This window comes from Esox lucius, chromosome 21, assembly GCF_011004845.1.
Source record: "Esox lucius isolate fEsoLuc1 chromosome 21, fEsoLuc1.pri, whole genome shotgun sequence".
Lineage (NCBI taxonomy): Eukaryota > Metazoa > Chordata > Actinopteri > Esociformes > Esocidae > Esox > Esox lucius.
The window spans coordinates 13883316-13944263 of record NC_047589.1 but is presented as its reverse complement, the minus strand read 5'-3'; the positions used below and the strand labels follow the sequence as shown (position 1 = coordinate 13944263).

The window sequence follows — 60948 nt, the reverse complement described above, 5'->3', positions numbered from 1 at the left end:
ATTTGGCTCTGTTTAGGAGGGTGCACCGTTACACATCGTTACACAGCATTCAGATAGGAATGCTTTGTTGAAACATACAGGATAATCCGTCACGTACAATAAAGGGATTGTGTTAGCTCTATCTACTACTATTCTATCTGCATGCAATGGTCTGAACGTGACACTTCACTGAATACCCACCAGTAAGGAATAGTGATCCGTCCAGGTAGCATGTGCTTTATTAAACCAGGGATCCGAACCCAAACTGTGCTGTAGCGGCTTGACATTTAAAATGACATCTCCAATTCAGCCGACAACAGCAGCGTTTATCCTAAATAGGATCTCTGCAAACTTTGGAAGCTGTATTGTCTATAGGCGTGACAGGGAATCCAATTCAAGCCAAAAGCTCTACAGCACAGTCAACAGATAAGCAAAACCAGAGATAGGTAGCTGATGTATTTTATTGTGAGATGGGGAGTCATAAAAAAAATATCACTATAAAAATGATCATGGATTAAAACAGGGACATATAAAAGAGGTTGTGGCCTTGACACAGTAGACATACAAAGAAACAAATTGGCACAAATAAAACACAATATTATTTTGGCGTGGCAAAAGGACAGGTTCATGGGTAAGGATCATCCTTTAATACAACAGCACACTCATGCTATTAGAAATACAGTTAGTTCAGAGTTTCAGTAGCTTCATATTAAAGTGGACAAAAGGTAAAAACCAACAGAAGACAGAAGGGACGCAGAAAGGTGACATGTTCTAATTTCAGGCTTGGGGGTGTGCTGACATCTGGAGAAAGTAGTAACATTTCATTTTGTTCTTAAACATACTTCAGAATGCCAGAGCATGTCTTTTTGTTTCCAGCTTTGTTGTAGTCATTTTAACTTTGAAATGATTTACACACTAAAATATATTATTGTATTAATACAAACTACAGTATGGTACACTACATTGTGTAATAAATAACCGTAAAGGAATATAAAAAAATAAGACATAAATATAAACGTTTTTTTTTAACTAAACAGATAACCCATGTCATTGGGAATGGGAATAATACTGCTGAAAACATACATTACACACATTTGAACATGAACATAAAAAAACTAAATAATACTGACAGGTAGAAAATGTGAATAACTGAATAACTGTTCTGGGATCATATTTGCTTACTTTTGTTACCTGAAGAGAGAAAGCAAGCAATTCACAAGTGTTAAACAAGTGCACTGAAACTGGATTTGGGAAAATAATAAATTTCAAGGCAGGAATTATTTCAAAATCATGTTTCAGCAACCCAGTAAAACATGTGCATTGTTAAGTCCTTTTAGTCATTGACTGTTCTGGTTAAAAAAAGAGGCATGTTTTTGTAATCGTAAAATACATCAAATCTAAATTATAATTCATTGTAATTATATCATCTATAACCTCAGGTCTAGTGGTATTGTGCCCAAAATAACATTGGCTAAAAGAGTTGGCATTCGAGCTGCTATCAAAACAGGGCCTTAAAACTAAAGGACAACAGCAACTACTGTAAGGAAAACAACAGTGATAAATAGCGCTTCAGATGTGCATCATGTCCTCTTTTCTTTTGCATAAGGCTGGGAGTGGGCACAGGGTTGAAGGTTGTCAAATGAGCTACACCGACAAAATCACGAATGTTCTTCTTCCTCTGCTTGATCTGATTCTGTACATGTAACACTGATGAATATAACAGATTAGGAAATGAACAAACCAAACATTTAGAACAATGTATCAATGCAGACTGAAGTACCTCCTTAGATACTTTCCTCTGTGTCTTCATCATGGAGCTGACCCCAAGAACATCCTCATGGCTGAACTCATCTCACAACAGTTATTGTATTTAAGGCTCACAATCCATATAAAACAAACAAAAAGGTATGCTAACATCGTCAGCTAACGTGCTGGCGCTGTATACTGGATGTCTAGTGCCGTAATACTGAAGGGTAGACAACGAAGAAATGTTAGAGCCAGAAGTAAACCAAGCCACTTTGTAGTGCACAGGATCTATTTTTTTTTCTTCCTCCAACTTAATAAAATACAGATTTATTTTGTTCATTGGCAATAAAAAGGTATAGAAATCTCTCCCAACTGTACAGCTTCTTAGAGGTTAAAATATGAATGATAACATTAGTAACACTGATAAAAAGAAATGACCCAAGGTTGTTTTAGTAATAAAACATCATCTAAAACGTGTCGGCTCTAACTTCCAAACATCCGTAGAATGCATTTTTTTCTGTCATTAAACTTAGTTTTTTTCTTTCTTTTTCATTTTTCTTTTTTTTTTACAAATGCATTTTCTAATATTGAAAATGTATCTCCTCCTGTGGAAAAAGTTACTAGTATTTTTTTCAGGCACACCTGGATTCACACCTGGATTCATACAGTGAACTGAAATGCAGCGTCCATCAGAGCAACCCACATTCTAGCTCTCTCCTCCTGGGTCCCCAATGTCATGGGGAGAAAGGGGAAACTTTGATTTCATAGAGGAAGAAGGTCTTGGCTCTCCCAAATCTATTTTGCATCTCCTTTCACTCCTGTCGGTGTCTGGTTCTCGACTTCTGAAACAGTGTTCCTGTTTGTTTCACAGTCATTCTCATTCGTGACCTCACTCTCTTTTGCCCTCTCCCCTGATTCTTCTTTCTCTTCTGAGGTCACTCCTTCCTCTGTGTCCATTGTCTCATCCTGCACCTCCTCGGGCTGCTCTGACAGCTCCTCCTCCGATTCTTTCTCTGCCTGCTCCTTCTCTCCTTCATGTTCCTCCACTTTCTCCCCACGGTCCAGTGCCTCATCTTGCCTAGTTTCTGCCTTGTCCCCTGTGACCTCCTCTTCCTCTTGCTCTTCCTTCACTTCAATCCTGACTACCCGGTCCTCTTCCTCGTCTCCTCCTACCACTACTCTCTCTACTCCTTCCTCATTCTCTTCCTCCCCTTGACCAGTGTCTTCCCTTTCCACCTCGCCATCTTCATCAACTTCATCATCTCCTACCCGCACCACTTGAATATCATCCATATCCAGAGCGCCTCGCTCCCCCGCCTCCCCTGCCACGGTCTCCATGTCCTCCTCCTCCTCCTCGCTCTCATCGTCCCTGGTGCTGCTCTCTCGCTCGTCAGAGTCCAGGTGGGAGGGAGGCGAGGAGGTAGGTCTGCTGTCTGACTGCTCCGGCTGCTCCCTTCCCGGATCCAGGGCCAGTCCCAGGAGGCTCTCCATCTCCATCTCCTCCTCCAGCACCTCCTCCCCTACACCCGCCTGACCAACTCCGCGCGCCTCCTTCTTGCAGTAGGAGTAGCGGTGGTTCATGTGCTGGGAGTAGGAGCCAGAGTGAGAGAAGCGCTTGCCACACTTGTCACACTGGTATGGCTTCTCCCCCGAGTGAAGGCGCATGTGTTCTATCAAGTGGTGCTTGTGTTTGAAGGCCTTTCTGCAGATGCCGCACTCGTGGGGTCGCTTGCCTGCAGCAGAAGAGAAAAGACATAAACGGTAAATAAAACGATGCGTGAGATGGAGCAATTAAACATCCAGCACAGGATTACGGTGGAGTGACATCATAAACTAACACTGCGCGGGGCGTTGTTGCAATCCGGCGTATGGGTGTGCTTTTGAAACGGTTTTAGGTTATTGCGCCAAAGCCTGAAGAAACCCACTTCATTTCTTCATGCATCCATAGGAAATATCTCAAAACAATAGCACACGAACCAAGGGAACATTTGAGCTTAAAAACGCTGCTAGGCTGAATGTTGCAGAAACTAAAGGAACGGGTATTTCCAGGGTAAGTGAAGTCATTTGGATGAAAAACTACGATTCTAAGCCAAGGTATCAAAGTCATAAAGACAGAACGCCTCAGACTGGGTTGACCTGTGCTTGGCCACGACGCTACCCATGTTCTCATGTCAAATTACTAACAGAGCTCTGTTGCAATGTCCCTCCAACATTTCATATGGGAAGGTGATGTGGTTGGTGGGGGAGTTTGGCGCACAGCAACTCCCAGGCCTTACAGTGCGTGTATAAGTGTATTGGGTAATAGCTGCTAAAATAGCGGTGTCCTCCACCCTTTTGCAATGTACAACAGTAATAACGACACTGTGTGATTTTCTGAAATTTCCCTCAGTTTCACTTTACCTCATGTGCTCCTGTGGTGCACATTTCACACTAGGTCAACATCTATATTAGACGTTTCTCCAGGTGGGGAGGACGTCTAAACACAGGTACGACATGGACGAAGAAAAGGTTTTGACCAGTAAGGTCCTAACGCTTTCCCTGACATACCTGTGTGTTCGTATTTATGTCGGAGCAGAGAGCTGCTCTTCTGGAAGATCTTGTCACACAGGTCACAGGCATACATGCCGCTCTCCGTCTTTCTCATCTTCTTCCTGGATGGGGCGGAGTCTGAGTCGTTCTGCTCCTCCATGGTGGACACACCCTCTGAGCTGGTGTCCTGACGCTCCTCCTGAACGACAAACAGATGAATTTACGGAATGCACTGCGGTGTTTCAGAAAGGTTGTGAGACTCTTCTCCTTGAGATTTAAGGAAATTACAGACATGTAATGTTAAAATATGTAATACAATTTCTGCTATTTTTTTAAGGCAATGTTTTTGGCCTTAATGCTTTTATTTGAGACGGGTGAAAGAGGTTTTTTTTGTAATGGGCCGGTTTCACAACACAACTGCTGTAGTACATGTGTATCGACATCAGCAACCAACACCAAAAGCCATATATTTCCACTGTTTAAAGTATAAATCTAACAGCGGTACAAAAAAAGTGAAATCTTATAACAGTTAATGTGCAGGATTACAGCTGATATGGAGGAGGTGGTGACGTGGTAGCGAGGTGGTTGGTTAATGTGTGATTCTGCTTCTCAACAAGATGAGTGCAGCAGGAAATTTGGGTGTTAGAATTACTCATATCACCTCATTGTTCGCAGAGTACCCTAACCTTACCAGAATCAAACTGCCAGTAACTAATTTTATTTTAGCAGTGAAAACGACCATAATGAGATATCATCACACCATGGTGATATCATGACTCATCAAAGGTGACCCTCATCCTGTGTCACATTCCTTACACAGTGCTCAGAACGTGTCCAAAATGGGACTATATTCCCTTCGTAGTGCACTACCTTTGACCAGAATGCTACGGGGCTTAGTGAAAAGTAGTGAGCCAAAAAAAGACTGCCATTTCACACCTATCAGTATGCAGTATTGAGACATAAATAGTAAGGGTGTGAGAGAGGAAAGAAAAAAAGTCAGAGATAGAGAAAGAGAGAGAGGTAGACGGAGAGATAAAGAAAGAGAGAGAGGTAGACAGAGAGATAAAGAGAGGGAGGTAGACGGAGAGATAGAGAAAGAGAGGGAGGTAGATGGAGAGAAAGAGAGGGAGGTAGATGGAGAGAAAGAGAGGGAGGTAGATGGAGAGAAAGAGAGGGAGGTAGACGGAGAGAAAGAGAGGGAGGTAGACGGAGAGATAGAGAGGGAGGTAGACGGAGAGATAGAGAAAGAGGTAGACGGAGAGATAGAGAAAGAAGCGCGCCAGGCAGCGGCGTCGTTAAGGAACTGATATATTGTAACTATACCAAGGGTAAGGGCTTTTAACAAGACATGCTCTATGCCAATCCACTTAACAGGAAAGGCATAATACAACAACAATAAATCAGCGGGGAGACAGGAGTCCGGGCGTTCACACTGAGTCCTCCAGATCAATAGGTGTGTACAGTAAGTGCTGCCTCATGTCTTCCAGCCGGCTGACAGCAGCGGCGGCTCTCACACATCCATCATTATGGATCATTAAGCCTCCCGGCTCTGACACTGGCACCGTGGTTGCGTTGCTCACGTAGAATTCGGCACTTTCTATACGATGCAGGATAGACGCGTTAGACCGTTCTCCTTGCTGCGTATTTGCGTTCTGGAAATGTTCAGGACATGTCGAATCTAATGCGTTCAGTCATTTAGCATTTTGTGATGTTCTGGCAGTGGACACTAGCATGGAAACCCACTTCATTTTTCTTCACTTTTTTTTTTTACACCTACATCCCTGAGAGAGACAGCGAGCGTGAGAGGGGGAATGACCGAGAGCAAGGGAGAAGAGAAGAGAGTTGGATCTCCTCCCCAGAGCCCTGTCCAGCCCCCCATTTCCTCCTCCTCCCAGAGCTGAAATAAAACAGTTCATCACTGGAGACAGACAGCTGTGCCAAAATACCAGTGCTTCCACCCTTCGCTACGAGAGAAAAATCATTCTGCTGAGACTGAGGAGAGTTCCTATCTCTCTAGATCAGTAGGCGGGGCTTAACCTTCTCAATATGGCTGACCTGGTGTGGAACGGGGCCAAGACAACCGAGGCACTAAACTGCAGCACTGAGGGGCTATAGACTTAAGTGTTGAGGGAGGGAGCCGTCCTATAGGACTTCTTTCACTCAAACCAGATGAGACATGGGTGGAATGACAAATAGGCGGAACTATTTCACTCAGAACATCCTATTCTTACAGTTACTCCCTCACTATAGATGTGCCAAGTCAGTAATTGGGTAACACGTAGCAACATACCAGAGGAAAGACTAAGCAGGAAATCAGGATTCTCAGTAATATCTCTGCAATTCATATCACGTTAGAGTACTTCCATGGAACACTGTCATTTTTCTCCAACCGGCAAACAAATTCCCATAGTGATTCAGAAACATGCGAACAGTAGTTAAGGCCATTGATACATAGCAGATGTTTCCCTTGTAAATTACTGGATTAGAGCATCTGCTAAATGGTCAAAATGTTATGACCGATGTTACATACCTAGCAAACTGTGTTAAAGGGATTCTTTGGTATTACATAATTCTTGTTCATTTCCAGCTTGCTTAAAGTTGATGAATTCAAGGATACCCTTACTTTGTCTCTGCTTTTAGTTTGAAGGAAGTTAAAATAAAGCATCTTTGGTGGAAACTAGCCTGTCAGACCCAGAGAAATATCGCTTTTAAATGCTCATAAGGGGACTGGCACAAACCGTCAGGTTCGATTGGGTTGGAATTCCCTGCAGGTGAACCAACAGTCCCCTTTAGATCTGTCTCTCTCACTGATTTGGCCTACATGTGATACATGCTCAGCATTCAATTAAAAAGGTTCTTCTTCAGTATATTCAGACTCTAAAAAATAATGCTTTGAGTACAAATGGTCTTGAAATTCTAACTTCTTCGGCGGCAATTATTATTATACTTGAGCCAGTAAGTGTTTGTAACAGCTGTTTTATTTACAAAACAGCTTAGATTCCTGAGGGAAGAGAGTACGAGCTGAATCCAAAAGTGCATTAATAGGGAAGTTGATGGACCTGTTGACATCCAAGAATGCTTACTCTATAGAAAGGATTTGAAGCAACAATGTTTTAGAGATAGAGAAATGTGATTTGCTTACATATGTGCCTGAATGCAGTGCAGGTGTATTTGGATGTTGGGTAAAAATAAATCTGTTGGCGGGTGTACACGTATGAGTTTGCTAATTCTCCGCATGTCCAAGTTAAAAGCTGCCTAAAGTAGGCCAAGCCTGCCTAAACTGCTTCTGTTTAATCAGATGCAAACGGTATTCAGCAAGCATCACAAGACACGCTTGTGGAGAAAATATCTTATTATGGTTGTTAACATTTCCAAGGTTGGGTGTTTAATAGAAGTTCCCCGCGAATAACACGCTAGCAACCAAACATCTAACGCCATAAACATGAAGTCCTAACCCTGTCCCCGTTTTCCAGATCTAAATTGTGAGTTGGATCATCCAACGTTCCCACAACTCCGGTTCTGAAGGCTTGCTGACCCAGTCTAATGGATGTAAACAAGGCTTTATGTAAATGTGATCGTGTGTGCCGGGTTTCAGTAATGCCCTGGGTGTCAACTGTTCCTGTAAAAGGGGCCTTCGAATGTTCGTCTGGCCGTTGGACTTGCGTACCTTGATGCCTCCGTTCCGTGGCGTGGTCTTCTCCTGGGTCTCAGTGCCTGCTGGGCTGCTGGCTGTAGCTGTAGTGGTATAGGTGTAGGCCAGCTGCGGGATGAGGATAGTCTGGTTGGTACTGGTGGTGACTGCTCGGAGGCAGGGCATGCCCGCTCGGCCCTGGTCCGTGAGGGCCACGATGGTCCCGCTGGGCAACTGAGTGGTCATGACGCTGACAGGGTGGGCGTTTGGCGGGCCGGCGCTGTACAGGGAAACGGGTTGGCTGGTTATGTGCTGCAGAAGCTCCGTCTTGGTCGTGCAAGTCTTTGTCAAGTTCAGGGGCTCGTCCTGATGGGAGTAAACGGTGGTGGCTTGGTGCGAGGCAGAGGCCGTCTCCTCTCGCGTGGGCTTCGGTAGTGACAGGTCCAGCGGGCCTTCAGTGCTGTCTGAGGAGGAGGATTTTGGAGGAACGGGCCCCCCGGCGGTTAGGTTTAGTGGTGTGGGAGAGGCCGGGGAGTGCCCAGAGCCGCTGACCTCTGCCGGAGTTGCCTCGGCTGGGCTGCACTGCATCAGGGTGGGGCCTTCCATGTCCCGCTCTGGTCCTACCTTAGGGGACACAACTTTGATCCCAGGGCACTCGGAAAATGACCCTTCTTCCTCAGATGGGGGGGTGGGGGCCCCTAGTGAAACCTGACCGTTCTGCATCTTGTCAAACCACTTCTTGACCACGTCAGCCGGTAAGCTGACTGAGTCCGAGATCTTGCCGAGCTCCTCCTTGGTGGGCTTGGCGTTCAAAGCAAAGTAGGCCTTGAGGAGAGACAACAGATTCTTGGGTTGGTCTCCAACCCCCTCGGACAACAGCGATGCAATGGCAGACTGTGATTTGTCCATGTTGATCCTGAGGCCTGAGGCTTTCTTACAGTGCTTGAGTGCGTGCAGCCCATCCAACCCTCCTGGACAGTCATCACAGAGCAGGCAGGTCTTAGTGGTCTCCTCCTCCTCCTTCTCCTCCTCGTTGTTTTCCTCTTTGCTCCTGGTGGGCCTGCTGACTGTCAGGTCCTCCGGGAGTTTCTGCTGGGACTTGCTGCAGGGCTCCGTGGCTTTCTGAGGATGTCCTGGTGCTGAAGCTAGTGTCTGAGGCTCCTTTTTCAGGTTCTGGGCAGTCATTTGGGACTGGAGCAGGGGTTGGGTCTGGCTGGGGTCCATGCTGTAGTTGATGATGATCTTGGTGGCATTACCATCCTGGCCTATGATGGGTAGACTGATGGCTGAGATGAGCTGCTGGTGAGGAGCATCGGTCTCCCCTACCTTGGCGTTGTTCTCCAACATCTGCCTGATCATGTTCCCGTCCACGGCAACCTGGAAGATGAAGACTTTATAAGTGCTGTTCTTTTTTTCAGTTTACAAATGGTATTACTAGTAACATTTCCAGAAATACATTTCTATTCAACCAAAAGGTTTAAAGTGTAGATTTTTCTAATTTCTAATATCTTTAAGATCAAATTCACCTTCAACACATTCTGTAGGTCAGCCAGGCTGATGCTGATTGGAGAGACCAGGCCCATGGTGGGGAGCATTACGGCCTGAACCGTGCCCTGCAGTGGGGCCGCAGCACTCCCGTTCAACACCCCTCCTCCGGCATGAGCGTTCGCCCCCAGCGCCACGGCGGCTTGAGCAACCGCCATGGACTTGTACTCGTAGTCCACGGGCTCGCTCTTGATCTGATTAATCGGCAGCTGCTCCTGCAAGGGTTTGTCCCTGGCCTGGGTGCGCGTGGTGGACGAGGGCGAGGCGGGCATCGCTGGGGACGGGCACCTGGAGGCCTTGGCGCCGGGCCGCGGCCGTCCGTTGACCGCCGAGATCACGCCGATGCACTTCTTGCTGCTGATGTGCGAGCTGTAGGAACCCGAGTGGGAGAAACGCTTCTTGCAGTTGGAACACTCGTATGGCTTCTCTCCTGTAGAGACGCACGCACGCGCATGTGCACACACACACACACACACACACACACACACACGAAGGCACAAGACGTCCATTAGAAACCGAACTTAATGAACGAACCTCCCAGGGATAAATCTCCTAATGCATTTCAATGATACTTAAAGGCTGATGTAATGGAACCATTGGGAAATACCCTCTAATTGTTGGTCGGAGGCGCCAACAGAAACACAATTATGTCACATTAGCACGGAGTACAATGCTCTGAAACACAATCGTGGACACATAAATACCCAGGTTGACTAAACGTAAATATTTGTTCGATGGAGGCAGAACCATCTGGGTGGATGGCGTGGCCAATAGAAACACACAACAATCACCCCCCCCACCCCCACCCCCCACCCCCCACATTACAGGACAAACTCGCACGTGCGATTTCACGGGAACACACATGCTGCCATGGCGACGGAGGCCTCGACTCACCGCTGTGGATGCGGAGGTGCTCCTTCAGGTGGTGCTTGTACTTAAATGCTTTTTCACATTCGGTGCACTTGAATTTGCGGTTGCCCGTCGACTGTGTCACGTGCCTCTGTCAGACAAAGGGTAGGAGGGGGAGGTTCAGCTCACACTGCACTAGTCAGGATTCATGACAACGCAGCTTAAGCTCAAAAGGTCCCAGCCCAGCTTATTGAAAAGCACAGAATTTGTTCGGAGAGGACACCACAGTTACGCTTTAACCCTTCTTGGGTGTCACGCACAAAGTTCACGTGACGCAACCGTTCACCCATGCTGTAAATATTACCCAATATGCATGTCTGCGGGCAGTCGATATTGTGTTATTCCATGTGCAGGGTCTGTTGAACTACCTGCTCTCTGCCTGCCTTGTGGGCACTCATGTGTCTTTCCAGCTGCGTGCGGTAAGTGAAGGTGTAGCTGCACTGGGAGCAGCTGAAGTTGTCTTCGCTCTTCTCGTGGCGCAGCTTGATGTGCTCCTTCAGGGACGTGTAGCGCTTGTAGCCACGGGCGCAGTAAGGGCAGGTGAGAAGCTGGGAGAACGCGTCCGGTGTGCCTGGTGGGGGAGAGAGTTAGAGAGCGTGTGTGAGAGACAGAAACCGAGAGGGGGTTGGAGCAGGGGGGTGTGTGCTTATTTCTAAACTCTGTGTGTGTGCTTGTGTGCGTGTGTGTGTGTGTGTGTGTGTGTGTGTGTGTGTGTGTGTACTTTGGGGAGGGGGCTGGTAGGGAATCAGAGGGAAAACAGAGACTAAGAGCTCTTTGATCAATCTGACTCAACCCTGCTGTTTCACCTATGTCACCAGGTAGTGAGACATCCTCTATTAACACCCCACAGTCTATAAACTGACTAGGTAAACGACTGCTACATTGTCTTAAATAGATACTATTTCATTTCTTGGTTTTCGTTTCTCCACAATGTACAGTAGATTCATTCACGTTAAAGCGTTGGCAATGCTCCGCATGCTTGTTCCTGACGCGTTAAGCCAAACGTACTGTTGCTTGTAAATGAATAACCTGTGTTCATCACACAAAAAGCACAAGTTTAACGTTAGTAAAACGAACCGTGTTACTTATTGGAACTCAAGGCTGACATCTTTCTCTTAATAACACCCATTGGTTTCAAATGAACTCCAAAAAGCTTGATGCTATTCAGCAAAGGCTCGATGGAAACGAAGCACAGGACATGGCCAGGAGCCGTAACGCACACCTTGTTCTCATTCCCTGCTCCACTGGGTCCCACACCGATCAAGCATTACCTGTTAACAGGTGATGTATTAAGCCTCCCCGCTGACCAGGTGAGGCTCTCAGGATATGAACACACTCGCAGTCACCAGGTACTAATGACTCATCCGTCACACAGACGTGATACATTTACTCAGGTGTTTCCATTGGTGTTTAACCCCTTCTCTGCCTCTCGGGGGGCCAACAGGTAACAGCCAAAGCCCTTAGGCCGTAAAGTGTCCATTCACAGATAAGTGTGTGTCTGTGTGTGTGTGTGTGTGTGTGAGAGTGTGCATGCAGGTTTGTGTGTGATGCATTTGGGCTGAGTGTGTGTGTGTGTATGTAAATGGGGTCGTACAAGATATTGTTTTCCACTTCCCCTGCCCTGCGCTGCAGATGAATTAAGCGAGCACAATCTATCGCCAATCATCTATGTTTAGAAAAAACTGACACTTTGACCACCTAACGTGAAAAGCCGGATTCCCTTCGGGTGTGTGCTTTTTATTTTGTGTGAGAAAAATGTGCCAGTGAGGTGTGTGTCTTTTTGTACCATTCTCATCATGCACGCCGGCCTCTGGTGTCCCCTGGCGTGGCTCGTCCTCAGGGGCTTCTGGGTAAATGATGGCCGTGTCTCCCTGCTGTAACATCTCCTCAACCAGGGCGTCTGTACTGCCATCGTCTTCCCCGTCCGAGCCACACTCCTCCCTCACTGAAACACAGACACGCGACGAGAGCACAAGAAAAGAACATCAAGGACCTCCCCACGTCTCAATGGTCTTTCTGTCAAAAAAAGAAAAAAGAACAAAAAGAAGACCCTGCAGCAAGACAACCATGAGGTAAACAGGTGTTTTAATGGATCCCTACAACAAACCAATCCCCATCCAGTAGACTTCACAAACATAAAAGCCTGTTTGCTCCCCCAACAACCCCTCAAACTAGATCACGCTCCTCTCCCAGATAATACCCAGCAACCTTCTCACTGTGCCTAATATTCTAATACCCCAGTAAATGAGATCTGTTATTTCTTGTCAGGGAGCATATTCTCTCCTCCGCATCAAATTAGCTGCCGTTGCTCTACTAATGAGGACTAATTAAGGAGCTAACTAAGGGTGTAGGAAGCAGCGTAACCTGAGGACACCGCTAGGAAGTGGAATGCTTCCGTGCGCCTGCTCTGGTTCGCTTCCTGAAGCACGTACAGGAACCGGAGAGAAAGCGTGTCAGCAGTTAAAACAATCCAGACAGACAGCCTCATTCCTATTGATTAACCCTTATGTTACCCGGTTGGTTCGCTGACTGGTTCTCGCCCGACAACGACCGGTTCAGGGGTTATGAAATGAAATCCTTTCATCGGAGGAAAAGGGACCCAGCTCCGTTGTGAAAGAAGAACGATGACAAACTGCGTGAAGGGGATGAAACAACTGTTCTGTTTACCGAGCAGATGTTTCAGTCCAGAGGGACGGACCTCTCCCTCATTGTTGCGCTAGGGGTCGAGGTTGTCGTGAGTGCGTAAAAGGCCTATGAAGGTCTGACAGTGGGACCCAGCTGTCGGTAAATGTGTTGTCACTGGGGAAAACGGAGAACTCGCATGCCCCGTGACTCAGCCGGGCTAGGCACAGTAACATCGCACAGCCCTCCTCCTCCCTGGCCTGGCTCTCTCCCTACCCTCTCATGTGCTCTATTAAGGCGATGAGACACGGTGAGAAACGGACGGCTCCGCCAGCCAGAACGAAACCCACATCCCCGCTCCAACTGCACGGTACCCACACACAGATGCTGGTTACCATGGTTATGAAACTATTTCATCGGAACCGCCCCCCATCCCACAGCAAAGAAGGGAGAGGAAGAAGGACAGAGTTTTTCGAGAGGGAGAGTAAAAGAGAGCAGCCAACACGTACGTGTGAGAACGATAAAGAGAGACACGAGGCGCAGAGAAAAAGACAGCGTGAGTAAGAGAAAGAGAATGAGAGAAAAAAGGGGCTGGTTGAGACCGAGAGAGGAGAGAAGGAGAGAGAGACCAGGTGCTGAGAAAAGTCTGATTGCAGGATTATATCTATCCTCAGTACAGAATTGAGGGCTGAATGGGGAGAAACAGATGAGTGCCTCCTCACTCATTAAGCCACAGCTTTACTTCCATGACCTAAGTGGATCTCCCTCTCTCTCCAGCTCTCTCTCTCCCTGTCCTTCTCCCTCTCCCTCTCCCTCTCCCTCTCTCAACTATTCAGGAACATCTTAAAAACTCTTCACCATCAAGTTTAACATCATTTTTTTCATTTTCTTTCTCCTGCGGTTCCACTACAAGCAGCTCCAATCACACGCGACGGCGTTCCCAGCACGCCAGGTTCACAGAGCGGCCCAACACATCTGTATCCCTGCCTCATTCTCAGCGTCTGCTTCACATGCGAGAGGACAGCCTGTGCAGGGTGAGCCGCTCCAGGAGGTTGGCTCTGTGCTGGTACCGGGGTTCGCCGGTTGTTAAGGCCCAGCTCCCCGTCTCTCTGAGACCTGTGCTCAATAAGAGCTGAAGGCCACAAGGTTGAGAGCCAGTCGGGCGGTTTGTGAAAGGCCTCCCTTCATCAGCCTGAATTATCACGGCCGAACACCACCGTCAGGCAGTAAGGGTGCTAACGCGTGGACGTGAACGCACCGGAGAAGGAATAGGAAAACTTTGACGTAGCTTCGGAAGACCAGATGCTGGTCCAGTGAAAGATTATTAGTATGACCTAGTTATGCCGTTCAACATCCAGCCGTGATCCTTGATACAAAAACCCGTTTTCCCTGTTGCGCTTCAATAAAGAGTAAAATCCTAGCTCGTGGCGCAAGGTCAGACTAGACCACCCACACACTGTCTCTGTAACCCAATACAGAGATGTCTCGTGACCCTAACCATACAGGACAACATCAGCAATTCCTGCCCTGGGTGAGTTGGACTCATCTTTGACCCTTATTTCCTGTGGCCGTACATCCAGGCCCTGGTAGGAATCCTCCATCAGGGATGAAGAGGCGGAGCCAAAACGTCTCAGAGATAAGCAGTTGCACAACAGAGGGAGCGATAGTCTCACACAGACCCAGCCCGTTCAAATAAACTCAAGACAACAACAGGAAGCAGACAGTCTGCTGGGACCTAGGGTGAATGGGAGAAATATATCTGCACTGTGTATAGTATCCACTAACTAACTTGACTTCAGTGTCATTCCCCGCCGTTCCACCACACAGCTTTCCCAGCGTTCCCAGCGATCCGACTACCGGGTTCCCTTTAATTTCCGTTCCTCCTCTTGCAGACTGTCACTCCGAGGGTCATCTCATGACTTAGGACCTGTAGGAATGTGTGACTGACTCCCTCATGACCGTGACTCCAGCTGTAGCTGTTTACCCGAGTCAAGGTTCACTCGAATGCTTTGTCAGGAGCCGTAATTAGGGAAACACACTGCCCATTGTAGGTGAAACAGGACAAATGCAGTCACACCGAAACACCAGACTTACTGCGATTCAAATGATTTAGAGTTACGGCACTCTTCTGTGTTCAGGGGCCGTGGGTTCTCTCCTGGTCACGTGACAGAGGCGAGGAACATTCTGGGGCCTGGTTTGTTATACACACCCTGCCAGCGTAGTAGACACGTGCTCAATGACACACTAATCACACAGAGAGTGGAAAGAGCTTGTGTTTTTCTACATGAGCGGTCGGTTTTAGCTGACGGAATAGAAGGATTAGTTACCTAAAATGACTATATATTAGTGGCTACCTCCCAGGATAAAACCCCGGTCTGCCGTTCCTCTCCACTCCATTCAACGTGAGGGAAGATCACAGTCTGTAACTCATTTGGGGGGGGAAAAAAAATCCCATTTCAATAACCCCTTTCCTGAGTAAACAGATTCTTCCGGGCTGTTCGCTGAGGTGGGTGAGGTTGTGTTTTGACTCCCAGGTCTGCGACACTCCTGAAGACATTAGTTTCAAACTAAACGAGCGAGAGCAAGGACAGTGATACAATATAATCAGGAAGAATGATTCAGAAAGAGGGTGTAGAAACCGAGGGAGGGAGGTGTAATGGAGTGTAAACCAGCCCTACATTTCTCCTCGGTCAGCTGGCTTGGAGACTCATTTGAGCTAGCAACCCCAGCGCAGTGAGGGAAAGATTAGTGGGTGGCTGCAGCCTTCAATGGTAACACGCACCTACAGTGCAGGCGATGCCTTTCCAGCATTGGAGTGAGAAAAACGATGGGGACAAAGAAAGGGGAGGCGGGTGGGGGGGGGGGGTTGGCGTGTTTGTTTTAAAGGAACAGGGCTGAGGCTTGCACTATGTTTCATCAGTTTATGTTTCCCCACACAGTGCAGCATGTTTCTGCCAGAGAGAGACACGGAGAGAGAAAGCATGAGGAAGAGAAGACAAAGAGAGTTTCCCCAAAACTCAGCGTATATTAGCCAGAGAGAAAGAGAAGGGGGGTAGTGAGAGTTTATGGATGTGTATCAGCCAGAAAGTGAGGGGGGGGGGGGGAGAGGGAGAAGGGGACAGAAAAGGGGAGTAAGGCAGGGTGGATGGGAAGTGCCTGATCAGACATGGATCTGGCCAGCAGCCAACTCTCCAGGGCCTGGGCCAGTTAAGTATAACTCATGCTTTTGAAGTGTTTAATGTTCTCAGGGCCTGGCCAAAACCCATGACATTACTCTTCCCCGACGTTCCTTTAAGGGGGAACATGCAGATGGAGGTTAGGGCCGGCTGCGGGATGATGGTGATGAGAATGACAGCGGGGATCTGTCTGGGGAGCACAGTGCGGACCGTCAGTCAGGTGAAGAGAGCTGGTGAGGGGGGGTGAGGACCTGCCCGTCACACAAGCGTTCCTCAGAGCCAGAATGTGCGAAGGGTCTGTTTTGCACTGACATATGAAGTGACTACCGACGATGACGGACGTTGGATTTCATCTAAACACAGTCTCCCACTGTCAAATAGCCTGTTCCTCCCACGCCATCTGTTTCCCAACACATCGAATGGCCCACGTCATCCTCTACACACTCTGACGGAAACCGACGAGGAGTTATGGCAAAGCAGCAATCCAAACCAGGCAGCCATTTCGATGGCATGCGCTATCAAAGCCAATACACGCACACACGCGCACGCACACACACACACACACACACACACACACACACAGCATGAGCTAATGGTCCCTGTGAAATGGCCTTGAGGAGGGTGTTGAAATGTTGACATCCTTTAACAAGTCACACTGTTGTGTTCTGGGGACATGTCATCAGAACCTTCCCGCGGTGATGTCACCTTCACGTACGGTGGAGTGTGTGTTTGTGTGTAAAGGTGTTCAGTATATGCTAGTTTGTGTGTGTGTGTGTGTGTGTGTGTGTGAGCGCGTGTATATGCTAGTTTGTGTGTGTGCGTGCAGGGTAAAGTCACAGTGTGGTACAGTCCTCCAATGCCCACTAGAAACATAAAGCTCTCAGCGTGGCCTTTTATCAACGGTCTATTTTGGATAGCTGAAGGTCTCTGCCCTGGTGGCATTGTTCTGTTTAAATACCCGGCTTCCTGCCTTAGTGCTAACCCCGTAGTCCGAAGTACATGTTTCCTCTCACCGACCCACTACTCCACACAAGCAGAGCCCGGTCTAGGGATTCCTAACTGACGTCAACCCAGTTGAGGCAGAATCACAACCCCCTTCATTCACTAATTTTAAACAAACACAGCATTTGACGTACATTATGAACCATGGGAGGTGAGTATATGAGATAATGGGATATTATAAGTGAGCTATAGCCTATGCATTAATGTGTGGTTGATGTACACATTTACGGTACCAGTGTATGTATGTACAGCAAGGATCTGGAATTAGTGGATTGTTTTACTTGAGTCAACATTTAGCAAATGTAGAAAATAGAGGGAGACAAACAGAGAGATCTGTGTGTGTGTGTGTGTGTGTCTGCGTGTGAATTTTCATGCACGCATCCCTTTGCGGTTGTGTGTACACACACATATATTCCCATGTGTGATTGTGTGTGTGCACATGCATCTGCTTGTATGTTTCCACGGATTTCTGTGTGCATTTGTGTTTGTGTGAGACAGAGAGATCTCAATCCGATCACCTTCGTCCCAGTGGTCCCCGCTGTGATCTTCACTAGGTACGTTGCTGTCACAGTCCGCCAAACTGCCCTCCTCCTCCACAATGTGCAGCTTGTCTTCATCGTCTGAGTCGGAGCCCGGCGCCTTCTCAATGTTACTGTAGCCAATCACTGCGGAGAGAAGAACCATCGCTACAATCAGCTGCTTTTGCGGAACTGAGTCGAGGTGTAAGACATGGACGATGGTTGCTGTATCACGTTGGAAAACATCTCCACTTAGACATAGTCATGCCAAAATGTCAGTCAAATAAGGCAAATTATCAAATGTAAAAAAGCTGTATAAAAGCTATCTACTACCGCTATCAACCAAAGACGCACAAACGCTTTCCTGAAGCTACCTCTCCACATTAAGTTTCTGGAGAAGACAGCTAGCAAGGTCCATTCCACTCCGGTGTTAGTGGGCACAGTTGAAAGAGATAAGAGGAAACGGGATTGATTATATGTTACTGCCTGACAGGGCTAATTACCTCGATGCTGAGGAAGGATGGGCTAGCCTAGCTTAGCCTAGCCTGGCACTCTGACAAAATAATACACAGAATAGACCGCTCTGCTAAATGGTACTGCTTATGAATATGATTTGTTGTGAATTAATGAAATGATTGCCTTTCATGCTGACTAATAGCCTTTGTAAACAGCCTATAGTCATCCCCATTTATTGTCAACTAGGGGTGAGCAGATCGATCCCAACATATCTATACGAACACCGCACCCTAAAAACCGGCGCCAACCACCAATCAGACCAATAAGGCTACATTCATTGCATGCGTGAACGCCATGGCTGAACGATAGAGCAGCATCGTGTGATCTCTTACAGCTTTAAATTAAATCAATGCGAACTGTGATGTGTGTAGGAAGGTTATTCACTACTGTGGCAATACTAAAAATCTGTTTAAACATATGAAAACCCACGAGAAAGAGGACTCGGAGCTGCAACAGAGAAGAAGGGTGGGAAATACCTCAGATAAATCCCCGACACAGAGACAGAGTACACTGGCAGTGTTTTCAGAAAGGCAAGAAATTAATATTTTAGTCAAATTAAATGTTCAGCATTGGTTAATGTTACATTAATGTTACATACATTAATTACTAACTGTAATTGGTTATCATTAGCTGTTACTTTAGCGGACTAATTGAATATAGACTATATTCAAACATTCAGATAATATATTTGGCCCATTGAAACTTAATCTAAATTACTTATTTTAATGGAATTAAAAAAATATGCCTCAAAACTGAAATATGTAAGTATGTAATCTGTCATAGGCTGTATAATTACTTTATTTTACATAGGTGATTCCCCAAGAGCTCTGGATATTACAAGAAGCTCTCCCATACATGAAAGTTGTTAAGCTGCTTTTAATTATAAAAATTATTGGTATTGATATATGCGATTCTGGCCCTGTATTACTTGGTATCGGATTGAACCCAAATGTTGTGGTATTGCACACCCTTATTGTAAACCTTTAACTAACCCCTCCAATGCATTTCTCCACCTGTGGTAACCCCCCCCCATCATTTTGTGCCCAGCTCGCAGTGCTCTGTCTCCCAGGCCAAATCAATTCTTCTCTGGGAGGCGCCCAGGCACCAGTGAGCTCAAGCAACAGAGCTGTAACGCAGATCACACCTACACACACAGATCACACACTATATACACACACGCAAACACCTACACACACCTACGAGACTCTCCACCACACAGACAGCCCACCACTCTCCCCAGCCTTATCTCCCCCATTTACATGAAACCGATTTGGTGCTCCGCTCGTTCTCACTCTCTCTCTCCTCCATTCCTCCGTCTTTCTGGAGGGTGGCGGTGGACGGTGATAATTTAGAGGAATTGTTCTGCAGCTCTGAGGATTACAGGGAGGTAAGCTTTCTGTCTGAACTACACCTGGTTGATATTCAAATGATCCCGACAACGCCGCGTCTCACAGCGCAGGGGGTGGGGGGGGGTGCTATATGGAGTGTGTTCCCAGGGTCAGTGCAGCTCTGCGTCTGTGGTTACATTATCATCACGAGACTCATACGTCTCCGGGAGGCTATCCTTCAAAGCCCCCCCTGTGGGGGGGCTGTTTGGGGCCACAGTCACGTGTAGCTATAAAACCACGAAGACCAGCAGCATCGGGTGTGGATTGAGACGTTTTTCCGACAATTGGCGAGAATCAGCCGGGCGCCACCACAAGGCCGACTGACGGATGGGTACAAGTCAGAGGTAGTGCTGGTGGTGAAACATATTAGAAAACCTGGTTTCACACAGGAGTCACGTCTGCTAGCTTTACCTCAGAGTAAAGGGATGGCCTATAGGCTGCTATGAAGATGTGCAAGACAGTTAAATGAACGGGGACTGAAATTGTGTTGGCCGAACGGTCCAGTTGACTAGCGTTGAGTGTAGAGTGTTTCTAAAAGGAGCAGGTAGCTCAGAGAGAGCACAGAAGCCTCTCCGCTCTGCGGCCGACTGACCCGCTGAGCGTTTAGACAGATGTGTTCATTAGCACTAGCACGCTAACAGACGTGAACACCCACCGGTAGTCTACAGCAACTTGTCGGATGAGAGGTGAATCATTTACCACTCCTGACTTGGACTCGCAAGGAAAACTATTTTTGCAGTTAACTGTTCTCTTCCAAATCAGAACCAGATGGAAATGACGTCCACAGAGATTTTACTAACTTCATGCTATTCACAGTTAAATCTAGGGTGATCGAAGCCAAAAACAGTGCCACACATCAAGTCAATCACACATTTCGCAGCTTGCCCGGAAATACATTGTCTCAACCTGTACATTGGTGTTCCTTAGAAAATAGAGCCAAAGGTGAAGAGACCACCTAACATGGTAGTGTGAAAGAAAGTCACTTCAGGTGCAAAACAGCAGAAGTCTAATTAGACTCTCAACTGGGATTACACAACAGTATTTACAATGGTCAAAACTGGTTCTCAGAAACATTCCCAATATAGTGCACGAGTTGTGATCATATCCCTATGAACCATTAGTTGTGTGCAATGTAGGGAATAGGGTGCAATTGTGATCCATCCCAAACAAGCCCTCCTTCTCATGTGTGCTCTGCTTCTGTAAAGCAGAGTCTAAAGCCCAGCTCGGCCCGACCCGTAGTTATCTGTACATCAGGTACTCCGAAGCCATGTTGTGACACCTGCCAATTTTGAGTTGACGTATCGAAAATAATGATTAACATCCCAACATTTATTGTATTTTTCCTTTTTACTAAAAACTTAAGACCACAGGTCGTACTGAACAGACCACCTCTGCTCTAGCTAGAACCCATCACCAACCCCAGTAACTCTATTATAGTAGGATCATTTCAACAGACTTAATATTCTGACATGACAGTTCTCCTCTGTATGACTGTGGGCAAGTCTAGGACGCTCTCTCGAGATGATGTTAGGAAGGGATGAGGTTGAACCGTTGTGAATTTAATCAAACGGCCTACACAGGTGAATAAGTCCTGGTATACAATAGTCAAGTTCATTCCAATTGGAAAATACCATGTAAAGGACGTTTTGGAGTGAATGCAGAAAACTATGGTTCAACACTGTGCTAGAGTGTTCATCTGTACATGGAATGTCCAACCAAAACAACTCTATAGTGTGTAGGTCTTAAAGCAACAAATCTGTGTGTGTGTGTGTGTGTGTGTGTGTGTGTGTGTGTGTACTAAGCCTTCTGTTGCATTCTGGATCCTTTGTTGTAGCTTTGAGTGTATGATTGGAGAGGTCACATCCTGCTGTAGCTGTGATTGTGAAGCTTTCACACTACCTCTATATTTATCCTGCTAGGCAACACCCTCCTCACACTAAGGTACACCACTTATTCACACACAAACGCATGTATGTTGTTTTAACTATCAAAGTGAGAACCGGCAATTTAACACCTTGCTTTTTTTAACCTAACTGTAACCATGACCTAACCTTAAACTCAGTACCGTTTCAGCCCAAATGGAACCTACAGTAAGGAGAACAAGTATTTGATACACTGCCGATTTTGCAGGTTTTCCTACTTACAAAGCATGTTGAAGTCTGTAATTTGTATCATAGGTACTCTTCAACTGTGAGTGACCGAATCGAAAACAAAAATCCAGAAAATCCCATAGTATGACTTAAGTAATTCATCTGCATTTTATTGCATGACATAAGTATTTGATACATCAGAACTTAATATTTGGTACAGAAACCTTTGTTTGCAATTACAGAGATCATACGTTTCCTGTAGTTCTTGACCAGGTTTGCACACACTGCAGCAGGGATTTCAATACAGACCTTCTCCAGATCCTTCAGGTTGCAGGGCTGTTGCTGGGCAATACAGACTTTCAGCTCCCTCCAAAGATTTTCTATTGGGTTCAGGTCTGGAGACTGGCTAGGTCACTCCAGGACCTTGAGATGCTTCTTACGGAGCCACTCCTTAGTTGCCCTGGCTGTGTGTTTCGGGTCGTTGTCATGCTGGAAGACCCAGCCACGACCCATCTTCAATGCTCTTACTGAGGGAAGGAGGTTGTTGGCCAAGATCTCGCGATACATGGCCCCATCCATCCTCTCCTCAATACGGTGCAGTCGTCCTGTCCCCTTTGCAGAAAAGCATCCCCAGAGAATGATGTTTCCACCTCCATGCTTCACGGTTGGGATGGTGTTCTTGGGGTTGTACTCATCCTTCTTCTTCCTCCAAACACAGCGAGTGGAGTTTAGACCAAAAAGCTATATTTTCGTCTCATCAGACCACATGACCTTCTCCCATTTCTCCTCTGGATCATCCAGATGGTCATTGGCAAACTTCAGACGGGCCTGGACATGCGCTGGCTTGAGCAGGGGGGCCTTGTGTGCGCTGCAGGATTTTAATCCATGACAGTGTAGCGTGTTACTAATGGTTTACTTTGAGACTGTGGTCCCAGCTCTCTTCAGGTCATTGACTAGGTCCTGCCGTGTAGTTCTGGGCTGATCCCTCACCTTCCACATGATCATTGAGGCCCCACGAGGTGAGATCTTGCATGGAGTCCCAGACCGAGGGAGATTGACCGTCATCTTGAACTTCTTCCATTTTGAAATAATTGCACCAACAGCTGTTGCCTTCTCACCAAGCTGCTTGCCTATTGTCCTGTAGCCCATCCAATTGTCCTGTAGCCCGTCTACAATTTTATCCCTGATGTCCTTGACTCCTTACACAGCTCTCTGGTCTTGGCCACTGTGGAGAGGTTGGAGTCTGTTTGATTGAGTGTGTGGACAGGTGTCTTTTATACAGGTAACGAGTTCAAACAGGTGCAGTTAATACAGGTAATGAGTGGAGAACAGGAGGGCTTCTTAAGGAAAAACTAACAGGTCTGTGAGAGATGGAATTCTTACTGGTTGGTAGGTGATCAAATACTTATGTCATGCAATAAAATGCAAATTAATTATTTAAAAATCATACAATGTGATTTTCAGGATTTTTGTAAGTGCTTTGTAAGTAGGAAAACCTGCAAAATCGGCAGTGTATCAAATACTTGTTCTCCCCACAGTATCCCTAACTCAAAACCCTTAATGTCTGAAATGAACCTTCACTCTAATTAACCTAACACCAACAATAATTCTAAACCAAACACTAAACTTAACCCCAAGGTGTCAGATAAAGATTCTGGTCAAAGTGAGGATTGGCCAAAATGTCCAAACTTAAAGATGTTGTTTTAAACCAGAATCACGCATGCGCTTGCACTCGCACGTGCACGCACGCACACGCACACACAGAGATAAACCACTTATCTCACACAGGCCACGCAGCACAGAACCTCCCAGAACAGTACTGCCAAGCAGCCAGTGGACGGTGGAAATACCACAGGCATCTGCCTGTGAGGAGAGCAGACCAGCGCCGTCACAGAGTCTGCTGTGGAGAGAGGTACTTTGCTTTCCTCACGGAGCCCACGACAAAACCCAACCAAACTAAAACAAAGCCACGCCATTTAAAACCTCAAGTATGCAGGCTCAGGATGAGAGTCTCTGTACTTAGCTATGGCAATGCTCCTATTATTTAAAACAATAATACACACTCCACACAAAGCCTCGTCGGGAAGGTCATCTAAACAGTGAGGGTCAGAAAACAAAATGTTGTTTAAACGCTGTGGTTTGAAAACAAAAGGTCTAACCAATAAGGTCTAATAATAAGGTTTCCGTCTTTCTTGTGTTCGCCCTAACAGCTGAGGAAATGAAACTGGGAAGTGTTGCAATGGTCTTGTTTTCAATCTTTCTGTCCTTGAAGTTGATCCCCTGGTTTTATATCAGAAAAAAGTCATCACCTGCCAGTGTAAACGTTTCTAAGCGTTTTATAAAACGTACATACTACATCATAATCATACTCTGGATAATGACTCATCACTAAATATATTTTTATTTTTATTCCACTTCCCCATAAATCCATGTTTGCCTATTTTTGTATTTGTCATGAACAGTAATATTCCATACTATTCCATACTAGGACACATTTTTATAACGCAACATGATTATCTATTGCAAGGGCCATGCTAATCTGACTCAACTGACCAGAGAATGTTGTTTCCTACAGCCACAGAAAGGGTAAAAAAAAAAGGCCATATGTAAAAATGGGGGAACATCCCCTTTATTTGGTTCCAGTAATTAAGGATATTGCCCTGTATGATCAGCACATATACAGACAATGAACCTCTAAAATCTCTGTGATAGACCAGTGCATAAGCCTTCTGCCGGCTGTAGAGGGCACTAGGCTCTCAGGAGACCACTTAGCCTACTCACCCAGACACCAACACCACAGGTAGAACCTCAGCCATACCAGAGCTCTCAACTGAGATAGGCCAGAGATAGAGAAGTGCAGATATCCTGTCGTTATTTCCTGACTACACAACATCACACAGAAATAATCATGCAAGTCTGAATCATGGAACTTTAATATTAGCCCTGAAAAGCAGAACCACCATGTTGCCATTACAGCTACAGGAACACCAAGGGTCTATGGCTAAATCACAAAGTGAGTAATTCAAATCAAAGAGGTGAATCGTTTAAGTTAAACAAGTGAATCGTTCAAGTCAGGGCTTTGATATTCATTGTGTGAGAAGTCAGGATACAAAAAGGCTCTTGTAGTCTTAATGGGTCTAGTCAGGTTTAGCATAGAAGCTAATGAGTCTCTTCACAGGTCATATCCCCCTCTTACAGTAGCCTATCTCTTCAGGTAAAGTAGAGTGTGGAGGGCTCTACAGCTACGTGGGCTACAGAGGCTAATTGAGTAAATTGCTTTAGATCTGTGTGACTGAAGTGTCACAGATGGAGGATGAGAAGAAAGGCTTCACAATAACTCTGGGAAATGAATGACTTCAAATAATTCCGCAGAGCTACTCAATAGAGTGGCTAAAAAACCAAGGCCTCTCAAAACAGAAACATTCCTTATGTGTATGTTAGAAAGACATAACTTTACAGAACATCAAACAAATATGTGATAAAGTGTTTAAGGTTAAATACCTGCAATTACATAATTCCCTCCCTATCACAACGGGAAAGTCATAGAATGTGCTAGCATGTTGACACAAATCCTCTCTCATGCCACGCTGCTAATGAACGTTAAGACACTGCCTCACATGGACAGTCTTTGTCCTCGGCTAGTAGTGGCTACCGCTAGCTCAACAGAGCTCTTCTAAATAAGGCCAGGTAGACTGGTGCTCAGGATATTATCGGGACTAGCCCACATCGCAGAGCTCGGACACGTTCCTCACAAATGCTCCCGACTGCCACGATGTTTACACTCTCGCGCACTTGCCTATTTACGTTAGACGTGAGACAACCATGTCCGCAGCAATAACAGCTAAACTTCATAAGCTGCCTCCCACCTCATGAGAGACGGGAAAGAGCTGTGTGTGTGTGTGTGTGTGTGTGTGTGTGTGTGTGTGTGTGTGTGTGTGTGTGTGTGTGTGTGTGTGTGTGTGTGTGAGAGAGTGTGTGAGCTGCCTGTGTGTGTGTGAGCTGCCTGTGTGTGTTCTTCTAGGACAATTCCGGACAAATGGGCCCGTCAGACCGACTTCATATATCGCTTACGGTAAGTGCTAGTGTTTAAATCATGCTTTACGGTCGGGACAATGTGTGTGCATGGTTGAGCAATGCAGACAGTAAAACGTGTGTGTGCTGTGGCTTACATTAAGCTGTTAAAAGGCATGCCTAGTATTGGATGTAAAAGACTGGGCCTGCAAGTATAACTTTTCTCTGGCCTATTACTTTACGGTATCTTTGACGCTTTCAATATCATCCAGCTGCAGCCCCGCAGACTCGGCTGGCAAAAAGTCATAGTTCCGTTTCGTCATTTCCTGACTCGTTATAACTGCTGTCACTTGAGTAACCTTAATACCGTTTGGACAATTCCATCGTTGTTTACTTCCGTTTCATAATTCCCCCTACATCTACCTCTTGCTAAAACTAGCTTGTTAAAACCATTATATCTTATATAAGAATTCCGATACGTGCAATTTCTAAATCGCCAATTTAAGCAAATTTTCAGCTCCAAAAAAAGTGAATGAGATGCGCCTCACGCGATTCACGGGTACGCATCATACGTCAGTAAGTTTTTCTTGCAGTTGCTGTAAGTTTTTTTGTAGATTACTTAAATCCATGGACTAATTTTGTTTTAATGCTTGACGGATTTTTAATGTTAGTTTGAGTTAACACTGAAATTGATAGCGAAGACGTCTGCTTCAAGTTAGCGAGTGGCACCATATTGTCCCAAACAAGTACACGTAGCAAAGGCCATTGCATTACATTAGTAGTTAAACGTTTTATTATTTTCATTGAGTTTAATATTACGCTATGTAGGCTATAATCTCTATTATTTTAAGTGAGAATATCTACGCTATTTACACGCATATTTGAAAATCTCAAATCAACCGTAATTGCAATATTTGTCGAATAAATCGCGATTCAGTATTTTATCCAAATCTTACAGCCCTACTTATGTATGATACTATTAAAAACAGAACGTTCATAACAATATGATTTAGAATACATTAGCATAAGTAAATAGTATTATTCAACCCACTAACAATATCTATAGAATCACTTCAGACAGACATAAAACAAACTGCTTCCCATGTTATGGCTATCCCAACTAAACATTCTGTAGTGTTATTGACAAGGAATATTACATGTACATTACTAGTATTAGCTTATCAACAGTATCTCTCAAAAACTGTTGGTTAAGGTAGACATCAAAACAACTTTGTTTATACCATCCTAAACTCTTAGAGTTGGTGTTTTGGACATTGGTATGGCCAAAAAAGGCCATACCAATTTTTGTTGTACATCGACAATGATTATATTATTTGCATAGATATGCAAAAATGATCAGACAAACAGTTTCCCAAGCATTCAAGTTCAACACCAAATCAACTCATAAAATGTAATGTGAATTAACAAGAGATTGTATCTCAATGAGACAACTTGTATAAATAAACAATAAAAAAGCCTAATACACAGTCCATTCTCTTGCCCTTAAATTGACATTCTGGGCACTGTCCAGGAAATCAGGGGTCCTTAAAATATCCCCGGAGAACCCCACGCTTCCCGTTACTGGAATATCCCACACAGTCTTTAAAAAAGCACTCTCTGCAAATTAAAATCTCAAATGGGACACATTTTCCCTCCCTCACAGCCCTGGACATCTTATAGAGGTTCACCACACCTGAATCAAGAACAGAGGGAGAATGATTAGAATGTGAATGCTTATATTTACAATACTACCCAACACAACATAATACGTGGACCGATCAGGTGAAACGCTACCAGCAGACAGATTAGTGTCATATATCAATCAGCCGTGATCTAACGTGTTATAACGCGGTAGCTCTGACGCTCTGAACACAAGTTTGGTAAGGGAATATACTTTTACATTTATACCTACATTTAAATTGTCAAATACATGTATTAATACATAACAGTATAGTAACAGAAAACTGAATTCGTTTTCTAACTATTTAGAAAATAATTACTCTCCAGCTAGCCAAAGTGGGCCACCTGTCTAAACTCCTGAGTGCTCACCACATCCCTCAAGGATTTGCAAGTTACAAGCTGGTGAACTGAACATAATGTGGATCAAACTTAGTAAAAATAAGTTATGCACTACCTATCATGTTTGTTTGTAATAAACTGGTTAATATCTGTAGTAACTCATTTAGAGTCTATAGACTATGAGCATGCTGGAGTTGTCCATGAAGACTCTTGAAATAGGTTTATACATTCTAAAAAGACACTTTGACAGTTTAATTCACAAACATCAGGATTTTTTTCAGAATAACTAAGGCCTCAATTAAAGATGCCTTTAATAGTTCCCCAGTGACAATCCTATGATTACTAGCATTGTGTATAGAGTCTTTTTGGTACATCAATGCTGTACAGCTTTTTTAAGTGTAAAATCACTACTGCAGTAATTTTGCTGAAAGCTAACATACGTTATAAATAACATGTAGCTACTGTATATAGCAGTAACAAACCTGAAATAGTGGCCAGATTTACAAGTGACCTGACACAGTAACTTGCAAACAATGTTACTACACTAGCTAGCTATGTAACAGATAGAGAAATCTGTATGTATTTGAATGCTGACTTAATCTATAAATCATCTAAAGTTTAATAATGTTTTTACCCGTGTCATCTGCAAGGTTTCTACATAAGACTGAAACAGAAATGACGAAACGGAAGTGACAAAATGGAAGTATGACTTTTAGCTAGCCAAGTTTTAGCCAGCGGAGTCTGCAGGGCTGCTTTAGATCCTGAAACGTCTGTGCATTTCATAGTAATGCTCCTCCTCCCTTTTCTCACGTATCCGAGCCTCCCCAGTCCCTGGAGTTAGTTACACCTGTCACTCACAATTTGATTGAGATGATAGCCTATGTCTCCGCCATTAAACAGCAGATATAGCAACCCAGTGGCTATTCAAAAAGAGTATATAATAACACATTTTCTAGGCTAATTAAGAATGTATGTTACAACATTTTCTGTTTCAGTTTTAATTTGCCAGTGTTGTACCTCATGGCAGTTACTATGGGCAGTGACTCAGTAACCCCAGTATCGAGGGTTTGACAGTTCACAAGTTCGTTTTGCATGGCCCAGTCTGTCAGCCTTATCTAATATTTAAAAGGTGAAAAGGTTGATATTTAGACTGCCTGTCTGTGTGTTGCACATATTTTTGATATGCTGCCTAAGTAGACCAACCTGTTTGTGTCATGCTTATATTTAATAGCTACATAGCTTTGTAGTGGTAGTGTTTCTTTTTAAATTTGTTTTTGGCATGTAGCTTCTGGAAATTGATCGGAGGCAGGGATGTGGGCTACATGTTGACCATTATATCCAGGGTAAAATGAGAAACATCAAGCAGATATGTAATGAAAACTAAGGGTGAGATAGCAAACACGTGAATAGAGCATGATCCTCGCATGTGCAGAAGCTTCCGGATCCATATCACCATTGGTTAAATTTAGAGATCACGACAGAATCATCAGGTACTCTGTAAGTAAAAAGACCTCCATCTCTATCAGCTGTAGATTCAGCACACAGAGCCACATAACCTCGCCATGTCAGTAATAACAAGGACACAGTTCAGGAAGTGGGCAGTCATATGCTGGCAAACAAACACCCAGACACCTACACACCCACCCACCCATGCACACTCACACTATACCCACACCCAAACAAACACAGACGTATGCACCCTTACTCACTCTCTCACACACACTAACACACACATACCAAACATCCCCACACAGAACACACACCCAGACACCTACACACACTACACCCCTACAGCCGACCTAGTCACTTAGCAGCATTTCACACCTGAACATAAACAGGCCTGGTCAAAAGCGCTAGGCCCAGAATGAGACCTGACATCGTCGTTCAATTGTTTTAACGGTTGTGGTGGATGGGGCCTAGCTGTCTTTTTCAGCTGTGTATATTAAGCCAAGACGGGGGTGAGATGTAGATGAGAGGAAACATCTGCCAAAGCCTCTAGGAGGTCCGGTACCTGCCCACACGCTCCACCAGTCTCTCTCTCTCCCCGGTCTGCTTCACTTCCCTCACCACCTCTCTATTTCTGGTTTTTACTCTGCCTTCCATACCACACTGTGCTGTATTGATTAGTCAGTCAGTGTAACACCTGATTGCCACCCAGTCCCCTCCCAATTTTTTTTTAAGAAACACACCTCAACAACAACACCAGTGGTAAACCCGGAATGCAAATATTGTGATAGCACAGGACAGGCTTGGTTGTCACACCTGGATAAACATAATCTCTTCCTCTCTCAGAGGACCTGTTTGACTGTAACACATTTACGGCTCCAAAGACACAGCGGGAATGGTTAAAGATCTATAATGTCGATAGACTCAGTAAATATAGTTGTCTCAGGTCATCTACCATAATAAAAATAGGCTGTTGTGATCAGGTTAATATGCTGGGTCTTCTGTAGACCTCAAACTGATAACAGCTGGGTCTGGTCTGCTTAATTCATTGGCTTCCATTGAAAAAAAAAAGAAAATGAACGACCTAGCTATCTTTTCCGTCTTTGAGGCCAAAAGTGGTTACTGCTCCTTCAAGCCACTTCCCCTTTATGGGGTGACAGGGAGTTTTTCAGTTGTTGACTGCCTTGACACAACCGAAGAGAGATAGGGGCCAGTGAATGATCAGAGATGTTCAATTTCATTTGGATGCATTTATTTATTTATTTTTACAGTTTTTCTTGACTTTTACCCCCCGTCCAGAACTCTTTCCAGTGCGACTGAGGGAGGGACGAGGAGGAGGCGGGTTACTACTGAAGCAGCTTCCAGGGCTTTCCAGGCATGAAGTGTTGTGGCATCGGTTGTCCGAACCCCCACAGTACACATGGAGCAGTGAGTTGTGCACTGCAGCTCCTATCACTGCAAACCCCACCTCCCCCACCCCGCGCGCAAACTGTAAATAGCCTAGCTGGCTAACAGCAACTACGGGACGGCAAAAACAAAGCGTTCGCTCCGTAGTCCGTTCTGTGAACTATTTCGGTACGACTCGGCCTTGGTAGCACTCAGCTGTCGCATTCCAGGAGCAGGTGATTGAACATTCCAAGGCCGCTCGTCCTTGTTGGGGGGGGCGGTTTCGGCGTAGCGGAGGGTGGGACGACAACAGGCCAGGGGGTAAGGGTAAGACGCCATTTATGTTCTACACTTGGCAAGCCGCGTGATACTACTCTTCCCTTGCGACAAAGAGTAGGTCCAGATGTAAACACACAAACACACCTTTATAATCGTTATGCCCCTTTACCACAACAACAGCCGTCAAGTGGATTACCTCGTGGTAATGTAGCACAACAGGTTCAGAGGTGACACGGTAACAGTAGGCAGTGCAGTGATGGACTGTTCCAGTCAGCAGAGCAGTCACACACTTCGCAGACCTGCCAGATCGAGGGAAATCTCGGGGAAAGGCGCAGACAAAAGCATGCAGATGAATGTGCGCGCCCGCGCACACACTTTACGCACAAACAAAAGCGCACACACACCCCACTGTCATTTTCTTAATGCAGTGACATCTGAAATCACTTCCATATCACGGAGCTGAGCTCCTCCCACCACCTCTGCGTTTATCCTCCTCTCCCCCTGTGGTGCTGGCCACAGATGGAGGGTAAAGAGGGGACAGAGAGATAAAAAACGAGGAGAGGGGACGGTGGGGGAGGAGGCAGCTAAGCGACAGGGGGCGCAAGGACGGGGAGGAGGGGAGAATCCACCGAGAAACTGCTAATGACTTAAAAAGACAAAGCTGGCCTGTCAGATACAATGATCATCTGTGCCCGGAGCTGCCTGAGGGAGGGAGTGTCACAAACAGTCAGAGTCTGTGGCTCCCTGTCCTGCTAGCAGCGAGGGATTGGAGGGAGGGAGATAGCGACAGAGAGAGAAGAGACAGAGGCAGAGAGAGAGAAGGAGGGATGGAGCGAGCGAGGGAGGTGACCGTAAGAACGGAAAAAGAAGAGAAAGAGAGTAGGAACACAAAATCAAATAAAACAGAGTCAGCGAGACAAAACAGAGTCAGCGAGACAAAACAGAGTCAGCGAGACAAAACAGAGTCAGCGAGACAAAACAGAGTCAGCGAGACAAAACAGAGTCAGTGGGACAAAACAGAGTCAGTGGGACAAAACCGAGTCAGTTATAGGAAACTTATATTAGTCAGTTATAGAAAACATTGTCAGTTATAGGAAACGAAAAGAGAAAAGAAAGAGAGACATCAGTGATAGAGGCAGATGTACTGAAAGTGAAAGAAAGAAAGACAGACAGAATGACAAGATGAAAAAAGCTGCCAGTGTCATGACAGCAGTAGTAATAGTATTCCATGTAAGCCCCTGTCTGCCTGTTCGTCTGACTGACTGGCTGATTGACTGTCTGTTGGCTGTAGTTTTCTGGTCTCCAGTTAAAGGTCAGGCCTTGGTGCGGTGGCAGAGCTCTAGTCAGACGGCCTGACAGATGCCTCGCTGAGCAGAGCCTCAGGGCCAGGTCATAACCAGCACACAAAGTCTGCTCACACACACACAAACACCCATGCATGCATACAACACACACACTGAGACAGGAGGAAACATTGAAACAACAAACAGCAGAGGTGACTTTTTGTTAGTTGGCTAAATTTGAATTTTACAAGCCTTGCAACCTGTAAGACAGAATTAGAAGATCAGCACACCTGTGAAACCACAACAACAAGAACTAATGTTGACAGCATACGTTTATAGATTCTGACACCAACACAAACTGCATATTTGGCTGTTTTTTTTAGATCTGGGGGAAAAAAAGATATGCTTGGACCAACTTTTTAAGGAGATCTAACAAATTACTTAAGTTCTAAAATGCCAGTTGTGATGGACGACCCTCTGATGACCTCACTTCCTGGTTACAAACCCCACCCCCCCCAAAAAATGCTTCAGGCTGCTGTTGTCATGTGACATTAGTCACTTGTTATTGGGCAGAGCAGGAAGAAATGGTTAACCTCCATACATTTTCATCAACAAAGGGCCCTTCTGTCACCCTTACCATAGCCCCCACACCCCCCACCGCTCAGCCCCGAGCCTTCTGACCCCTCACTGGGATATCAAGCAGGGTTTATCCCCCCCAGCACTAGCTCCATCCTCTGGCTCTGGTCACTAGAGCGGTCAACCAAGCAGCTCAGACCATTACACTACAGCTAAATGACCTGGACAACCAGCACTTAAACCCTTCATGGGTTTGGAAATCTGTCTTGTTAAACAATGAGCGGGTGAAGAGAGCAGGAGAGAGTGAAGACGAGGTTGACAAAGCCGTTCCCGGACAACGCCTTTGATCGCCACGCTGCCCTCCGAATGTGTTAGACCTGAATACATGGACACACACACATACATCTGCCCATTTTAGAAGGACGAATGAAACCGTGTGTTCCACTAGTGTGAATGGTCTCTATGTCTCTCCTTTCCCTGACATGTGTTGATGAAAACAACAGAGGCGAATGGCTGATCCAGCAAGTATCCTCTGACGTCATGTATTGACGTATTGACAGCCTCATGTTGTCCATTACACACTACAAGTTCTGCACCACTCACTAGAGATTCTGTCCTGTACAGCAATACTTGGAGAGAGAGAGAGAGAGAGAGAGAGAGAGAGTGTGTGTGTGTGTGTGTGTTGGGGGGGGGTCATTACCACTGACAGAGAGACCATTAGCTTTTTGTGGTAGAAATCGAAAGAGAGCATCAACACTCTCTGGGTGCAGTCGATAGGCACAGATCTCTCATTCCCTCTCTATCTGCTTCAGACCCAGTCACTACTAGTGACCGCCCTGCCCTGACTGACCCGGCTCCAGCTAGGCCTTAACCACCTGACATAACCTGCCTCAAACACGTGAGAGCTCAAGGACACTGACCTATCCGCACTGATACACAACCACGTCTCCTGTCCAGTATGAAGAGTTCTGTACGGTGGCTGCCGGTGGATAAACAGAGCGCCGACTGTCCAAATTCCCCGCACTGGGGGAATTCCATGAGACAATCTGGCTGTAAACAGTGGCCTTCCTGTTAACCCGTTTTAAAGAGAGCTCTCCATTCAGACCGAAGGAGGAGTGGTTCCAGACGGGTCATGACGATGCCAGGCAGATGGATGAACCCGAACGGACGCCTGGTGCTTCGTGACGTATGGGCGTGGCGCTCATGTTTATCTGCGACTCGCAACGCGCGTGAGGGTGTGTGTTTCCGCAGACATATCAGTGATCACTTTCTGGCTTTTAATAAATCCGGCGGGCAGGAGTGGCTGACGCCGAGGTGCGCCGAGCGGCCTCTGCGTTGTGACTGATGGGAAGCCCAGCTCCTATTCTCCCTCCCGTAAACATGGGCACGCCAAAAGAAGGGAGAGGGGAGGGGGGGGTTACCGATGCTCTGCTAACATTATTCATCCCTCTGCTCATCCACGCGAGCAAAAGCCCCTGTCCTATCCTCCATATTGATGAGCTGTGTCTGGGAATTAGTCATTATATTTACATGGAGACGCAGGCTGAAAACACACCCTGCAAGAGACACAAAGACAAAGCTTTCATGGGGTGGACAGAAGATGTGTGTTTTGGTGTGATGAACAGCATACTGGTTACTCATTCTCTCCTGTCCACGGGTTGATTTTGGGGAGTAACAAGGGGCACTGAGGATAATGGGAAACTTTAAAAATACTAATAGACATTGTGATTAGCAAGAAAACAAAACCGAGATACGTAATAGAAAACGCTGGCTGGGAGAAGAAGTGTAATCACAACCTCCAGCTGCTTCCTCTCAGGTGCTTACAGGGACTTAAATAGAGATATATAGAGAGAAAGACTGAAACGAGGTGGGGAGGGAGTTAGATAAACTGATAAATTAGAGTGAACCAATTGAAGTGGGGATTCGAGAATCATCTTGTTACTACACAGACAGGAGATATTGGTCCAAACAAAACAATAGGCCAGTCTATCTCATCAACCCACAAACAGTCTCTACTCTGTCTGCCAAGTCTCGTCCTCCGGGGCTTTAGTGCAAAAGACCGTTGGTGCCGGGTTGGCCGTGGGCTCTGGACAGGAAATGGTCATAAGAGGAGGATGTTTGAAGGGGATCGCAGAGCTGACGCTCGACTTCCACAACACAACAGGGGTTGGGTTGTCATGCTGAAACCTATAGCCTACCACTCCGTCCCAAATGGTTCCCTGTTTGCTTCAAAGCATGCTACTTTTGACCACACAGGAAGTAGCTCAGCCTATGTCTTTGTGTCCAACTTCAGTGACTCTACAACCAAGTATGTCTGAGAGGATATGGTAACCTGTGGTATCCGGCTGGAAGTGTTTTTGTAACTCATCATGTGACTCACGATTGACCAACTGACCGGCAGACAGCAGCTTGCTGAGTGGTGTTACTCTAAGCAATATGAAGCCAACAGATTCATTAAGATTCAATTAAGCTTCAAAATATAAAGAGCTCTTTGGTCTCTTCAGGAGCCAGAATACATCACCCGGCGCAGAGTCAACTGGTTCAATAAGAATATGTAAGTCGTGCCGTGGTGCTAGTGTCTAGGCTAAGGCCACATCCTAGTGTTGTTAACTCACACGTTTCTTTAATTTGTCCCAAGACTAGCTAACAAGCAGAAGGCGTCCATGTTATTGAAATGGTGCCTTGAGGTAACGTGTCAAACCCTTACTTAGGCCACTGTAGGTATACAAGGTTACCGTACTGTAATTTCACCGACCCAACACACACACACACACACACAACCTTCCCCATTCCCTGTCCGGCACCGACCTGCCACGGTGAGCAAGCGGTGCTGCAGTAAATCCCTTCCGCGCGGCTGGGCACCGGTTGGTTCACGGCGCTCCGCCACTCTGCGTCACACTAACTCAGCTGTGGCAGCCGCCCGTTATTGTCACATAAAAAGGCTGGCGCCCGCTAGCCATGTCACCGGCCGCAGCCAGTCGACCGCCCCCGTACCGCCCGCACTGTTTTCTTCAGTCTGCGCGGCAACCTCACTACTGAGCCACAGTCGCCGGAGTCTCCCGCCACGGTACGGTGAGTACCGGGCTTGCTCAGGTTCAGACGCAACATGCTACATTATAGAGGAGGTTTTTCCATCTTTCCCTATTGCCTCTGCGCAGGCCCTGAGCCCCCCGCCCATAGTGGACTGCTATCTACTCAACACAGCGTCGTAAATCTGCTGTTTAATATCCCCACACAGGTCTAGAAATGACCTACGGGCTGTAGTTCTAACTTTGGAGCCTCGCGAGGCTTCACAGTGGTTGGTGGTTTTTCCTATGCTATAGTTAGCCAACATGCCTCTATACGCAACCGAGCAGCCTGCTTGCTTGGGGATAAATCTGTTCCTTATCCTGGCCCAGGGCGACTGGCTAGCCAGCCCAGAGTAAATGCACTGTCAGCAGATCTCAGGCCTGTATTTATGGTCCTGGTGATGGAGGATTTGTTTTATGAATTGTTGGGATCAGACCTGGCACAGTAACTCCTGTAGCTGGACTGGTTTTATTATAGACACTGTCAGCGATGTGTTGTTCCTATGTGTGTGCGTGTGTCTGCGAGTAAAAGTGAAGCAGCTGCAGTCTGTGGTATAGAGGTGGTAGTGTTTCCTCCTTACATAATACATTAATGTCCATGTCTCTTAAGTGTTCGGGACCGTATTGCCCAACGCCACGGCAGCATCTGCCCCAGCCTGACATGACATCTTAAGCACACAGACAAGGAATAAAAGGCTCCACTTTATCTTTGTTGGCGATGGTCACTTTAACTGCGGTGCGACGATAATGTGTCAGCGAGCCACACACACACACACACACCAACACACCGTATTACAAACAAACAGGCTCCTAGTCATGTAAACACACAGAACAAAGATCCTGAGTACAACAATAGGAGGATCAGGGCTCCAAAATGGCTAAAGGTTAAAGGTTAAGTATAACACAATGTCATCCTCTTAAATCCGACACTCTGGTTATTACATTAACAAACATGACGTCCAATAAGCAGTAGGATCAAAGCGCGAACAGAATGTATTTTTTTTAATCAAATCATCTTTAATAGTTGGTTTGTGTGCTGTATGGCAGTATCAACGCACTGGCTACTTTGCTGTAGTGGCCTTTGGTTTATATTGCTTTTCGTGCGTGTGTGTGTGTGTGCGCAAATCTGTGTGTTCCTGTGTGCTGTATTAAAACGCGTGCGCTATCCCTTTCCATGTTCGGTAGAGACAGCACACAGTGAATGAAAGGGGATGGATGTGATGCCGACAACATCAGACCAGCAGCGGGCCCACAGGAAGTGCTGATTCAATTTATCTCTTGAATTCCTCCAGCCAGAGAAACGAGCTAACACCCAGACAGTCGCTCGGGGAGAATCGCTGGCCGAGCACTTTTTCTACATTCATCTAAACGTTGCTGTACCGTTTTCCTCTGTTCTGTTCAGCCAACCCCTCTCTCTCTCTTCATCTGTCCGTCCAGCAGTCCCCTGAGGCCCACTCGACTACACAACAAGGAGGCGGATGTTGTCTGGTACATCATAAAAAGGCAGCTAGCCAGAGGCTTTATTCGGGGGTCTATGGGAGCCTTCGGCTTGACAGGCCACACCGGACACACACCTGGCAACTTCACAAACGGCAGAGCCGCACTAATCGAGACAAGACATTGTTTCTTGTACTCGTAGCAGGCTTTATTCCTTCCAAAGATTTCACGTTTGGACATCAGAGCCTTCTTCGAAAAACGAGTCTCACGATGCCTGCAGAGAAGCCATGCAAATGGAGTGTGTTGGTATTTGAGTCTACGGAAGACCGTAGCCAGGCGCTCTCCGGTCATAGTAAACTCTGTTTGGCTAACACCAGTGTCCACCGGGGCCCTTGGCAGAATGCTGCCCTCTTGTCCCGAAAAAAACTCAGCGGGACCCTGAGAGACCCACTGTCATGCATATTTTATTTTTGTCATTTCATTTGATCCTCCCTTTCCTCTGCTCATCCTCGCCTCCTTCGCTCAACGCATATCAATAATGTACTTGACTGTAGGTATTTTCCTGTCTAATGGAGAAAAGTACAGCAGCTACTGGCAAATGCATGTCTCATTCTGTTTTAATGGAAATAAATAAAGGATGACACCGAAAGGTCCAGCAGTAGTGTTTATCACCTCCGACACACACACACACACACACACACACACAAGATGGATAGAACAGAACATTTGTTATATTCTACAACTGACTAAAGCAGATAAAATATAACTTTAAAGGAGAACGTCTGAGCTTTTTCCAAAACATCTAATTTAAGGGAAAAAAAAGACTAGCGAGGAAATAATCGGTAGCCTAAATTGATTTTCAACCCCAAACTTCACATCGACTTAAGACTTTCTACATGTCTATGGATAAAATGCTCCCATATGAGACTGAAATGTGCTATACATGTTTCACTCATTTTAGAATAAGTGTGACAGGTGTGTGACGGCCAATACAACACAAAGGAATGCCTTTCTAGAAAAGGTAGAGACAGAGACAGGGCGCTTGTTGACACTGGCAAGATGTTTGAACACCTCTGCAGGCCTTTGTCTTTGATCTGCTTTGAGAAGAAGTAAAAACAGCTCCACATGGAAAGGGCAACCAAAAAAAGGCGGAAAAAGAGAAAAAGAAAATGAAAGAAAAACAAAGTGAGCCACCTCTGTTCCTTTTCCAAGGTGTCTTTCGTGAGGAGGGAGGGGCGGTTCCGTTGAACATTGTACTGGGTTTGGTTAGTCAGCTAAGTCAATAGCTGTACTTCACAACCTATTGTGGGCAGAGAGAGCATAATGGTCTGTGACATCCCTGGCGGCGGAGTAACCTCACCTCAGACAACCATGTAATAACTGCCAACTGCTTCTGGTAAGGCTAGTCCTACTTTTGTATTAGCAAACAATGTAGGGCTTCATATTATCTTCTACCAACCTAGCTGTCACAAGACTTAGCACTGTGAAGTAAAAAGTGGCTAAATGTACAGGTTTTTTATGCAAGGTTACACGTTGAATTATTAAGACTATCCTACTTCAAACTAGTAATCAACATCAATCGTGCTCTTTGGGAGAACTCGTTTTAACCTGTGCTACTTCCAAAGTGTGAGAGTCTATGAGAACTTGAAGGCCCAGTGTCATAAGACAAGGTGTCACAAGTCTGTCATAGCATCTTATTTTAGAGTGAGTGGTGAGTTCTCCAGTTCGTTAATTCACTATAGCTCTAAATAGCTAGTTCAATACAACTTTATTCCAATAGGACTTTCGTCGTTTAGTCCAATAATTCACTGTAACTCGAGACCAGTAGTTCAATAGTCATCTAGTCCGTCAGTTCACTAGTCCACTATTCTTAAAGTGATCTAATCCAAAGGGTCACTAGTCTTCTTTATAAACCGAATGTAAGTGCTGGATCTTCAGTTATCTTCAGTTACTGGTCCAAAGTGGGTTTTAGGCTTCAGTACCCCCCTTCTTTCCCTTGCCCCCCCCCACTCCCCAGAGAGCTCCTCAGCCCCACATAACAGTTTATTTAGGTCTGCTGTTTACATTCCTTAGCAGTCGGACGGCTCCTCTCGCTCCCTTGGGAGTGATTGACTGGACCTCTCTCTTTCTCCCAATTCAATTACATTCAAACTGCTTTATTTGCATGACGTAACAATGCACATATTGCCGAGGCGCACGTTAGAAATCACTGTTTACTTCCAGTACAACATGACAGATAGCAAAGATCAGGATTGTCAAGAGAACGATACGTTACGACAATCTCTCTGATCCTCTGAGAGACACACCCAAAAAATCCCGGACTGATTAGCTGCTCGCTTTGAGGGAACATGTAAAGCCGGGATCTTCCGTGACACAAGCTGCTGTTGTCCTCCGCCAGGAGGCTAACCGGTGCCAACGTAGGGGCGGCGCCACAGGGTCAACCCGGTCTCAGGTTAATGGCAGACGACACACCGGCTAGGAGACGTCCTCGGCGGCCCACATGAGTCGTTCGGCTCCTACGCTCACACCGAACCTTTTACCTAGCGTCCTCGGACTGACTAACTGGCTGGCTGGCTTCCTTTCTGGCCTCCGGGAGAGGGCCGCCTGGCCGTCTGTACGACTAATGGACGCTGAGTCACACACATCTTCCTTGTATAGGAATTTGGCATTCAGAGATGTAGTTCTGGTGGTATTACTACTCCGGACTGTAGGGGGCGTTCACAGTGATTCAGCACTCTGCTGAATTGGAGGCGTCATGACCAGCTCTGGAAAGTCTTGTCGAAGTAGCTGTACTGGGGACCGGTAGTCAGGTCAGCAGTCATGGATTAACAGGCCGGAGATGTGGCTATTACACAGATGAACCAAGGACAGAGAGCAGCTCTGTCTTCTGCTGTTGTGGGACTGGAGGGAGGAAACTCCTGATCTGGGGGAATGGCCTTGTTCCTCTATCTCATCTGCATCCCAAATGACACCCTACTCTCTACCTAGTGCACTGTTTTTGGTTCTACCCTATGGGCCCCAGTAGTGTAATGTACAAAAAAAGGGGGCCGTTTGGGGACTTGGATACCCTCTGGGCCGTGAAGGACGGAATGAACTGTAGATCAGGCCTGTATCACGGATGATCATCACGCTGGGTTTCTGTGAAGGCTAGCAGGAAATCCCCTTTCTCAGGGACTGTCTGCATAGCCTCCATTTCCACGCTTCTCAAAGCCAATTCGTTCAAGATCACGGAGTCCTGCCTATTTAATATTATGTCCTTTTGAAACAATGATTTTAGAAGTGGAAGAAAGTTTGGCCAGTCAAACCTCAACACCAGATATTTCATTCCAAACCCCCTTAGTGGGCTGAACCAGCAGAAGGCCTAACCATGAGAACGCAGGGTTTTCGGGCAGTATTAAAGGGGTATAACCTTCCCCTCCCACAGATCCTAAAAACCCCTGTGACTTCCATCAGGCTGTTTTCTGGCAAATGATTACATCACAGAACAAGCTTTATCTTTCCTCCAGTAGACACTGTGTTAGTGTCCTGTTGCCTTCTCCAACGCCAGACAGAACCAGGTGGGACCAGAGCACTGGGGTTTGTGAGTGGGAGAGACATCTGGTAGGGATTTGGGATTGGGCGAGATGACCAGAGATTCTGTCCTGTACAGCAATACTTGGGGAGAGAGAGAGTGTGTGTGTGTGTGTGTGTGTGTGTGTGTTTCGATAGAAGACCTGGCTTACAGTGCATGAAGATACCACAGCAGTATCATGTATCAGGTCGGACAAACACACTGCAAACTATTGTAAATATGTAGTAGGCTAGGATTAAGATGAAGTTTAAATTAGGAGGATTACACTACTGTCATCTAATTAGGAATAAAAGCCTATAAACTACAGGCCTACATATAGATCAGTGCGTTTACAGCAATGGCCCTAAATCAGTGGGGCAGGGCTGGTCTGGTCGAGTGGCTGTCTATTCTAGTTAAATGGAAAAGCAAACTGCCCATGTATGCCACAGCCCCATGAATTAGACCGAACCATGTGTGTTAATGTTGTGGAAACACCCAATGAAACGTCTCAGCACACACCCATATACAGAGACATACTGACTAGAGAGACTGAGAGAGAACGAGAGGGAGGGAGAGAGGGAGATGGAGAGAAGGATAGAGTGAGAGAGAAAAGGGGAGGGAGCGCGCTAGACAAGAGAGAGTGTATTGTTTATTGCAGCTAGGAGTAAACCAGAGAAAAGAGTACCACAGGTAATTTCAGTCCACAGATGGACCCCCTCTCTTTCAACTCCCTCTGAAAAGGGCCCGGCCTGCCGGTATCACCTCCACTAGGGACCCTGGCTGCATGAGCTCAGAGATGACCACTCAATCAATAACGCCAGGTTGTCGTGGCAACCCTGATTTCCTGTTGCTGGTTCCTGGGATCTGATGATTGCACTCCCTGTTAGCTGCACCTGCCACCCTGTCTCTCCCTGTCTCTTCCACACCTTATCCATCAACCCATTGGCTTTGCTCGTGTCCCAATTGGCATCCTAATCCCTAGGCATTGCACTGCGGTTGCAAGCCGGGCCTAGCTCTGTTCAGAGGTAGTGTGCCGTGTGGAAAATAGGCTGGCATTTGGGGCGCAACCCCCTACCCGTCATCCCGTGGGGTTTTGACACATAGGAAACCTCACTTAGTAATCAGTGCAGTAGATACAAAAAGCTAAAGGATATTCAACAGTAGACAAAGAGGATTTTCATTCAGAGAGCGAGAGAGAGAGGGAGGGAGAGAGAAAGAGTGAGAGAAACCTCAATACAACGAGGAAGAAAAGAGGTTGTGGTCCAAACAAAAAGCCTGTAAAGGCATTAATAGAGAGACACACCCTCTCTGTCACGAAGAACAAACACTGAGCTGATAGATATCATATCTTCCTCAGAGACTGATGTCATCGCACCTGGGGAGTGCTTAGCATCATCTCTCCTTCCTTCCTCCCTCACTCTCCTTTTCTCTGTCACCTCTCCTCTCTCTCTCTCTCTCTCTCTCTCTCTCTCTCTGTCTCTCCCCTCTCTCTCTCTCTCTCGGCCCTCTTCCTCTTGTCCTCTAGGCTGGTTTTCAATGTGCGGAGAGAGGGAGGAGTGAGGTTAGCACCTCCTGCTTTTTTTCATTAATGGAGAGCTCATTAATCTAGGGTGATAACGAGGACATGTGTCAGTGAGATGATTAAACCTTCTCTGCTTTACAAAGAGGCGCCCTTGGGGATAAACAAGCCAGGGACCGACTCAGGCAAAAGGTCTGACACACACATCCACACACAAAACAAAAACACACATGCACGTTAGCACACACAAACACACGGCATCTCCTAGGTAAAGGACATAGACACACACTGGCTATCTGGAGGACATCTGCGGATTGGATTCTATGTGTTCATACTACATCCACCTTCCATTAGGTTTCTTGCTGGCCTAAACTCTCAGCACACGGTTCAACTAAACGAGAAGGCGCAAAGCTTCTGTCAGCGATGTCCAACTGTTTCCTCGGAAAAAAACTTGACTGGCCGTGAGATGGGAGTTGGGGGGGAGGGGGGGGTCTAGGGGCGAGGGACTTTAGCGGCGCAGGGTGAGCAGTTGAGGAGACGGAGGTCCAGGACTGAGAAACATTGCGTTTGCCAGGAGGAAGCAGGAAGTAGAAAACACAACTATGTAGGTTATTTTCCACCTTTTCCAACAGGAAGTAGAGATGATGAGTGGCGGGTGTTATTTCACGGGAGGCCAAACCATAGCTGTCTGTCTGTTTTGTTGTGTTTTCTAAAACAGGGAGCCAATGACACTGTAATTATCGGCCATGTGTAAGAGAAGGAAAGCCTGTGTGCGTGCCCAGATCGTTCCCTACATGAGGGCTTTAAGATCCAGCAGCAATTATTTAGTCCAGTCCAACACACATTAAATCCAATTTGTCTGCCCGTCCGCAACCTAATCCCTTTGCACTGACAGTCAGAGAGTAATCCTCCATATCTGTATATTAATAAGCGGCTAGGCTCCCCTGCTAACCTATATCATGATGTATGCTTCATTGGTAGGTTAATCTGGTTGTTGATCACAAAACCCCATTAAAAGCAGGCTTTAATATGCATCTCTAGGGGATTAGGTTAGCAATCCGGGACTCAGACTTTAGGATATTATTTAGCTCAATGTACTCCTAATCTATAACAGTACCTAGAATTGGAGCACATCCATAATCTTGCATTATTCTAATCCTAAGAGAGGTGCATTAAGACATCCTGTTCACCCACTTATTACAAAAGGAAACATTTTAATTTGAGCAATTGCTTCAGGTAAGATACCTCAAACAGTATCCTCATTTTAAATGTTTTAATGGGACAAGCTACAGCCTACAAAAAGGCTATAAATACAAAATGGAAATTACTTAATTAGGACCACAACTCATTTCACGTCTGCAGACAGAATAAGACAATAGCATGGCTGGGTAGAATTCCTTAGTTCCAATTCTAGAATTGCTTGATAACTCATTCCAGGTACATTGATATAGTGGATACAATAAGATTCCTTCAATTCTTACACCAGAACCCTATAGCAACGTTTTCTTACCCAGTCTAGACATTCTGTCCCCACGCGCCAGCCACAGTAAGGAGATTCCTCTTGATCTAATAGATTTATTAGACAGATATTCGATTAGGAGGGCACTGCTTTAAATTAGCCATCCAGGGGAAGAACGGAGGGACTGCTTGACTCAGGGAATAAAGGCCTAAGTGGATAGTCAGTGACCTTCATCCTTCACCTAGCCATGGCCTTTACTGTTTTAAGACATCTCCAATATTAACTAGTATTCCAGGAAAGAACATTTTATTATTTCATTTATGACGGATCAAGGAACGACCGAAACAACAGCATGCCCTCTGACACCATCTGAGCTTCCATTCCAGAGAGACAGGTGGAGGCCGAAGCCCTTTTTTGTTTTGTTATTCAGGAGTAAAGCAGCCATGGTCCAAACATCTGGTTGTTACAGCACCCGTGAGACAAGGTACGATGTGACTCTTTCTCAGGTCTGCTGGCCTGGCCCGGAGGGAAGGATTGAGGGAGGCATGAAACAGGTCACTCGCGGGTCACAATTCAGGTGGAGGTCAGGAATGCGTCAGCAAACCAGATCCAACACAGAGAAAAAAAATGCAGGCCCACAGCCACACACCCACACCCGCGCACACAAACACACAGACAGACACACTGCCTTGGATGGATGCAGAGGTCCATGTGACTCTCACAAGATAATCTCATGAGTACACATCCCTCCTGACCTCTCCTTTTAACCTGGTTCACGCAACAACCATGGTACTATCAACAACCGGAAGTGAGCTATCACTGACACTGAACCGCCTCTCAGCGCGATTATCCACAGAGTCCACGAACAGGCTCGAACAAATCGTGCAAACAAATCTGAAAAACCAAAACTGACCCGTGACCAGAGCCAAATTCGCCACCCCAATTTCCGCACCCGCCAGGAATTCATTTATCAGAACTGACCCCGAGACCAGAACCGACTTCACCACCTCCATTTCCACACTCTCCGGAGATCCATTTATCGGTTGACGGTGCATGGCGCAGGACAGATGGTAGTGGGCCCGAGCCACATCGACGCCGATGCCAAGGGAGACTACATCCTGGCACTATAACAAGGAGGGCCACTGTCACACTGAGCAGGGGGTACAAACACACACACACACACAAATACACACTGGGCATAGGGGATTTTTACTGGTTGAATGAAACTTCTTTATCCTCCTGTTTAGAAGTCAGGAGGCCGCTACAGTTGATAGTTGGCTGACTGAGGACCGTTGGTTTGTATTCAAGGCAGGTCGGTGTTGGGGAAACATTGGATGCTAGTGGCACAAACAGACAGGAGGGATAATGGACACGTTGTGTCATTTTCAATGGGTGACAGTTTGACTTGATACATCATTGGGTGACATCAGTTTCCCATCAGTCAAAATAATGACTGACTCTTCTCAATGACAAACTGTTCCTTTCAGCCAGCCAAACTGATCTAAAAGAGAAATAGGACAAGATGCTAACAGGGCAGACGGCGACACTGGTTAAAGATAGCAGCTTTATGCAGTAGCTGACGCGAGAATGAGAAAGCCAAACCACTTTTGTATACCTGCTTGCTGCTGTTGAACGATCTGTCGTTTCTGCAGTACCCCTCCATTTTATACTTTTACTCTGTGAAAAAATCTTGTTTCTTACTGCTTAGTTCACAAAGCTTTTAAAACTAGCAGCAATAACTGTTTCCCCTCAAAACCCATACTTGCTCCAAGTCTTTGGTCCCCACATCACAATGTCCCTTTAACAGGCCGCCTCTTTAACAGGCCGCCTCCCACAAACCTTGTCTCAAGGGAATACGTAACTTAGTACACATAAATCTGTGACAGACAAATTCGTATCATTTGTCACATTACATGGTACATAATAATGCACTACTAAAACATATCAACAGGGTAACATTTGACATAGAAAAATACCTTTTAGGGCGTATCCTGGACAATCTTACAGACATCCAAGTTTTGTTCATAGGATAGCAAGTCAGAGAGGTGATTAAAAGAATGAGTGATTGATATTCATGAAATGGCTGAAGACAGATTAAGATTTGAAGTAGCCTAGGCTATAAACGACTGTTCTTGCATTATACTTCATTTCGGTAATGTTCATTAATACTCTTCCATTTAGATTGATTTATAGGGTTCATTTCTTTTCAGTAAAGGTTCATTATTCTCTGAGGATTATTAAAATGTGCATTAAATTTCATTCCTGTCTGACCACTTCATTTGCTTTTAGAGTGCCTGGCAATTAACAATGTTCAGCAGCTCTAAGATTCTTAATTAAAGGAAAAGACAGGTAACTCAGTGACAATACCCTCCATCTTCCTTTCTATCTCAACTTCATCTGTGTTCACTAAGTGGTGCCCTTTTAATTTATAAATGTATTTTTATTTGGGGGAGGGGGGGGTGACTTGATGTGGCATGAGGGGGCTATCCAGCCTCCATTTGTAGTGGGTAGTTGGTAGAAGAGAAAAAAACACATTTGAGAAAGGAAGACAGGCACTTAAAGTGACAGGATAGACTAAGGCGCTAACGTTGCTCTCAGGGAAAAGTCCTAGTGCAGGAGGCAGAGGAGCAGATCGAGGACCACACCCTGCTCCCCTCGGTTTAGCTCTCATGCCAGAGGAAACTTGAAATCTCCTCCTTTCTCTTTCTCCTCCCTGGTTTCATGTCTCTCACACTCTCTCTCACTTTCTGTCACCAGCTCCCTCCAACCCTCCGACGCTCTCTATCACACCGCCTCTCTCCCTCTTTTCCTTCCCCTCCCTCTCTCTTTTAGACTTTTGTCAGGTGCTATTTATGAGCGCGGTACTGAGTTCCTGCGTGGCTACAGCACCTGCTCACGTTGGAGTGGGAGAATGCCAGCAGCTGGCAGAGTGAGAGACGGAAAAAGCGGAAGAAAAACGAGTGAGGGAAGGAGAGAGAGAGAGAGAGAGAGAGAGAGGATGATAGCGAGAGAGAGGGAGTGCACCAACGCCACCAGGCTACACAGTAATGTGATGTTAACCCGGTGGTGCGCGGCTAACAGATGACACGCCTAATGACGCCTGCTCCTCTGTTTAGAGCGCACCAGGGGGGCCAACGGCGGAGAACAACAAACAGACACACAAACAAACACCTACAAGCACTAATTAAGGGTGTCGCAGGATTCCGAACGCGATCAATTAAAACAAGCGGCTCACTGGCTCCCCCTTCGTCGAGGCGCGGCACGAGGCCCGCTGCCACAAGGACTGACGACTCGTCGGGACGACTCAGCGCCAGGGGGATAGGTCTAGGACAGCCTGGCTAAGGCCAGATCACCACTGCACTCATGTTCTTACTCCCGCCTCCATGGGTGTACGTGTTCTTTCTACTGCAAACACCTGAGTAACAGCAGTGTGTGTGTGTGTGTGTGTGTGTGTGTGTGTGTGTGGAGAGGGGGGGACAGGTGGAGGGGGTAGGTCAAAGGGGTAGTCAGTGGTTCGATCAGGCTCCTCTGTTCCCAGAGTTGACAGAGAGTCAGAGGGGCGGAGCTTAACGAGGATAGGTGTACTTTGCTCTAAACTCAGGTAAGTACACAGAGAGACACACCAAAACCTGATCAAAATAAGGACAGTCAGCCCTAGCCTGTGTACTTTAACCTATTCAACATCAGGTGGGTGCTGGGGGGGAGAGACACCAAAACCTGACCTGAATACAGTACAGCCGGTCAGCTACAAAGATACCGTCAGCAGCCTCTATCAATGGACAGAATGAGGAGCAATATAACAAGAAAAGAGATGATTACTCTTATGGATCAGCAACCTCCCCAGAGAGGTGTACTTAGGCCAGAGAACAATGACATATCCTTTGGGGACGGCCAGGCACGCGGGGGGGCCCCGTGTAGAGGTGTAACAGAGGAATAAACCATATATAAAGCTCTTTATAAAGTCACATTCATCACTCAATGACAGAGTGTGTGAGCAGAGCAGGCCCAATCTCCCTCATTCACCCACTCGCTTCTTTCTATCTTGATCTCTCTCTGGCCATTCAGTTCAAAGGGGCACGGTAAACAGTTCAACCCATCACCAAAGCGGATGGAAATTAAGAAGAAGTAATTGCTGACATAATAATGATAGTAACAGCCACGTCTGTGTGATTCGTGGGACGCACGTGTCTCTATTGTCTCCATGCTCGTCTCTCTGCTGATGACTGCGTCGTTACAGAAAGTTTCGAGAATTGCTTTCCTTTAGGTGGCTGTGAAAATGTTGCTAATTACTGGGCCTAGTCTTAATTCTTCAGTGGGTGCATCATTTTGGGGTTCTGCAATGTATTCTGGTTGGTAAGTGGCCCCGAGACCTCACAACCATGAAGGGTTCTACAGCTGATTGGTGTGTATTTAGTCAGATCCTGATGGGATGTCGTTTTGTATGTCCTTTTCAACGGTGTAGAAGGCATTCATTTAGTCAGCCTCTCTCTCTCTCTCCCCATTCTCTCTCTCCCCATACTATCTCTCTCTATCAACTCTGTCTCTCTAATTAATCCTGTGTGTTGTGATGTTTACAGACTCTGGCATTCAGCGCAGCAGCCGGCCTCCACTTCTCCATGGCTGACTAATAAACAAGGTGACTAATGGTTTCTGTTAGAGCCATTTGCTGGCTGGCTACTTATCTCCGTGTGACTGTGTGGCCCCTGTGTTTGTGACTCACCGTGGGGTGCGGACAGAGAAATCGCAGGGGCCATTTTAGTCTCTGTCAACATTTTCATATCATTAGGACGGCCCTGGACACATACGTCCCCCTGGTCCGCGTCCCAAACAGACTCCTATTGCCTACGTAGTGCACCACTTCTGATAACAGACACCCTGTGGTCTCTGCTGAAAAGGTTGGGCACAGAACAAGGAATAGGATGCCATTCGGGACTCTGGCCCATTTGGGACTTCCCATTATCCATCAGTCTGCTTCAGGAAGATTAAATCAATAGGCTCATCAAACCTGGCAAAGTGCCAGGATGTGAAAAGTGCAACAGTGTAGGTTAATAGCAGATTATACTGTCGTGGGCCGGTGCTGGTTTGGCCTCCAATCATCCCAGTTTTAACACATGCAGGCTACAGCAGGGCAATAATGACAAGCAGTGACTAGCAAGCCACACAGCACTTCATCCGTGCACATAAAGTTGCCCCCCGATCGCTTCAGCGTTTTGAGGGAAACTGAGAGCGAACCATCAGGTTAAAGGTGAGGAACAAAGATTCCACTGATGAGTTTGTGGCCCAAACACAAGCTGGCATGATGAGGGCTGCCAGAACAGCGCCTGCTGCACGCCTATTGTTAACACAGACCTTTCATTAACCGCTCCACTGAGGAACCGGGAAGGAGAGGAGGGAGGACAACAGGACTGAGCGGAGGAGAGGGAGGCGAACGGGGAGGAGGGAGGAGCGGGGAGAGGCTGAAGCAACAGACGGGAACGGGGGGGGGGGGGGGGGGGGCGCGAAGGAGGGGGAGGCTGAAGCAACAGACAGCCGTGTCAACTCCCAACGGGACGAGGCCATCTTACAGAGCCACCAAACCCCTTATTAACGGAGACACATCATAAACAGCCCTGCCTCTGTTTGAATAACCCCCAAAGGATGGCAATTTAGAGCGTCCGTGTCCCCGGGTAAAGGCTGCACACAACGGAAACACTATCATTTCAGCTCCCACCTGGCTGGGTCTTCAGTACAGGTAGGGAGAGGTACATGAGAAGGAAGGAGGAGAAGCTTAATTTAGTCTCAAACTCCCACTTATTTCTATGTAAAATGGAACAGGTAGGATAAGAGCGAGAGAAAGAGCACGGAAGGAGGAAGAGAGGGAGGGGTAGGTGCTTAATCTAGTTTCAGACTATCATCTCCACTCCCACCTGCCTCTGGGAAATGTAATATAAAACAGGTAGGGAGTTCGAAGGAGGGACGGAGACATTTCATTTCAGCCCATGGAAACAGCGTTCAGCCAACCGTGAGCCCAAGGACTAGGCGAGATCACCTAGCCAACACACCTGTCTGGGTATGTCTCAATCTGGGGAGTGAGTTGAGAGCAAGGCGGAGGAGGAGACAAAGAGGAGGAGCGGGGAGAGGAGGAGAAAAAGGAGGAGAGCATGTAGATAGGAGGTCTTTTTTGTGTCAAACACACACTTGTGTAGTCCCATTGCGTGTCCTGGAGACATTGTCCCTGGTGTGTTGTAAACAGATGACCTCACACACATCACAACCGCTGCACTGGTCAGGAGAATGTGTTTTCAGTCGCTCCGTCAGAGATATGAAATGAATCACGCCACGCAGAGAGCAGGTAGTCAATATCTCATTGGTTCCTTCAAGGTCCCGTACACACTGCCCCGAGTGGATCTGAGCCACAGAGGAAGGCTCCCGGGTCCTGACCTGATCTTATTACACGGAGCATGCCTATTCTGGGGCCCCACCTCGAATCCCTCTCAGCAACCCCTGTGGAGTTTTTGTTCCGTTCGCCGGGCCTGACGTGTCGCCCCCGTCCCCGTCCCCGTCTCTTGACTGAACAACTCGGGGATATTTTGGTCCTTTGGACAACACTGTTGACACTCCTGTCAGTCATTCCTCCTCCTTCATTATGTCGCCTGTGCCCCCCCCCTCCCCCCCCTCCGCACGGCCCCTGGCGCCTGAACGCCCAGGCTGCCCTGTCACGCCGTGGGCCCTGTCGGGGTTAGGAGTGTGTGTGTGTGTGGGACGATGGGGGGGGGGGGGGGGGGGGGGTGACTCACCTGCTGCTAGAGCACATTATTGCAGGACTGCTCGTCCGTTTAGCGCGGTCTAAATCTAGGGCGTTTGATACTGTTACCACGCAGTACCATATGAGGGGCTCAAGGGAACACAGGCCAGCCGTCAGCCAAACGTGTGCATGACAGGGACAAATAGACCAAACACATATCCAAACAAAGACGGAGGGATACGTATCCAGAATAACACACCCACACACACTCAGGGTCGGGTGTTGTGAGACTAGTGAAGGTTGGGATGAATTCTCAGAGCGTTCCACAGATTCTTCCGTCGGTCTTGGGGTCTCTGGGAAGAGAATGGGTCATATGCAAATGGCCGTGCCTAGTATGGGGAGAGGTTTCCCACAAGTAGAGTGTGAAAAGGCCTCTCCCTCCCCACGCCGGTCCAAATCAATGGGCCTTTTCTTTCTCCACTGAAAGTGGATGAGGTAGAGCGGGCAAACTGCAAAGGTAACTAGGCTCTTTCTCCTCAGGCTTTCTCTAACCAAAGCCTTAACACACAATGGCTCATTTAAGCATTCATCCACGCACAACCCCAATAAAGCACTACCAAGCTAAGTTGAGGGGGTTAGTGAAACTGACTTGGAGTTCAAAACTCCTTTTCTAAGGCCAGGGAAAGCATCTTTTTATAGGGTAATGCAATGGCTCTATAGGAGCCTGCTAATAATTAAGCTGCCTTAATTATGGGAAAAGGTTTGAATGTGGTCATCGTACCTCAGATTACAGGCACAAACAGAACTGTCTTCTGGGAAATCACTGAGCTGTGTGACACGGCGGATTGAGCGGTTTGGAGATGAGGATTTTATATCCTACATTTTTGAAAGTGTTTAGAGAGACATGAAAATTAATGGGGAAAACAAAGCAATTTACTCAGAACCGACGACAGCATTGGATGTCTGTGAAGACAACACCTAGGTTAGAGGTTTAGTGTTTACTTCTTATCCGAGGCATGTTATAATGTTGGTTAACCCAGCCTTGCATAATTGGTTAGATGCTCGATAGGTTCCGGGCTCATACGTGTTAAGAAAAGAAGAACTGGAAGAGAAGAGCTCCACCCTCCCTCTTTGCAAGTTAGTGGAAAGTCTGCAAACCAAATGTTCCCTATTCTTCTGAAATTCTAAAGATGCTCACACCTGCAAAATGCTGATTTGTCCGAAGCCCTGTAACTAATGCAGCTCGTTTCTTGCCGTTAAATCAAGACAGAACTAAGCTAGCCTTTGTAAATGCCGTCCGCCCGGTAGTCCACCAGAGACCACAAATGCCATAGTAGCTGACTTTCTTAGACTAACTCAAAACTCCAACTGAATCCTTTGCAGGTGGTTCAACGGGGAACCCTCAGACTGGCGCAAGGGAGGGGGTCTATCTTCCATCCCCCAGCTCTCCTCCCCACCTCGGTGTCGCCTCAGTCTGCTTGCTCTCACAGCCCCTCTCCCTCACTCCCTCCTCCTTCCTCCCTCTCTCCCCCAGCCAACTCCACAGGACACAGGGGCTGTGCGGGGCAGGAGGGGGAGGAGACTGGAGCCCAGAGCCCACCCCCATGCTTTCTTACCCCTCGGGATCCTTTCATTGAAGGGACTTAGACACCAACACAATTGGACATGCTGGAAGAGACCCGACAAAGGCACAGAGGGGAAAGTGACGTCACAGTAGAGGCGCGCATGGGTGCCTAGGTCAAGGGGCAATCAACAGCACCCCTGGCTACTGTGTCTTCCCTTCGGAATAAAGGACTCAGGGGGATGCGAAGGGAGGCCCGGGGGAGGTTTGAAGGGGTGAGTAGGGGGTGAGGGGGGCGGGGGATTTTCCTCTGACTTGGCACTTTCATATTCAGCAGAGGAAGTTGCTCAAAAGCAAAAAAGAACTGATAAATGAAAATTTCCTCCTCTGCTAAACTCCCCTCACCAGGGGTAGACCTTTTAAATGTTAACAGATGGCTTTTAAAACAGTAAACCAGCATGGCGGCCCAGAGAACACCACCCCCACTCCCCCTGAAGCCTTTGGAATGGCCCAAACATCTTATTTTCTTAAGAACTGTAGCTTAACCACTGTGTTTCTTGACTATTCTCACACAACTTTACAGCATGTGGTTACATTCGATATTATTTGGGGAGGGGGGGGGGGGGTGACTCCAGCACACTAATTATAGTTTTACCAGCCAGATAAGCATACTCCAGCTACATCACATAACCTTACAGAAGCCCAAACTACACCCACAAACCCATACCATGTCTTCTGTAGGATGATCATTAAGACACTTCTGAAAGTGTGGAGTGTGTTCGTTTGCTCATGTGAGAGACAGAGGGCACGAGAAAGAGAGGGTGGGGGGGGAATGAGATGAAAGATGAGAAAGCAAGAGCCCCTTTGATACATTCAAATCTAAACCCTACCTATATACAAAGGCAGAGTAGGTTTGATACTACAGGACCCAAACCTCGACTCTCGCACATCTGAAAAGACGGCCTAAGAGTGGCTTCGTTTACTTATGCCAAGAATGTTAATATTGCGCCGCATTCCTCTGTTCCCAAATTGCTGCGTTAAATAGCATTGCAGTGGCTGCTGCTATTCCTGACAGGAGCCGCGCTAGGCCCGCCCAAGGTAGAAGCGACAAAGGAAGCTTGTGGAGGCCGTGTCCTACAGATTGTAAACACCTGTCGTCCTGCCTGGCCGCCGGCTGTTAGCACCTCCATGTTTACAGCTGTGACCAGAGCTCACCTTCATCTCAACCCGCTCCCTTGTCAGGTCGAGCCTCAGGCCCATCCGGACCAATGCAGGCCTGTTGCCGAGCACCTTTTGGTTTTGGAACCCTGGGAGTGTCCCAGTCCCTGTCCCAAATCAATCAAATCACTGTACCCCTTAAAATGGTTCACCTGGTGACCAGCAGGAGATACTCCTGGCGTAATTAAGTTGAGGTAAAATATTTGTTGTTGGTGGATGAGCAAAAAAACTAAAGGTATTCCAATTTGTTGTGCTACAGTACACTGCTTTGACACTGTGGTCTCTTGTTGGTCTTCCTCTTGACTTGGAGTGTGCTAGAAATTTGAACTTAATGTAGGCTACATGAGATACCATGAGGAATACAAAACAACTCAATGTATACGGTAAACTAACATACAATGTACAATTTATCAGTGTCATTACATTTAGCTTGAAACATGCATATTTCCGCGACGGTTACTTTATTATAGAGTTAATTACAAATTAAACCAGTTCAATAATCTTCAAATGCACCTACAAGTCCGTTATTTCTCTACCGTGGCTTAAATAAAGTAAGCATGCGCGCTAGAACAAACCTTTATTACGTGTGAATGCACAAATCAACCATCGTCAATCAAGGGCTGACATGAAGACAAGAATGTTCGACTAACACCTTTGTTAGAGGCACACACGAAACAGCCTAGGTTAATATTATAAAATGACGTGAGAATCAAACAATCATCGTCAGTAAGCGAATCACATCAAATTCACACATGATGACAGCATGCGGCACCTACAGACACCATTGGTATTTATACCTGCACAAGTTGCCATTTGCTGCTGCGCACAGCACAGGGGCCGCTCTTTGAAAAAACAGATTCCAGTGAGACGGTTCCTTCTTAAACTCAACGTATTCAGTCACCGAAATGATATTGGAGGTTTGCTTTGACAAACTGTTTGGAAAGACCAAACAAACCCTGTTTTCCAGACTAGGTATACAAGTCCCCAGTTCCTGTGGGTTACACTAGGTGGATCGACCACTTGCGCTGCAGTATTGACTGCTTGCATGAGGCTATACTGTAGGTTACGCATGTCGTTTGCCACAGAAGAAAACATCCGACTTTTCGGAAAACCGATATACCAACAGCCTGCAAAACAAACATTAGTTTAATCCTACGTGTAAAATCCTACGTCCCCGTAAGTCCTCATAACAAAAAATAAAACAAAAATATAAGGGGTAAATAAAAATGCACAATGGCATGATAACCAACGCCGAAGAGTATGACAGGTCAAATATGATTTATTATAATTTCACGATTAAAAAAACTTGCCATATTTTGAAATTTACTGCCAAAAACTATTCGACGAGAAAATGCACAGGCTATCCGGACAATCCTACAATGCAAACGTTATAACAAGAAATACAAAAACACAAACAAAATATATAAAATTATGCATGGGAAAAAACTGGAAGAACAGGTTGGCTCAAACTTCCAAGTTTCGCTCCCACGCCACCAAACCCTGTGAGTCTGTAAAATCAGAATTCCCAGCGCACGACTGGATGCAAACGCACACTCCTTATATAGGCTGACTGTGCCTTCACACAAACAGCGCGTGAGATGTCCTTCCCATTCTCTGAAACGTTACAGTACACAATCATTCTACTTCGGAAATAACGGTTTTCCTTCGACGTTGTAAATGCTATACATGTAAGCGCTACGTATGATTCATGGTTTTCTACTTAGCTATTAGAAATAACTTTTCGAATGATTTGTAATGCACACTTGCCATTGTATCAATAGTGAAAAAGCGTGCATCCTGCCTACACACCTTTCATACTGAAAAAGAAGAGAGAAAGTAGCATGTTTTGCCTACATTAACATAATAGCATTTGAATATAAGATAGAGCAATCGCACGGCGAAATTTCCACAGTAAAACGTATAAATGCATGGGGTAGTTTGCTTCGAAATATCAACAGTGTCCTATCATGGCTCGTGATACCTGCTACAGTGCAACGAATAAAAAGGGAGAAAGAGTTTAGTTTTCCTAAAGTGCATTGAAGAAATACACATTTACTTGTACATAGATTCCTATTAAATAATTGTAGGACATCAATCTAGTTTCTATGTTGATAAAAGAGACGACAAACTACCGTAGTCGGCAAAAAGAACCAGGTAACGTTATTTTCCCACACACACCGGTTTTAGAAAGCTAATCAAATGGAAGTCGAGAGACCGTGAAACATGTTACATAAAGTTGAAAACTAGAAATATTGAAAAGTTCATTTAAATAACAAAAAGAGACATCACGGGAAACAAAAGCAAGTGAACGGACGGGATTTGGTGCGTATAACGGTCCAGGGTGGTGTACTCAACCGCTAGGCGGAGGGAGAGTCGCGAGCCAGGTATAACGGTACACCACATAGGGCTATAACGGTGCGCTTACTTGCTACTTTCCAGCACTTTGACCCACTAAAAACGGGACTCCGGGGGTCCCAAAGTCTTTGGAGAATCGAGAATTCAATAGAACACATTTTATTCCACGTCCCTACACGAAAAGAAGGAGAATTGCAGTAGTTTTACTTACCGTTATTCCTCCTCGGATTCGCCTGCTTTCTGCGCTTACACCTGGGGCCATCCGCCATGATCCTTTCGCTGTGTCTAAATGCTGCTGGAGAGTCACCTCCTCACTCGCCCCCACTCCCCCCTCCTCCCTCCGCTTTACCTCCCCTCCCTGCACCTGGTTTACGACACTGCTTTACGACATTACCTTCTGCACCTCCCAAACCCCAGGACCGACAACCCAAGACTCCAAATCCATGCTTTCTTTCTGCCCGTCCTATCCATGATCATCGCACCGTTTCAACATGATTATAGTTTGTGTAAAACAATTATTATAATTCTTAAATTTTCCTCAACGTTTCTGGTAAGGTTAATGCCATATCTTTCATGGAGCTAAAATGACTGAAAGCTAGCGAGTCTTACAAAAAAAAAAAAAGAAAAGAAAAAACACCTTGTCCTACTGCTTTAAGTTGGGTCCATGACAGTGGCACAGATCTTGTACATGCAGTGGTGGGTGGAGCTTACAATAGATGGCTTTGCACCTGTTATATTACTCCTCTAGTGGTGTTTTTTGTTTTAGTTTTTTTTAAATGTTTTTTGCATTTACTGAATTAATAAAAACAAAATGGAGAAATATTTTTACTTTTCTAAACTTTTATATATGACATGTATATAGTTCACATATATTTCTAAGATATATTTATTACATTATTTTTAAAACAACCATAGGTACATCGGTTTATAGAGTGTAATAAACTTTTTAAACCAAAATTGGGTTATGTTTGGCAAATGCCAATAAATGTATGATGAATCTAGACAAGCTTTTCTTTACCCAATTCTCATAGCCTACTCAAGGAGAGGAGCAGGCACGTGTGGGATGGAGGAATGCGATGGGATTGGGCTCCGGCTGCAGAGAGAGGGAGAGAGGTCATGAGACCACCAGCCACTCAGCCAGCCCAGCGGTGATTCAAACCTCCTGCCTCTTACCTAAAGAAGGGCCTGGCTGTTCTCCTGTAGCACCAGGGTTCACTGTGGCGCCTACGCCTGGGTTCAAATACTATTCAAATTACCTTTTCTCTGTGGTTGATTGTGTCTACCTGGCTAAATGGACTAATATAATAGTCCCAAAACAAAAAAATCATGCCCATCTTTCACTCAAATGCCGACCTTAAACAAACCAGTAGTTTAAAAGACTTTGAAAATGTCTTTGAACCCGGGTGTGACCTATGGAAGGAGGACAGGGCCGTGTCAAAACAATCAGCAGGTCTCGCTGCGTCCAATCACACCTAACTTTCCACAGTCACACACCTCTCATCACCCACAGGTTGCGGCACAAATTCACATAATTCCCTAGTAGTGCACCACAAGAGCTCTAAGGGCCCTCGTCCAAAAAAGTGCACTATACAGGCAATAGGTTAACATTTGTGACACACTGATTCTGTTCTAGATAAATGGGAAACACTGATCACATGCTTTTTGCTGGCATGCACAAATATGACGTTTCATAATCAAGCTGGTAAAGGACAAAATAAAATGATTCATCTTGTTGAGGTCCCATGGTAGGCAGGGAATTATAGGTCACACACAGGAGCAACTGTTACTGCTATTCTTGTACTGACAGACTATAGGGACTCATGTATACAGACTTGGGGCATACTTTTTGCCTGGAGTGAGAGCGAGAGCTGGTCATTACATATACTTTGTGTTTTTGAGCCAAGAGCCAAAAGGCAGAAAACTAGTTGAGCTTTTAAACCTAACACAATGTTACCGCAAGAACATTTGACCTATATAGCTAACTTATACATCTATTGTCTAAAAGAAAGGCTAATTGTTTCAGATGTGGGTGTGCAGACTAGAGGAGAGAATTTTTCAGCAGAGGAGAGTTGTCGGTTGCTTAGTCAGTACATAGAGAAGGGCCACGCGAAATGGCCTGGGTTTGCCCCAGGTGCCAGCTACAGCAATCAGGTTTGGTTGGATAGGGAGAGGCGAGAGAGAAACCCCCCCCCCCATGATGAAAAAATACTCAGAAACAGTCTACATCAGCAGAGATCAATGATGAGGCATTTAGCTAAACCACGTTCTGTTCCTGTTCATACCATCCTCGTGCTACGCAGAAACGACAGACTGGAAAAAGAGACGCTTGTTATCCAATGGAAATGCTCAAATCTTTCCCATTTTCCTTGGATCATGCCACTGTTAGCATGAAGTCATTTTTCACGTCTGTGGAAAACAAAGAATAATATTAATAATGTGACTACCAATAATGAGTCTGGGGAAGGAGAGAGAGGAAGAGGAAGAGAGAGAGAGAGCTGAGCTCTCTGATGTGTTAAAAGGGGAAAAAAACTGAACCATTTATTTTCTCTGGCAGAAGAATAAGGACAAATTTATCCAGGGTTGGAGGGAAGACGATATTTTTTGCACTGTATAATACATACCTGTGCACCCTTCACAATGACCCTATCAAGACTAATAGGCACAGGTTCAGTTAAGTCAATTACAATGCATTGATTTCATAACATGAAAAAATCTACCGGGAGCTGAAACCAATATTGCAGCTAACAATCAGGATAGTTCTAGATCCAGTTAAACCATCAATCAAAATCCGCTCAACGCCGCATTATCTGCTACAGACGTTGCTAAAGCAGCACAACTGACCAAAATAATGACTTGACTAACTAACGAAAGCCCATTCCAGGCAGGGAGTGAACGAAGTGACAGTGGGACTCTAGCCGCATGCCTTGGCTCCTATAGAGAGACAGAGGCGGTGGGGGGTGGAATGGGGGGGGGGATAAGAAGCAATCCTTTGCCACTACATTAAGGGATCATGCTGCTCTCTGAAAATGAGTATTGATCCTCTTAGGGCTGGGATCGTTTAGGAGATTAATGCTAACAGCGGTGCTGGGATGTGGTGGGGCTACTGGTTCTTGTGCCCCAGCCTGAGGAGGAGACATGTGGCGGTAGCAGCCTGCCGGTGGGCCGGGGGAAACTGGGTTGTAGGGCCCTGCACCCTGTTATCTGCAGGGCACTGAGCGCTTTCCGTAGGGAATAGGATGCCATTTGGGAGCCTGCGGTGAAAGGCTCTGGAGCCGGACAGGAGGCCTGTTGTGGGGTTGGGTTGCGGAGAGGGGCCTGCTCTAGGCCTGGATACCACCAGGCCATCTGGGCTGTCGGCTAAGAGCTGCGTGGGGGAGGGAAACAGAGAGCGGGAGGGACAGTGAGAGAGAATAAGTGACAGAGAGAGAAAAGGTGAGGAAGCGAGAGTGAACAATTTACACTGAGACATTGAAAACATGGCTTGGTAAGATAAGAAAACAAAACAGAGCAGAGGAATAAACAATAAAGAAAAGAGGAACTAAAACCGTAAAAGAGAGCGAGAGAAACACAGAGAGAATAGAGTAATAACAGTGTTTGTTCTAAACAAAGACACCAACCAGCAGTGAGCAGTCAGAGTGTGGCTATGAGAGAGAGAGAGACACCAGAGCCTAAGCGGCCTAATCTTTCCCAGGAGAATACAGCTAAATGTGAGGCCCAGTCCTTCCTCACACACATCCCCCACAGAACTGCATCATGACAGCACTTAGCTCACCACACCACACCACTGATAAAAAAAATAAAACTAGAAGAAAGTGCCATGCTCACCCACAGCTGCCTGTTTAGGGAAAATATAGTTATTGATAATAATCCATTACTAACGAATGAATAATGGTTTGTAGCTGCAAGGAGGCAGCTCCGGGTTTGTGGTATATGGCCATTGTACAGTGTTCAAGGGCTCTATCCAGGCACTCTACATTTGAGCACACCTTAGAAAAACCTTTTATCATATTGCCCAAACGTTTTATAAATACATACTCTGGGAAATTCAGAGTCTCTCCCAAGACGTCAAACCCAATGAAATGGAAATTCCAGGAAAAACACAATTCAACAAAAGTTTTGAGGACTTGATGTCAATCTCAGTCCGTTTCCACCCCAAACACCAGGTCATTCTGAACTAATTTCCTGCCTGTTATGACCTCACATCCTCCCAACTCTATGGGTTTTTCTCCTCACCAGGAAGTAGCAGAATAGGACACTAGTTGATAGCGAGCCACACCCCATACATCTCAGTTAGGGTAGGGGGAAAGATCTGGAGTCTAACCAAAATAGAAGACCATACACAGACATTGTTGTGGAGTGCTGCACAAAACCTCTAATGATCTGAGTGCACCACCTTCTATTCATTTTGGAATCCCATTCAAATGGCCTTGTAGTTTTCTCTGTGCTAGATGAAACCTTATAATGTCCCAGAAGTACAGTACAGCCCATGTACACACACACGCACACGCACACACACACACACACACTTAAATAAACAAACCCATATGAATCTACACAGGCTGTGTTATTAGCCGAGCGACTAAGGTCTGCACACAGGGTGAAGGATATAGTGCTGCCTGTCAAGCCACCTATCCAAGATACACACTTACCTTGGCCGCTCCGTGGAGCGCTCTCTCGCTCACTGTGAGTGTGTGTGTGTGTGTGGCGCATGTATGTGTGTCTTGGGTGGAAGTTTTGGAGCTTCCAAGAACGGCAAGGAAGGCCTCACATGCAGGCGTGTGTGTCTTTGTGTACACAAAGTGTGTGTGTGTGTACTATATGTGTCCCCCACATGCCAAGCCCCAGATGACCATTCCTCCTGCAGTCTTCCCCCTGTTGTGATTGTCAAAAGAGACAGTGTCCCCTGGAAACCACAGTTTTAAATTTATACTGTATTTATTGGAGCGCTGGTTGCATTTTACTGCTCCTTTGTTGCTATTGCTGGAACAGACTCCCTTACGTTTTGTAAAAGACGTCAAGCTCTGTATATGTTATTGTTGGAGGCATCTTCTCCCATTTTGAAACTCTGCGACGAAATAATACTGCTCCGTCCTTTTCCATCATGACCATGGGCATGGGTTTTCCCTGAAGGTTTCACGGTCAACAAGCATGTACCACAGGACCACAAAACAACCATAAATAAATGTATGAATGTGAGAGGACAAAACCTTCCACAGACACATCAGATCCATTCCAGTGTCTTCTTTCTATGTAAATGCTGTCGTAGTGTCAAGTCATAAACTATGTGTTCATCTTAGATGAACATTAGCACAAATGTTTCACTCCATTCAACCATCCCCTTATATGTCCCAATGGTCCAACTCTGACAGACCTTTTCTGATCCTCTTTAAAGTAGCTTAGGTTTCA

The 60948-nt window shown here is 46.1% G+C and overlaps 1 protein-coding gene across 2 annotated transcripts; it reads right to left on the bottom strand.

Moving 5' to 3' along the window:
- Positions 1-422: 422 nt before the first annotated feature.
- On the bottom strand, positions 423-56202 carry zeb1b (zinc finger E-box binding homeobox 1b). 2 transcript variants are annotated; one of them, XM_010885585.4, is made up of 9 exons: positions 55754-56202; positions 17658-17804; positions 12126-12284; positions 10708-10910; positions 10325-10430; positions 9412-9860; positions 7922-9262; positions 4273-4453; positions 423-3458 (listed from the first exon to the last, which is right to left on the bottom strand). In XM_010885585.4, exons 1-9 carry the CDS (start codon positions 55809-55811, stop codon positions 2521-2523), a joined length of 3582 nt encoding a protein of 1193 aa, XP_010883887.1. In that variant the 5' UTR covers positions 55812-56202; the 3' UTR covers positions 423-2520. The 2 variants fall into 2 exon arrangements, with proteins under 2 accessions (XP_010883887.1, XP_019897422.1); XM_020041863.2 differs by lacking the exon at positions 55754-56202 and adding an exon at positions 53985-54140.
- Positions 56203-60948: the final 4746 nt, after the last annotated feature.

Coding starts and splice junctions, on each gene's coding strand:
- zeb1b (XM_010885585.4), bottom strand. CDS start 55,811: ATGGCGGATGGCCCCAGGTGTAAGCGCAGAAAGCAGGCGAATCCGAGG. Junction 10,431..10,707: donor ACAAGGCAGGCAGAGAGCAG/GTAGTTCAACAG, acceptor TTTGTCTGACAG/AGGCACGTGACACAGTCGAC. Junction 9,263..9,411: donor ACCTACAGAATGTGTTGAAG/GTGAATTTGATC, acceptor TTCATCTTCCAG/GTTGCCGTGGACGGGAACAT.